This window comes from Arvicanthis niloticus, chromosome 24 (genome assembly GCF_011762505.2).
Source record: "Arvicanthis niloticus isolate mArvNil1 chromosome 24, mArvNil1.pat.X, whole genome shotgun sequence".
In the NCBI taxonomy this organism is placed as follows: Eukaryota; Metazoa; Chordata; class Mammalia; order Rodentia; family Muridae; genus Arvicanthis; species Arvicanthis niloticus.
Window position 1 is genome coordinate 37,557,284 of NC_133432.1, and position 72,089 is coordinate 37,629,372.

The window sequence follows — 72,089 nt, forward strand, 5'->3', positions numbered from 1 at the left end:
CTCCACAGGAACTCTCTTTCAGCAGGAAGAGAAACAACTCAAAATATCATCAAGAGTTCCTGAAAGTTACCAGATTTTCTAGGCTCTTTATTCCAAAGAATAAACAAGGCAAGCAGCTAGTGTGAATCACTCTCAAACAAGCCAAGCTGCGAAGACTCAAATCCCAACCCAGCTATGTGGAATAGGTGTAGATCAACTGAGTCCCTTGGGAAGGGTGTTCTGTCCAACATGTTGAGCTGCCTGAAAAAAGTGCAGTGTGTTTTGTGTTACCAAACTTTGTGAGCTCTTGCTAGTCCTGGGATTGGCTTTGATGATGCAACTGTTTTTCAATTATTTGTGATCCTGTGAGTATGTTCTAACCAATATTTCTGTAAGTAACTCCAATAAAGCTCACTGTTTTGTCAATTGTGCTTGTGTGGTGTACATACTCTGGACTGTTTGGGGTTCCCTATCTAGGGTGAGTAGACTGTGTTGCATCTTACCAGAAGTTCTGTCATACAACTATTTACTGAACTGACTTAAGAGTTTGTCAACCAAACATATTACATTAATATGCAAGGGAAATAATCATAACTTTAAAGTTCTTTGTAAAGTGCATATTTTACAGACTCAGAATTAATTTAGTGCAATAATTATAACCCCCGAAGGTCCCATAAACACCCATCTCCTCAAACATCTGAGGCTATAGCCAAGAGTGTTAGCTTCTCTTGTGGGTCTGGGTCCACTCAGAGATTCACCAATATAATTTGAGTTTTGATTTTAGAAGCATAGAGGCATTTTATTAAAACAAAACAAAAACTTGCCAAGAACAAACCAGAAAGAGTTCTATAGGTAAAGCCTATAATCCGCGGTGGACAGTTTGAGGATTAGAAAGACAAAAGCACAAAGGTATAGTTCTGGGAGTCAAATAAACTCATTTCCTGTCTAGGTACATGTAAAGATTGATTATGTAACAGACACCTAGTAGCAGGTGTTCCAACCATCCAAGCAAGCAATAATTTCATACAAAAGTAAAACTTGGCAGTTAGCCTGTTTAATCTTATGACCCATTACTTTGTAAGAATGGGTGGAGCAGTGGAATATTTAACAACAACCTACAGTTTTTAATGATAGCCTAATTGCAAAGTGAGGTTGTCTTGCTTAGGCAAGCTAGATGACAGTGTACATTCAAGCAAGAAGCAACATCCTTATGCCTTATACAAGCTAAAAACAACTTTGTTTTTACAAGCCTTTACAACCCAGTAAATCATCATCTAAACAAAATGTCCACCACCACACTGCCCATAACCTGATGGTGAATCCATGTTGTTGAAGACACCAATAGTATAGTCAATGAACATGAAGAAACAGAGCTAATAACTCAAGTAGTGAGCTAATACTCATAGAGAGTAGTGTCTGTGGTGCTGGAAGAAACTACATACACTACCAGAGGAGAAAGGTAATCCTCATTCACCCAGCTACAAACTCTGCAACCCATGCAGAAACCTGCCTGCTTGATATACTGGTACATTAGTGGCACAATTTTTGGTAGTAACTAACCTCTTTTAATTGGATTTTAAGGCTACTCCATAAGATGAAAATTAAACCTCAACTGTTGTTGAGAACTGCTCTACCCCACTCTTGGAGGCCAAAATGTCAGGGACCGCTCTATCAATGTTGGAACCCACACTGCCAAAATCCTTGGGGGCTAAATTGTTAGAGCCTGCACTGCCCTAAGCTGCTCCAGTCTGCAGGTCAGTGTTCAGCAAGAGAGAGAGTGAGGACAGACGTGAAGAATGGAGACCAGACAGAGTGTGATCCAATCCTGTTTATTCTTCAGTCTCTCTTCTTCTCTCCAAGTCCCTAGTTCCAAGTACCTAGTTCCTAGTACCAAGTCTCAGGTCCTAATCCTAGTTCCAGTTGTAATAAGTCTCAAGTCCTTCTTCTAGTTCTAGTCCTAATTCTCTGTTGCGAGTCTCTTTCCCAGTTCCAAGTTCTTCCAGCTCCAAGTCTCAAGTACCAAGTGTCTAGTCATTTCTTCTGTCTGCCCCTCACCTTTTATATGTCTCACTTCTAAGCCACACCTTTAAGTCATGTCTTTAAGTCTTATCTCTAAATGACACCTTTAAGTCACACCTTTAAGTCTTGGCTCTAAATCACACCTTTAAGTCTCACATGCCCAAAATCCTGGGTATTGGTCAGACCCAGCCCTTTGTGGTCCCTGGCCTACGGGTAAATTTATGGGGGAGAGATATACTTTCTCAGATGGGAGTCTATATGTGCAGCCCCAGTGAGGTGGTCACCAGGAAAATGCTGGGTATGCATTACCTTCCAGGCAAGGGACTTGTTGGGCAGAGCAAGGAAAAGTGACCCCACTACAGGCCAGCCCTAGAAGAGGCCGTCAGGGATTGGGATTTGAGGGGAGGAGCCATTTTTTCTAAGGACCACTGATCCACCTGCACTCCAGGCTGACAAAATCATTTGGAAATCGGACTCACCTGTCTGGATTGATCAGTGGTCCCTCCCTGAGAGTAAGGTCAAGGCTGGAGGCCATAAATTTGCTTGAAAATTTCCCTTAAGGGTCAGGGAAAGGGCCTGTGCATGGCGCTGGCCAGAGGTAACGGTAATCGGGCCCTTGGGGGCAGAGACCAGAAGCTTAATTTCCCCCTCGTAGTTACTATCTATGAGGAAGGGGTGCACATGAAGACCACTGAGTGTGGGGGAGGCATGACCCAAAATTAAAAAGTAAGTGCCCTTGGGCGGAGGGCCAAAGTCACCTGTAGGTAGAATGGTTACTCCTGCTTCAGGGGTTAATATTGTATTGGCGGAGGCACACAGGTCCAGTCCCTCGCTGCTGGGAGTGGCTCGGCAGAGTGAGGGCCCAGGGCAACAGGCTGGTTGTTCCCCTGGGCTTGACGGAATGGTAAGTGTCGTGGGACCCAAGAAGGGGCCCTCAGCCCATTTCCCTGGACCGCAGGGAAGGGTTTTCCATCAATATCTGTTTGTGAGCGACACTCGTTTGCCCAATGTCTGCCCTTCCTGCAACGTGGACATGGGGTGACAGGTCTAGGCCGAGCGGAAGGTCCCCCGTTCTGGGGACTGGGGCGCCCGCTCCGGCATTGCCTTGCGAGTGTCCAGGCTGACCACACTCAAAACACTGTTGACCAGCGGCACTCCCTGAACCCGAGCCTGAAATGCCTGAAGCCTGGATTGCGGATCCAATAGCCAGAGGAACTGCGTTCGACATTTGATGTGTAAAGAGGTCAGCATCATTACACGGGGGAATCATGCCGTGCAAATCAAGGCTTTTTGTGCACCCCTTCAAGACAGCGAGACACGCAGTATTCACGTTCTCATATGCAAGCTGTTTAACAATTTTACTTTCAGTGTCCTCTGGCCCCAAGATACGTTCAGCTGCTTCTTGAAGCCTTGCAACAAACTGTGAGAATGATTCCTGAGGGTTTTGAACAATTTTACTGAGGGGAGTGGTATCGGAGCCTCTGGTAGGGATAGCCCTCCAGGCTCTGAGCGCCGCCTCTGTGGTCTGAGACAAAATACCAGGGGATAAATTATGCTGCTTCAGTTCAGAAGCAAACTTGCCCTGGCCGCAGATTTTATCAGCAGTTCAATGCCCAGTTGAAGGGCAGGAACGGTTGTGGGCAGCGAGGTAGTCTCCTTGATCAAGGAATTCAGCCTTCCAGCTCAAAAATTCTCCTCTCTCCAGGACCGACTGAACTACCCTAGCCCATACCCCAGGCAGCAGATAACCGCCTGCAGCAAGTCCCTTTAAAATGGTCAGTGTGAAGGGCGCATTATGACCGTAGTTTTTCACTGCAGAATGCAGATCTTTTATTGCCTTGAATTTTAATCTTTTATACTGGGTCTGTGGCTCTGTCCCTTCCTCCTGTTTGGAATCCTCTCCTTCCGATACATTCTCATCCTCACTGCCCGACTCCTGGTCTCACTTTTCTTCCTCTCCGTCTTCCTCACTCTCCTCAGGCTTCTCCTGATTGGATGTCCAGCCCTTGGGTTCTTTCTCATCTCCAGACCCACCCTGAGATCAGGTTATGACGGGAAAAGTCAACACCCTAGGGGCCTTATGTGACTTTCAAGAAGCCTGACTTGTTTTCATTTTTGGGGGGTGGGAAAAGACCATCCTGAGTTCTGCCCGCAGGGAGGAAGCTTCCAAAGTTAAAACAGAGAGTTCCTTCTGTATTGTCAAAACTTCTCGGAGACCCTTAATTTGGGACTGCAGTTGAGATTTAGCTTTAAGTAGGGGGTCAATTAAAGGGAGTGGAAGGACCACCAGCATTTCTAAATTATAGGGCAGGGGCCGGGTGTCTGAGTGGCCAATCACAAAGGCTGCAAGAGGATTCCAATTATATCGGGTAGCCTCCTCCCCTAAGGTGGCCGTGTCTCCTGGGTCTAGGGGCTCACTTTCCAAAAGTCTAAGATCAGGGTAGAGAGGAGAATCTTGCTTTTCCTTCTGTTTCTTAGGATCCATGGTTTTCTTTTCTTTTAATTTGGTGCGAGTCCCAACCTCTGATGTTTTTAGTGGCGTGGCTTCTGGGAGCGGAGCCTTGGGATCCCCAGGATCGCCCATATCAATGATAACCGAGGAGCACTTACTCCCACCTCCTCCACGCAAGAAAAGGCCGGGAATGTGTGGTTGTGGTGGATAGCACTAGCCTCTTGTCATGGTAATTCCACTCCTGGGAGGGGCTGCGAAGGAGGAGTGAATCTTGTGAACCTTCTGTCCAATCAAATTTGTTAAATAAAGGCTAGAGCCAGTGATTGGGCAGTAAAAGAGGAGTGGGAGGAGCCAGAGGTAGGGGAGGAGCCAGAAGAATGGTTGGAGAAGTGGGCAGTTGGGGGAAGGACAGAAGAAGAAGATCATGACCTAGAAAACGGCAGGTTGTAAGAGATCTCATAGCTGGGGAATAGAGTAGTTCAATGGTAAATCTGCCCAATCTAGGCGTGCAGCATACATTTGTAATTAATTGAGTTGTGTCTTCCTTGACTGGACTTCAATGGGCTAGAGATTTACCACAACAGGTCGTGACCTGGACAGTCTCTCAACACAATCCTGGGCGACTGCTAAAAGGTGTGTCTGATATCTGCCCCCATATTCTGTATCAATAATATCTTTTATAAGACCATAGAAAAAGAACACTGTGTTTGGCAATGCCTCTGGGCTGTCTTTCAGGATGATATCATTAAGATCACTTCAGACCGTATTCCAGGCGGATGGTTGTATTTGTGGTCTCAAAATGAACCAAGGACATTTATCATCAATAAAACAAAAAATATTTCACCAAGTCTTTCTTTTTTACCCTGACTCCCTTCTCTCTGAGTGAGGCCTTAGTATCCTTAATAAACTTTTCCTCTTTTGACAATGAATGGCCCATGGTAATTGGAATGGCAATGACTTACCTCTCCATTCTAGCCCCACGGGTGATGGGGTCTGTGGAGTCTCGAAGCTGTCACTTGGCCAAGCTGTTCTCTATTAACACCTTCCGGCGAGGGTCCTCACCTTGACCACCATGTCTGAGCGCCACATGACCTGACCCGCTGGTATTAATTATTCGTGGGTATCAAGGGGGACCTAACTTGAAAAGGAACATGGGTGAGAGAAAGGAGACCAAGCAGGCGACTTGTCAAGGTCTGATTTAATGCAAAAGCAGGTCTCAACTTATACAGTTCCTAACAAAGAAATGGGGATGGAGTACAATACAAGGAAAAAGGAGCATATCGAAGTTAGCCATCTGGGGGAACATCCTGTGGTCTTTTCTCCTATCGATGTCATCCACCCGATGGGACGTCTTGTGTTTTTTCTCATTCCGGTACTCTGCTGTTCCATTATCAGGAGCAGACAAGCTGCACTTCCTTGTGGAAGCTGCACTCCCTCAAGCTTAGGCAAAAGGGAAGATTTCGACTAGTCTCCAGCAGGGTATCTTAAACAAGATGTTATCAGAGTGTGCTCAGCTGTTATATGGCTATTGTAAACAAGTCTCTTGTCAGGGTATATGGCTCAAGAGGTCTGCAAGGATGATAGCTGCCTTCTGTCGACTCCCCACACACTGCTACAATGGCCAAGAACCTGAGACTAGATAGGTCTTGGATCTTGTGAAAACATACTGTTCTAATTCTGTTAAAGGAACATAACAATAAGGTGACTCCTAATAGCATATTGTTCTACCCATAGATTGGTTCCTTGATCAATTCACCTCAAAGAAGCTCCTTGTAGATGATGTTAACTGAGAAAGGGATCCACAGCTAGTAATGTGCAGGGAGTGATTCAAACCTCAAGGCTCTGTATTCTATGGGAAAAATAAAGCAGAAATATTGTAAGAACAAGTGGCAGTTGATGATTCTAAGGAAACAATGTGTTCCATAAAAAATAGAAATGATGTACATATGAGTGACTGTGGAACTGTGCACATGACCCACACAGGCATCCAAACACTGAGAGGAGTATGATCATACTGGATAGAATTCAGGGATTCCTGGGGAATATATCACTATGTCTGAGTCTGGAATGATCATAGACATGGGGTCATACCCCCTAACTAAAGAACTATCTGCAGTTGCTATAAGCTGGCATAAAGAAAATCAGTTTCTCTAATAGAGTTTGACTTAGTGTATCATCTACATTTTAGGGCAGGCTCCCTGCATAGAATTAGATACCAAGAGAAAGTTGGGTTCTATTGTGGAAACAGTTTTCTTCATTTTGTTTTAACATTTTTTATATTATTTTTTTGTTTGTTTTGATTTTCATTTTGGCTGTGTCTCTCTCTCTGTGTGTGTTTTATTCTTAAAGATCGAGAACATAAATCTGGGTGGGTAGAGAGACAGAGAGAATATGGGGAGAGTTTAAGGAGGGGAAAACATGATCAAAATGACTTTAAAAAATATTTTGTGAAAAATGAGTGTTTTTCCAGGTTTATGTTTTCCTCCATTTAAAGTAATTCCTTTTTCATTATTGACTTATTAAATTCAGTGTTTATAGTCCCCATTGATTCCATCTCTTCAGGCCATTTGCTGACATGTATAAGGGCAGAGAAAAGAATGCTCTTCATGAATAAATGAGTAGAGCTGTCTTCTGTATCTGCCAATGAGCACAGTTGGCCTTAACACTTACATCTTGTTCAGTCAAGTCAGTGTCTTGCTGAAATAGAACCCCGACATTTGCAGGTAATGAATTGCTTTCCCCACAGTCTGGACAGGGTGGTGTAGGTCCTCAGGAATCTGGTTTCTAGCTGTGTGTTATGCTTTTAACTTTCCAGCACCTGGACTCTATCTAGTGTGACTCTACCCTGCTACACACAGATTTCTGGTTTGGAGAGGCTTCTGGGAATACTCAGTTAGATGAGACCTTTGGTGATGAGATTTCTCTCACATCCAGTCAACAGCATTAAACATTAAGCAGGTGATTTCATCGATAAGCAACTGCCATTTTCTGAGATGGTACATGGGAGCTTTAGCCTCTTTCAATATCTGATAAAGAATAAATGAGTAAACTGTTTAAAACCTTTGCTGTTATTTTGTTTCAGAAACAGTGTTTTTAAAAGACTTAGAAAGGAGCAGCAAAAATTCTCTAGTCAGACAGACTAACTTCTTTTAAGTCACATAAGGAAAATTCTATTTTTTATAATACTAAACTGTCAACCCACGAAAAATCTTGTCCATCATTATTTTTTGAAGACGTTTTTTGAGATTATACTTTGATTACATCACTCCTAACTTACATTTCCTTCTTCAACACTCCATATATCTGCTTTCATTCAAATTTATGACTTTTTCTAATTGTTATTGCTTGCATATTTTCATAAAATATTTTATACATAATACATACATAATATATAGGAATATTCCTTTAGAAGATATATATATGAAAAATGAATTTTTCCAGGTTTATATTTTATATATATGTGTGTATGTGAATATATATAAATATATATATGAATATATGTAGGAAGGAATATATATAGGAATGAATATATATAGGAAGGAATATATATAGGAAAAAAGATATATAGGAATGAATATCTATTCATTATATATACATATATAATACATATATATATATATATATATTCATTCCTAAATATAACCTTCTGATGGTGTTATTTGAATGGTTTTAGGGATGGCCTTTTTGGCATTATCTGTAGGGATCCGCGGCGAGCGGTGACAACATTCTCCATTACAAGATTGCGCTGGCATTCAGTGATCCCACAAGTAAACAACTAAACTGTGCAGGTGCAAGAGGCAAAAGCACGCCAAGCCACTGCCCATCTCGGGGTGTAATATGGGGTGATGAGTGAACAGCCAATCAGAAGTGAACACGCCACTCTAGGGTGCATATATGCAGTGCCTTTTCTGGGCTTGGGGTCTTCCGCTTCAGCTGATACAAGAATAAAGCCTCGTTGTAGTAACTACCCGAACACTGCCTCCCATGTCTCTCTTGTGGGCGAGGGGATTCGGAAGGGGCGCGGAACATCTGGTGCCAAAAACCCGGGAACTTCAAGTCACCGCAGAGACCCCCTGAGACTCGGGGCAGGTTAAAAGATTACAGGATGGAGGTACGTCTCTGAGAGGTATGTTTGGGGTGGAAGCCTTGGTTGCGAGTGGATTTTCACCCATTGCCGCTGCTGCACTAGTCGGCCTCTTGTTTGTGTTGCTTTCACTTTTAGCTTATTTGTATTGTGAAGATCCAGCTTGCAGCACAGCTATTAATGCAAGTCAAGAGGTTTTAGAAGAGGTCCACTCCAGTGTATCAGAAACAGAGTGTATTAGCCGGCATCAGGCCAAGGAGCCTGGGGAAAAAGATAAGGCCAAGGAGCCTGGGAAAGGGAAGCAGGCAAGAAGGCCTGGACAAAAGAAGCAGACCCAGGAGTCTGGTAAAAAGGGAGAGTACTCAAAAGAAACAGAGGCCACTGCAGGGCCTGTTAAGAATAAGGACCCTTCACCTGCTGGTGAAGAAAGAGTGGAGGTCAAAAGGACCCCCCTTTACCCCATTAAGGAGCTTACCACCATAGACCTTAGCAGCTCCGAAGAAGATCTAACGCAAGGAGAGGAAGAAAGCCTAGAGGAAGAGGTAGCCACCTATGAACAAAACAGATATGAACCAAAAAATAACCGTCCTGAGATAAGACTAAGAAAGACCTTGAGTCCCTTGGCCCCGCCCTTGCCTCCGGCCTACGCCCTGGGCAGCGTCTCTAATTCATTTCTCAGCCCAGGAGATTGGAGACAGCTACAGCTGGCATTTCCGGTCTTTGAAGGGGCAGAGGGAGTCCGTGTTCATGCCCCAGTAGAGTATAAGCAGGTCAAAGAATTAGCTGAGGCAGTACGTGCATATGGAATTGGGGCTAATTTTACCGTATCTCAAGTGGAGAGATTAAGTGCAGCTGCTATGACGCCAGGAGACTGGCAGGACACAGTGAAGGCAGTACTTACCAATATGGGCCAATATTTGGAATGGAAAGCGCTCTGGCATGAGCAGTTACAAGCACAAGCCAGAGATAATGCAAGCTTTGAGGGTCAACAATTATGGACTTTTGACATGCTGGCTGGAGTTGGCATACACGCAAACGACCAGACCACTCATCCCTGGCAGGTCTACATACAGATAGCATCAGCTGCAATAAAGGCATGGAAGTCTCTCCCTAGGAAGGAAGGCAGTAACCTTTATTTGTCCAAGATAATTCAGACATCTAATGAGTCTTTTTCTGATTTTGTGGCCCGAATGACCGAGGCAGTGGGTAGGATTTTTGGTGACCTGGAACAGGTGATGCCATTGATAGAACAGATGATCTTTGAAAATGCCACAGCTGAATGTCGTGCAGCCATTGTCCCTCGGAGAGCCAAGGGACTACAAGACTTGTTAAGAATCTGTCACAGCCTGGGGGGCCCCCCTCACTAATGCAGGACTTGCGGCAGCTAATTTAGAGATGGCTGTTGTCCTTCTACAAGGTCAGGAATGCGATAGACCCCCGCCACGGCCTGCATGTTGCTACTGAGAAAGTTCAAGTTTCAGAAATTGGCTCCATTTTAGGGACCGTTATCTATCCAGAAAAGATAATTCCTCAGAAATTGGAGATTCGTAGAGACCATTTACATACTTTGAATGATTTTCAGAAATTATTAGGTGATATAAATTGATTAAGACCATTTTTAAAAATTCCCTCAGCCGAGCTGAAACATTTATTTGATATTTGGAAGGGGATGCTCATATTTCCTCACCGAGGGCCTTAACACCAGCTGCGAGCCATGCTCTGCAAGTAGTAGAAAATGCTTTACAAGATGCCCAGTTGAAACGCATAGATGAAACCAAAACCTTTGATTTATGTGTTTTCAAAACTAGATGCTTACCCACCACTGTATTATGGCAAGAGGGGCCTTTGTTATGGATTCATCCCAATGCTTCTCCCGAAAAGATTATTGAATGGTATCCAGATTCAGTCGCTCAGCTTGCCCTTCGTGGACTAAAAGCAGCCATTACCCATTTTGGAAGGGAGCCTAAGGTTTTGATAGTGCCTTATACTGCCCATCAAGTCCAAATATTAATGGTGACCTCTGATGTTTGGGCAGTGCTGGTTACTTTCTTCAATGGTCAAATAGATAATCATTATCTTAAGCATCCCATCTTACAATTTGCCTTAACTCAAGCTATCATATTTCCACATATTGTGTCTCAGGAGCCACTCCCAGATGGAATGGTAGTATATACGGACAGGTCAAAAACAGGAGTGGGTGCCTATGTGGTTAATGATAAGGTTACATCCAAACAATACCATGAAAACTCACCTCAAATTGTGGAATGCCTAGTGGTGTCAGAGGTTCTGGAAATCTTTCCAGGTCCCTTAAATATTATTTCAGATTCCTTCTATGTGGTTAATGCAGTAAAAGCATTAGAAGTTGCTGGGTTAATTAAGACATCCAGTAGACTTGTAGAAGTTTTTCAAAAGATTCAGTTTATCTTGTTTTTATTATTTTTATTTTTATTACACATATTAGGGCTCACTCAGGCTTACTGGGACCTATGTCCCGTGGAAATGACCTGGCAGATCAAGCCACAAAGTTGATTGTAATTGCCCTTTCGCCAAAATTGGATTTGGCTAAAGCCTTTCATAAAAGGTTTCATGTGACAGCTGAGACGCTACAATGTCAATTTAACATCACTAGAAAGGAGGCTAGAGATATCGTGATTCAATGCCAAAACTGCTGTCAATTCCTACCTGTTCTCCATACCGGAATTAACCCTTGGAATTACAGATCTGGCAAATGGATGTTACCCACATCCCATCCTTTGGCAAATTACAATATTTGCATGTCTCCATTGATACCTGTTCTGGAGTTATGTTCGCCTCTCCATTGACTGGAGAAAAGGCGGCCCATGTTATTCAACATTGTCTCGAGGCTTGGAGTGCCTGGAGAAAGCCTAAAATCCTTAAAACTGACAATGGACCAACCTACACTTCTCAAAAGTTTGGACAATTTTGTCGCCAAATGGAGGTGACACACCTGACGGGTCTTCCTTACAACCCTCAGGGACAGGGCATCATTGAGCGTGCTCATCATACCCTTAAAACTTATTTGATAAAACAAAAAGTAGAAGTTGAGGAAGCTCTGCCCACGGTGCCATGGGTTATTGTCTCTCTGGCACTTTTTACTCTTAATTTTTTGAATTTGGACAGTCAGGGCAACACGGCAGCTGATCGCCATTGCCTGGAACCAACTAGGCCAAAAGAAATGATAAAATGGAAAGATGTTTTGACTGGTCAATGGAAAGGCCCGGATCCTATTTTAATAAGATCCAGGGGAGCGGTTTGTGTTTTTCCACAGGAAGAAGACAACCCGTTTTGGTTGCTGGAATGCCTGACGTGATGCCTCACAGTTGTGGATGATGATTCCTCAGCGGGTTCCCCTATGAATGCTTTTGATCGCTACATGGATTCTCCAAGCTTGGGTTCCTAGTATATATAGTGAATTTAGATGGGCTATCCTATCTGCTTTTCCAAAACTTATGCCCTTGCCTTCTTAAAAGGCGCTGCTTCTGCTAAACAGAATTTCTCCTATACCTTTAACTATACTGAGCGAATTAATGCCTCACTCCAGTTTGTGTGTATCCTCCATTTCTTTTCATCTTATCCAACCACTCCTTTAATACCAATGTAACTTGTACCAATGTAACTTGCTTTATGTCCCAGTGCTGGTGTGCTCTTGTCTATAAGCAGGCCCTAATAGCCAGAATACCACAATGGATCCCTATCCCCGTTCAGACGTCTGGGACCTTGACTTTATTTCGACAGAAGAGAGATTTTGATATAACAGCAGCCATTGTCACAGCTATTATGCTCGGAGCAGACGGTGCTACCGTTGGAGCTATTGCCATGTTTCACCAAGTACAAACCACTGAATTTGTCAATATTTGGCAGAAAGAGTTAGCCAGGCAATGGCTACCCACTCTTCCTCCACAGCAGAATTGAAAGGAGGTATTATGATACTCAATCAGAGATTAGATTTGGTTGAGGAAAGACTGGATATCTTATTTCAGTTGACATAAATTGTCTGTGAAAGGAAATTCGGAGCTTTGTGTATTACCAACATTCAATACGAAAACTTTACAAAAGCAGCCAATCTCTCACGTAAATTGTCCTTATATCTTTCAGGAAATTGGTCTGAAAATTTTGGTAATCTTCTTGAACAACTTTGCAGAGAAATTATTCCTGTCAACTCCACCCACCTGGATCCCTCCATCCTTAAAGGACTTTCTTCTTGAATTTCTTCTGCCTTTTATTTCTTTAAGGAAAGGGTGGGGATAAGCCTGTTTGGTGCAGCCCTATGTTGTGGATTAGTGTTCATGTTATGGTTGGTCTGCAAGCTCAGAGCCCAACAAAAACGTGACAAGGTCACTATCGCCCAAGCACTCGTAGCCTTGGAACAAGGATCTTACCCTGAAATTTGGCTATCTATGCTAAGAAAGTAACTGATGACTGAGACCCTCAGTCGATGCACCCCAAGGGTTTAGCCCATTGCACTGGGTTGATGAGAGGTCTAAATCTAGCCAGCCCTTGCCTGAATAACTGTGGTACCTGAATATTTAGAGGTGTTTTCGAGTGGGTACTCGACAGGAAATGTTCCACGAGTGTGGATAGATTTCCAGAAAGTATGCCTGATTGCACAAAGGTTTGATGCCAAGAAACCTCCTCCCCTGGTGGCGCCCCAGGGTGGAGGCTCCCTTTCCCCGACAAAAGGCATCAAGATGGGTATGGGAAGTATTACTCATTGCACGACGACAAGAGAAGAAACCCATTACAATATCTCATTTTGCACAGGGGATCAGGCCTCTGCTTTCCCTCACTGACTTGGTGCCGCGCTTGATAGGCAAAAGGCTGTTCCATCTTAATAAAATAGAAAGGGGGAGATGTAGGGAGCCGCGGCGAGTGGTGACAACATTTGCCATTACAAGATGGCGCTGGCATCCAGTGCTCCCACAAGTAAACAACTAAACTGTGCAGGTGCAAGAGGCGAAAGCACACCAAGCCACTGCCCATCCCGGGGTGTAATATGGGGTGATGAGTGAACAGCCAATCCGAAGTGAATACGCCACTCTAGGGTGCATATAAGCAGTGCCTTTTCCGGGCTTGGGGTCTTCCGCTTCAGCTGATACAAGAATAAAGCCTTGCTGTAGTAACTACCCGAACACTGCCTCCCGTGTCTCTCTTGCGGGTGAGGGGATTCGGAAGGGGCGCGGAACAATTATCCCCAGGGAAGGTCACCCCTCTTTCTTCCTTTGAACTCTCCTCAGTTGACAGTAGTTCTTTGTGTAAGCTGAAAGCCTTATCAGTTTGGCATGTTCATTAATTGATGTCATCCTTGTTAAGCTCACATTTAAGAAGAGATGTGGGAGAAATTTTATAGCCTTCTTGTTTATCCTACTCTTACTGTCTTCCTGCTCCTTCTTCTGTGATGTTCTCTGAGTCTTAGGTGCAGAAGTGTTTTGTAGATGTGTCCATATAGACTAGGTTTAAAAAATCTCAATTATGATTGATTGTGGATTTCTGTTGTGATCTCTGGTAGAAAAGAGAAGTTTCTTTGATGAGGACAAACATGTATAAGAACAAATAGTTTTTACAAAGTTTTCTAGTTTGGTAAATTAGGTTGTATATTTCTGACCATTAATAATGACTTCACTATCTTTGAGTAATTATTTTAAGTTTCCAGTATCAGGTATGGTTTACCTTTTGCTGAACTAGACTTTAGTCAAATTAGAGAGCTGTTGGTTACCACTGAGTTTTGTTTGCCACTACAGCACCCTTTAGGTTATTGTGCCACACTGGTCATTGACGTGGTTTCTAGACACTATTGTTGGGGGCCAACTTTTAGCAGAAAGTGGCTATCAGCTTTGCAGCCATCTTGAGCCATATATCCTGACATGAGACTTGGATTACAATAGCCTACAACAGCTGAGCACACTTGGATAATCTTGGTTTAGATACCTTGGGTGTGTGAGATTAAAGGTGTGTGAGATTAAAGGTGTGTAACTTAAGAGTGTGACTTAGAAGTGTAGAGATCAGATTTAGAGACAAGACCTAAGGGCATGATTAAAGGTGTGACCAAAAGGCATGGCTTAGAAATGAGACATATAAAGTCGAGAGGCAGACAGAAGTGATGAGAGAATCGGACACTTAGAGGAAATATACTCTTTAGGGAGGCTCTTTAGAAAGTACAGCTAGACTTGGGACTTGGACCAGGAAGAGAGACTGATGAAACAGGATTGAATTACACTCTGTGTGGTCTCCATTCTTCGAGTCCATCCTCACTCTCTCTCTTACTGAACCCCAATCCACGTACCAGAGCGGCAGCTTGGGCTGGGATACAGTGACTGCCAATCGCGGGGCAGCAGGGGCTCAACATTTTGCTTGGGCCGTGACATTTTTGGCCGCCCAACCGTGGGGCTAGTGCGGTTCTCAACACATTATAGCTTGATAAGACTGTTGATCTTCCCCCCTTGGCAATTTGCTTTTGGCCTTTTGGTACTATGAAATCTAGTTATTCAGGAGCTGCATTCAAGTCAGTTCCTGTTTCTAAAACCTATGGTGTCTTAAGCAATAGGAACTTACCTTCCACCTCTGAGGAGTAATCAAGTGCAACAGTGTTGTGGTAAATCTCCAACCCCAATAATCCTGTGTAAAGAACACATAACTTAGGTATAACATTTATAAGCTGCACATCTAGATAGGGCAGATACATTAGTATAGTACTCTGTTCCCCAGCTATGAGATCTCTTGCTACTTGTGGCTTCTCCAGGCCATACAGTTCTGTTCCATCTTTCTTCCATATTCTCTTCTTCCATCTTCCTCTGTCTCCTCCATCTCCTCCTCTCCTCCCCTTTTTCCTCTCTCTTCCTCTCTGAAACCTCCAGCCCCACCTTTCTTTTCCACTGCCCACTCATAAGCTCTAGCCTTTATTTGACCAGTTAAAATGGGGAGAAGGTTCACACATAAAATCACCTGAGTACGTGATCCACGACTTGTTGGGGCAGCACCTCTTGGTGATGCAGAATTAGTATCAAAATACAAGCAGCACCAGGGCAATCCACAACACAACAGAAATAGGTTTTATATTTTGGCAGTCTCCTGGACATCCAACCTTTCCAAATAGACCCAGCTGTTTATCATTTTTTTTAACATACTTTATATTGATAATGATCAAAAATAGATTTGTCTATGTTGTGATTTGGTCCATCATGATGTATTATAGTGTTAAATACTGGCCCTCATGGTCTGATTGCCCCTAGGGATAAGGAGATCTTCATGTTCATCAAATGATGCTATATAACCTTTCTCCTTAATTTAAAGCTATTGGTTGAATAAAGATGCCGACAGCCAGTAGTTTTTGGGTCTAAGGCAGAAACCACAAGAAAAAGAAAAAGGGAGGTTGAAAGAGCTAAAAAATTTTAAACCTTCCACAGATGGAGTCAAGAGTACAGATCAGCTTGTTCTGCACTCTGGGTCCTAAGAAACTAGCTATCTACAAGACAAGATAGATTGAATAGGGTTTGACCTGGGAGTTCAGGTCAGCATGCCCGTGCACCCTGGATACCAGGAACAGAACGGACCACAAGATAGGGTTTCATGCCCATGCACCCTGGATACCAGGAACAGAATGGACCACAAGATAGGGTTTCATGCCCATGCACCCTGGATACCAGGAACGGAACTGACCACAAGATAGGGTTTCATGCTTGTGCACCCTGGATACCAGAAACAGAACTTCGGTGTCTTGCAGTCATTGGGGTGGCTGTGAATTCTTGTGGGTTGAGAAGAAGTTTCTCCCTTCCTGGCGGGCCTTAGATCTTGGTTTCCTGACCAGGAATCTGCGACCACTCTAAGCTCTAAGAACCCATTTGGAGGTATGCTTTCTGTGTTTTTGGTCAATGTGTTTTCTCTGTTTCTGTGTTTTGCTGTGTTTTGGGCCCATTCTCTTGTCTGTACTGTCTCAGTAAGCTGGTTCTATGAAAGTATTTTATTTTTTTTGCATCTGTTTGCAGCTGGTTCTATCTCGAGAAGCGACGAACGAAGTGATTGGCAGACATGCTAGGAAAATCACTGGCTGCAGCTCTGGGGAGATGTCCCTGGGTGGACAAGGAGATTCTCAGAGATGTCTGGGGATCTCCCAGTGCTGGGGAGATGTGGATTTCCTCCTGGCTGGCACTCAGGAAGACATGGAATCCTTCCTGGCTGGTACTCGATTGAGACAGTTTCTGTTAGTTTCTCTGTGTCTGTTTTGTGTTACTTGTGACTATGGGACAGACTATAGCCACCCCTTTAAGTTTGACTTTGGACGGCTGGATGGAAGTGAGAACCAGGGCACATAATTTATCAGTTGAGATAAAGAAAAGACCACGACAGATTTTTTTTTTTGTGTCTCAGAGTGACTGACTTTTGATGTTGACTGGCACCAAAAGAGACTTTTGACTTGACTATTATTTTTAAAGTTAAAGCTATTATTTTTCAGGAAGGACCAGGGCCACTCTGTGGCAGGACCTGGTCCAAGATCCACCACCATGGGTGAGACTAAACTGGAAGATTAATCATCCTTCCTTTTTAGATAACCGTGCCAGTCTGACTGGACTGGAAGAGTCTTTAATGTTTTTCCACCAGCCTACCTGGGATGATTGCCAGCAGCTTTTACAGGTTCTCTTTACCACAGAAGAATGAGAAAAGATCCTGTTAGAAGCCCCCTTAACCGACCAGACTGAGACTTCTACATGGATATAGGTAGGGAGTGGCTGACAGTTTACCCTGCCAGGCTCTGGTGATGGGTAAGAAGTTACAGCGTATAGAGGGATTACAGGATTATGCCCTGCAGGATTTAGTTAAAGAGACAGAAAAAAATATTACAAAAGAGAGACTGAAGACTAGAATACTGGCCACAGTTATAAGAGATATATAGAGAGAAAGGACAGGGAACCTGGGCAACAGAAGAAAGTTTAAATTCAAAAACCACAAGAAGCCTCCCTGACATTAGTAAATGGTTAACAGAATTTCCAAAAACTTGGACTGAAACCAGCACCTCCTCTATTCGAGTGCGGCAGTACCCAATGAGTCGTGAAGGCAGAGAAAGAATTAGACCTCACATTCAATACTGTTAAAATAGGACATGCTAGTTCCTTGCCAGTCACCATGGAACACCCCCTGGTACTGTTAAAGCCAGACACTACATTTGATTACACTTAAAGGCCTACAAAGAACTAAGACAAATGATAGAGTTTCTAGACACTGCTGGCTTTTACAAAGATATTCATAAACTGACTCTGAGACAACAGACAACTGTTGTGAGACCCCACTCCCTTGAGAACATTATCTGGCAGTCCCCTGACCAATAGATGACTAATGCTCACATGAAAGGGCAATCTTTGCCTCCCCAGCCATCCTGAACCTGAAGTCAGTCGCTGCTTGAGACTGATGATTCCTCCCCTGTCCATCGCTGTATTGACATTCTGGCAGAAGACCAACCTTGGCCAGGGAATCTGAACTGGTATACTGATGGGGACAGCTTTGTGATTGAAGGTAAGCTGATGGTGGAAACAGCAGTGATAGATAAAAAACAAGTGATTTGGATGAGCAGCCTGCCGGAAGGGACATTGACAACAGATATGCTTTTGCCACTGCCAATATTCAGGGGACAATTTACAGACAGAGGGGACTGCTAAAAAGTCATTGTCCTGGACATCAGAAAACCCAGGATACTGTTGCTGAAAAAATCAGGTGACTGCTAAAAAGACTGCTCAAAGAGCTATGAACCTGACTGTTGAAAGTCCTAGAAAATATCTTGATGTCCATGTTAAAAATAGTCCTTCCACAGAGAGAAAGACAAAGATATGTGACAAATTTACATCATTTAGCTCATCTAAGAGCTAAACACCTGAAGAACTTGATAAAGTCCTCCCAATTTTATATGATAAACTTATCTGATGTAGCTGAAATAGTAATAAAAAACTGGGAGGCCTGTGCCCTGACTAACGCTGGGTATTCAAGATATCCCCCAGAAAGAAGACTTCAAAGAGATAGACCTGGGGCCTACTGAGAAGTGGACTTCACAAAAGTCAAACATGCTATAAATACTTTTTCAGGCTGGGTAAAAGCCTTTTTTTTTTTTTTTTCAAAGACTGAGACTGCCAACGTGGTGACTAAGAAGATCTTAGAAGAGAACTTCCCCAGGTATAAAATACCCAAGATAATTGGTTCTGACAATAGACCTGCCTTTGTTGCCCAGGTAAGTCAGGGACTGGCTGCCTAGCTAGAGATTAATTAAAAATTACATTGTGCTTACAGACCCCAGAGGTCAGGACAGGTAAAAAGATAAATAAAACTATTATTAGCCTTAGAGACCAGCTGGGGATGACTGGATAGCCCTCCTTCCTTTTGCCTTGTTCTGGGTTATGATTTAAGTTAACACCTTATAAGATTTTATGTGGGGGTCTCCATCACTAACTGAGATAGATAAAATATATGATTCTGATGTTGTTCTTTCTAAATCTCTGTTTGTCCACATGAAAACACTTGAGGTGGTCTGACATGAGGTCTGGGAGCAGTTAAAAGAAGCTTATGAGACTGGAGACCTGAATGTGCCTCATCAGTTGCAGATTAAAGATGCTGTTCTCATCTGCCACCACCGGGTCGAGAACCTTGAGCCTCACTAGAAAAGACCATACCTGGTGCTCCTGACCACCCCCACCATGATGAAAGCTGAAGACATCTCTAAGTAGATTAGTTACCTTTGTTAGAGAAAAAAAAAGTGCTGTTCAGATTTTGATGTTATGTCAATAATATCATACTTTACAGGGTCAGAAAAATCCAGATTATAAAGATACTAAAATGAGTTCTATGATTAGAACACTTACATCAGAAGAAATGGGGAAATGAAAGAGTTAAAAATTTTTAAACCTCCACAGATGGAGTCAAGAGTACAGATCAGCTTGTTCTGCACTCTGGGTCCTAAGAAACTAGCTATCTACAAGACAAGATAGATTGAATAGGGTTTGAGCTGGGAGTTCAGGTCAGCATGCCTGTGCACCCTGGTTACCAGGAACAGAATGGACCACAAGATAGGGTTTCATGCCCATGCACCCTGGATACCAGGAATGGAACTGACCACAAGATAGGATTTCATGCCCATGCACCCTGGATACCAGGAACAGAACTGACCACAAGACAGGGTTTCATGCTTGTGCACCCTGGATACCAGAAACAGAACTTTGGTGTCTTGCAGTTATTGGGGTGGCTGTGAATTCTTGTGGGTTGAGAGGAAGTTTCTCCTTTCCTGGCGGGCCTTACAAGGTGAAGTAGGAAGAAGATGCCATGGAGTAGGTGAATCCTGAGAACATGTCCCTGAGGGCCAGCCAATTAGAGTAAGAGTAGCTCAGGTGAAATGTGGCAATTTATATCATGCCTTGGGTTCGCCTATGTTCTGATTCATGCAGGAAGTATTTGGAGAGGACTCATTTTGGTCTGTCCTGCAGTAACTTCATTTTCAAAGGGGTACATGGAAAGCATTCACAAATCTAGCAAGTCTGTATGAAAGAGACATAATCCAGGCATTTTATTTACAAACTGTAAGGCTAGTTTGGGCAGATATAGAGCTATACTAACTTAGTCCCCAGCTATGAAGTCCCTTGTTACTTTCTGCTTTTCCTGGCCACTTGCTCATAGTCCATCTCTGAATTAGAAACTTAAGGGTTCTTTGAAGAGTTAGTTGTGTTGTATGGCATTTTGCTGGGGGCAAAAACATGAAGGAGTGTTTTCCTGAAGTGGACATGTGAAAGACTAAGGCAGGCTGTAAAGGGACATTTAGCTGAAGCAGACACAGGAGAGATGTTCTGCTAAAGCAAGTATGTAAAAGAACATGCAAGGCCCGCCAGCAAGGGAGAAACTCCCTCTCAGCCCATGGGAATTCATGGTCACCCCAGTAACTGCAAGACACCGAACTTGATGCAATTAACAAGAGGTATATTTGATTTCAACGAGTTGAGGCCACACTTCTTGCCTGTCTTACGCAGAGGCAAGCAATGAAGTACAACCCCCACTTAGAGAAGAGATAGAGCTTTTAAAGGAAGAACTGCAACCCAGGGAGACGAGGGGGAAAATCATGATTAAGTATCTATAGAAAGCACCTGTCCAGTGTTTAGCTTCCGTGACAGGTTCAAGAAATGGTCATGAGGAAATATCTCATAGAATCAAACCATATCTAATTTATCTTGTGGTCAGTTCTGTTCCTGATATCCAGGGTGCACAGGCACGCTAACTTGAACTCCCAGCTCAAACCCTATTCAATCTATCTTATGATCAGTTTTTAGTTCTTGGTACCCATGGTGCATGGTCACGCTGACCTGAACTCTCAGCTCTGAACTCCTATCTTATCTATTTTTTCTTGTGGATAGCTAGTTTTGTAGGACCCAGAGTGCAGAACAAGCTGATCTGCACTCTTGACTCCATCTGTAGAAGGTTTACAAATTTTTAACTCTTTCAAACACATGACGAGGGACTCTTTGCTAACAGCACACATGTATTGATCTGCCTCACTCTGCAAGGTTGAGCTGCATTTGTTGGGACTCCATAAAGAGAAACACACCAAAAAGTTCTGGTGGTGTGCTGCAGACTCTTGCCGCTTCTGCAGACTCAGGGTGATCGGATGCACACGATGAGGCAAGACACATTCTGAGACAAGACACTTGGACGACATCTCTACCCAGCTGTGTCGTTTTGCCAGGTTTAGAGAGACGGGGAGCAGCAGGCTGCCTCTACTTCTGCAAAACAAAAGGTTTTGTTTTGTTTTTTTTTGCACATCGGGATGTCTTGAGACTGTTTTACCATACACACAGTCTTCAGCTCAGATTACAGGCTGGTAGACACAAAGCTGATTGGTCCTCTTGAACAGGCAGGGTAGGTCAACAGCCTCTCTCTCTCTCTCTCTCTCTCTCTCTCTCTCTCTCTCTCTCTCTCTCTCTGTGTGTGTGTGTGTGTGTGTGTGTGTGTGTGTGTGTGTGTGTGTGTGTGTGTGTTTGAGAGAAACATTCATTTGAACCCTGGGTTTTCTTTGTAAACAATCCAGCTCATTCCTGTTGTTCAAACTTGTCCCAAACAAGGCTATTGTCCAACATTGTTCTAGGACAACATCATCAGGCATTATCTTTACTCTGAATTCAGACTATAGACCCTTGATCCTTGACAACAGCAATGCCTCTGATCCTAGTTCATTGCTCCACGATTGAAGCCTCATCTCACCACCATGTTAGCCACTGTAATTGAGGGCTAGATTTGAAAATGGCTGTCATCAAATCTTTCTAGTGGTTTGTTATTCTACAATTTTTTCATGGCCCAGTTATTAAGTATCTGTTTGATATATGGTAAATGTAAACCATAGGTATTATTCCTTCTTAAAATCTTTTAAAATCTTCTATTTCTTTACTTTGCCACTTGAATTTTTGACAATCCTGTGAAATTCTTTTATCAAAACTTTATCTTCCTCATCTTACTCATAATTTTTTCTAATATTTTTTTCTAAGTTTATCTCCACTTTTCATTCTTTTTTCTGTTTTTATCCCTATCATCTTAGAAACTTCTTCATTCTTATTTATAATCTTTTCTATTTTTTCTTCTCAGATTTGTTTCCATTTTCATTTTCTCCTCTTCTTGTCTTTCTAAAGCCCTTTTCCTTGAGAAGAAAGGGGCTTTAGAAGATGCCAACATGGCCATCAGGATTAAAGTAAGAATTTCCAGTGCAATAGTAATCACAATTGGTAACATATCAGTTACAAGTAGGTCATTTATCTCTTTATCTTTTGTTTCTATCTTTAAGCCATTTAAAATTGCGTTATATAGACTTCTAAGGGTCTGTGTGATTGTCCCTCTAAACTTTATGTTCCTTATTTCTTTAAATTTATTTTAATTCTTTCTCTAAGGACTTTTCTTTTTTCCCTTATTGTTTTTAATTTTAATACCTTACTATTTCAGAAATTTGGGGCTTTTCAGTCTGGGCCTGGCTTCCATTTCCTTCAGTCATTTTCTGCCATGTAGCACAAGCCTTAAAGGGCCAGACTCCCCTCCACACCCACCAGAACCAACTGGACAGGAAGAGGTGATCCCACCATGCTGAGTTGTTCACAGACTTCTCAGTGTTATCTGCCAGCTGCTGCTGCAGTAACTGGCCAAGGAAACTGAAGCTGCACCCACTATAAGTGTCTGGACTTGCCCAAGAGACTGATGCTCAACTCGGGCACTTGCCTTCTGAGTGAGTTCACAGGCTCCATTCAAGTACCTTACAGCTGGCTTTGTTGCAAAGCAGTAGTTTATCTTAAAGAAGCCGTGCCTGTGAAATGCATTCAGTTTCAGCAGCCTGTATCTACCTAGAAAACTGCTGTATTTCCAGGGAGTGCTTGTTTGTGCCTCCCACCTAGAACTTTCAGATGCTAAGACCTGGTTCTTTCTAAGTTTGGACTCTATGCCCCACATTAGGCACCATCTGTAACTGTGAACTTTCCATGCATATCCAAGTTCTCCAAAATAATGACTCTGGGACTGAATTATTATGAATAAATGTCTAGGCCAAAAGCTAAGGCTTGTTTCATGACTAACTTGTAACTCAGTTACCACATATATTTTATTCTAAGTCCTGAAACATGAGGGTTACTTTTTCTCCATTGTTCAGGGTGAACGCCTTCCTGTACTTTTCTTTCTCACTTGGATGTCTCACTACCCCACCCCTCCTTTTTCTTATTTTTCTTTTCTTTCTTTCTTTTCATTTATTTACTTACTTGACATCCTCATCAGAGCCCCCTTCTCCTCACAGTGCCTCCTCCCACAACCCCTCTCATTCCCCATTCCTCCTTTTCCAAGAAAAGGGAGCCCCCTCCCTTGGGACTAACCTAAACTGGCACATCAAGTCACTGCAGGGCTGGGCATATCCTCTTCTACTGAGGTCAGACAAGGCAGCCAAGTTAGGGGAACAGGGTCCACAGTTAGAGTTAGAAACAGCTTCTGCTCTATTTGTGGGGGCCCATATGAAGACTAAGCTTCACATCTGCTACATATGTGAGGAGGTTAGGTCCAACCCATGTATACTCTTTGGTTGGGGGTTCAGTATCTGAGAACCCTCAAGGATCCAAACTAGTTGACTCTGTCTTCTTGTGGAATTTCTATCCCCTCTGGGTCCCTCAGTCCTTCCCCCCAATTCTTCCACAAGAGTCTCTATGCTCTAATGCTTGGCTGTGTGTCTTTGAAATTGTTTCTATTGGCTGCTGGGTGGAGTGTCTCAGAGGACAGTTTCACTAGGCTCCTGTCTGCAGGCATAACAAAGTATCATTAACAATATCAGGGGTTGGTTCTCTCCCATGGGATGGATCTCAAGTTGGGCTACTCATTGGTTGGCCATTCCTTCAGTCTCTGCTCCATCTTTGTCCTTGCACTTCTTGTAAGCAGGGCAAATTTTGGGTCAAGGTTTGTAGGTGGGTGGGTGTCATTTTACCTCCAGTGTGAGTCATGCCTGGCTACAGGAGGTGACGACTTCAGCCTCAATATCTCCCAATGCTAGGAGTCTCAGCTAGACTCACCCTTATAGACTTCCTGAAATGTCACCTATCCCAGGTCTCTTAGACATCTTGTACCACCCCCATGCAAGCTCCAACTTTCATTCACTCTTTTGGCCCACTCTCCCCTCTCTTCTACCTCCTAATCCTGCCTAAACTCATTGGTCACAATTTTTTTTTTATTGATGTGAATGATTCCACACATTGCACAAAAGATTCTCTCTGCAGAAGTCACGGCATCAGAAGCTTGAAAAAGCTGGTTACAACATACTCACAGTCAAGAACACAGCCATAATTGGACACTGAGCTAAAGTTTCTACTTTTATATAGTTCAGGTGCTCAAAGGAAGAAATGGTGCCATTTAGAGTAGACTGGATATTTCCAACATCAATTTACTATCATGACAACCACCCACAGATATACCCATAGGCCAGCCTGATTTCGAGAGCCCTTCATTGAGACTCTCTTCCTAGTTGGTTCCAGGTTGTTATAAGTTGACAGTGAGAATTAATCATGCCAACACTTATATATATTTATAATGAGTAGTGACTGATCAGGTGAAAATCTTTTCTTGAACTTTCTGAGGAATCATAATTACAGAGATAGCAGCCAAAAATTCCAGATATGTTAGCTTCAACAGGAATAAACTGAAGTCCTGATTCCTTAATTATTACATTGATGAGTTAAACTGAAATAACATGACATAAAACAATTGGCCATTTATTTATTATTTTGCCTCCCTGCCTTTGTCTTACCAGAACAATTACTTGAAGAATTGATCTTTTTCCTGTCTTTTGAGTTCTTTCTTCAATCCTTCCCTTGGTCTACAGCCAAAGACTTTTGCTTTTGGGAGTTGGACAACCATTGTCCCATTCTATAATCAACTACAAAACCACTTGAAAGCAAAGTTATAATCTTGTCCTTTGATGGTGAAGAAACCTCAAATCAGAAAATAAATGATAGTGATTGGAGAGATGTCATAGCAATCACAGAATGTTGTTGATTTTGAAGAACCATGGAGAATGACTACTAGCACCATGTCAGGCAGCTCACAACCACCTGTAATTCCAGCTCCAGGAAACACAAATGCTTTCTTCTGGTCTCCATAGGCATATGCACACACATGTACATATGGGCACCTGGGCACACACCTATGTGCACAAATGAAAATAAAAAATAAAACCTTTAAAGGCAAAACAATAAGAAAACAAATGACAGGTAAGCCAAGTTGTTCCAAAATAAGTATGAAAAATTAGCAAAGATACAAGCAGACAGTGGAACTGAAAATGGAAAAACAATGGGGAAAAACAATGCAACAAGATCTTATTCCAGACCAACTCATGGTGGAATTAGATTTACATGCAAGTTGTTCATGGATGGATGTGTTTAAAGTTAACACAGGTAAGATGGAAGGAAGCTTGTGGGAAGGAATCCTCCACTTATGATATCACACATAGAGATGTAGCATCAAATTCACCCACCTAAATTTCCCAGTCTCACAGGAGGTCCCCACTTCAGATGACAGCTACAAAGGATTACTTAGAATATCTATGTTTCTGCTAGACTAACCACCAATTGAGTGTGTCCACAACCTCTTTCACATTTTATAATTTCTTAGATGGATGAAAGAAACAAAAACAAAACAAATCAGTCCCATTTTTTTTTGTTTTTTGTTTTTTTTTTTGTAAAAGATACAACTCAGAGGCAGTAAGCAGAACCACATCTCTGTAATTGCACATGTAATACACTAAGGCAGGACAATGAACAGAAGATCAGCTTGGAGACAGTGTGATATCCAGCCCAATGTGATCATGGTGATAGTAATGGTAAATAATGACAATAGTGAATATAGGGGCTGGACTGGTGACTTAGTTAATAATTTGACTGAAACTGATAATACATGTATATAGTACAAGCATGTGGACCTGTGTTCTGATCACCAGCAACACATACACACACACACACACACACACACACACACACACACACACACACAGATAGATACTCAGCACATGGCTGCTATTCCAGGGCTAGAGGTAGAGACTGGATACCTGGGAATTGCTAGCTATCCAGTTAGACTACATGAAGCCGTGAACTCTAAATTCAGAGAGAGATCCTGTCTCAAAAAGCAAGGTAGATTAGCAGGCAAATTGACAACATTATCATTTATCTAAATAACTTGAGTAGCTTCCTATCCAGAACCTATGATGTCTGGGGTCTTATATCAGGGCTGTTCTCAATGATGGCCAGAGTAGGATCTTTTGTGGGCAGTAGCAGATATAGCGATGTATAACTTGTCAAAGTGCTGAGAATAAGTGACTCTGAGTGCTCAGTTTTAACCTGGAAACCCATGTCAATCCCCTCCCTCAGGACTGAGGGGACATCATCTGATGTCATGGAAAACATATGAAAGCCAGGGGACAGGGAGGAGTGCTGTGAAATACTGTCTTCTGGACATGACTTGGCTGTTGCACTTATGAGCTCAGAGCCTCTCAGCAGCTGTGCTTACCTGGAGAAGATCAAGCCAGTGAACATTCAAATATGGATGGGCTCATGAGTCCCATGAACTATTGGCAGGTGATGATCTGGGAAAGGAACAGTTGTTTTGCTTAGTGTTGTGGCCCTGAAAGGTTACCCATGCTCCAGTGGGTGGTCCAGACTCACTGCATATTGGCTTCACTAATTGAACACAATGCTATTTAGAAAAAGAAAGAAGAGAACATGAAGTTAGAGGGGAATGGCTTAGGGTTCTAGGAGTAAATGGAGGTAGGTAGTGGGGGGGTGGATCTGATGATAATACATTGCAATCATGTACAAATACTCAAAGAATTTAAAAATTCTTTTTTTCATTTTTATTGGATATTTTATTTACACTTCAGATGCCATCCCCTTTCCCCATTCCCCCCTTAGAAAACCCCTATCCCATGCCCCCTTTTCCTTTTTGCACTTATACATTTTTTAAAAAATGTTAATCAAAGGCTTTATAAGTTTGGTAATGCTCAATCAGAGGTGTAACCCACTACCCAACCTAGATATATCAACTATCTTTGACTGGTGGAGATACATGAACATCTACCTCCCTGTCTTCCCCCTCTTTCTCTCTCTCATCACCTAGCTTCTCCTCTCCTTCTTCTTCTCTCCTTTCTCATTCTCTTCCTCTCAGTACTCCTCCCACCTTCGCTCCTCCTACATATCACCCTTCCTGTTAAAATAAAACTTTTCTCTCAAAATACGATTAGAGCATAATTATGCCAATTTGTACCAGTGAGGTACAGGATAGTCCTAATACCCAGTCCATCATTTTGTTGACTAACCAGAACCTCTGTCATCTATCCTAACTAAAACACTTAGTTCTGAACCTGGCTTTTTCCTTGGTTTTAGAATGAATGTCAGCTGAACACCATCCACTCAAATCTTTTCTCTCAAGGTAAATAGGCAGGATTGGCTATGAGGCTATAAGTTTTCAACCCCGTCAGAAATCCAGAATGACTGAGTTAACTATAATTATGGGAAGCACAAAGCATAGCTTCTAAAACTTAGCCAATTTATAGAGACCTCTGAACACCTGGACACTCCCTCTACAACAAAATGTTGGAGCATCTGTTCTTCCACCTTCTGGCCCAGGATCATCTGACAGACCTTAGTGCTGCAGAATTATTATGGGCTGATTACTCTGTCTAGGCAGATATAATCAGTCAACTATTCTGCACGTGTGTCCTTTTTCGGACAGTAATTTGTCTGTAGATGGAAAGAGGCAATTCTTGCCTAGTGGCTGTCTCCCAACAACTGGAGTAACTCCAAAGATGTTCAATTTCTTCTTAGAATTCAATACAGGAAGCTGTCAGGAGCAGACAGGTCTCTAATCAAAATGAACATTACTCCAGAAATGTTTGTAACGTCAATTCTGTGGACTTCTGACATTTTGAAAACCAACTATCCATGTAAGGTAATCTGGACTGTTGTCTGTTAACTCCACTCAGCTATTTCTAAATAAAACATAGAAAACACCCTAACGATAAACTCTAAGCCATGAGTTTGCTATAGGCCCTTAACTCACAGGCTAAGCATCTCAAATTTGTTAAAAAAGTTAAAGGACTGGGTCTAAGCCTTGTATTCTTAAGCAGGAGGAGGGGGGATAGGATAAGGGGTTCCTGGGTGGTGGGAGGAATGCAGTAAGGGGATAAAATTTGAAATGTAAATATTGTATCCAATAAAAGAGGGGAAAAAGAAATTCAGTTAGAACCAACATCCTTAATAAAATATTAGTCCTCTTAAAAATTATCTTGATATTAAAATTTGTTTTGAGAATTGTATATTGCAGAATGATCAGCCTTGGTGTATCTACTCATCAAGCAAACTGGGCAGACCTGCTCAAACCTCTGAGGTCCTGGAATTCCATCTGGATGCAGTGAAGACACAGCATCAGAGGCTTATCAATTTACTCTTCCCCCCACTCCTCTTCTAATATCTCAACACCCATAATCAGCTCAAAGAAGCTAATGAAGAGTCAGCGCCCCGATTCCCTGGGCTTGGGGACTAAGGTGGTAAATGTTGGGCTGTCTTTCTAGGGAAAAGTAGTGGTTTTGTGGGAATAGAGAGGATTAGCTAGGATTTATTGCATAGTCATAACCTATTAGTAGAAATCTGTGCAATTATTATCAAGATGAAGATATAAATTCTTAAATCGCACCAAATTACTTTGATTACAAATTTTAAGGTTTTCATTGGTACAAGCTTCTTATTGATATAAAAGTGAGATGAATATTGTTACTCTCATAGGCATTGTACCAGTATAACACACTTAAAAATCCTTAAGAAATAGGACAGCAATTTAAAAAGATGTCTGACATTGACCTCCAGTCTCTACATTAATGTAAACAAATGAGTAGCCCCTCAACATAGAGTTGGAGAAGGTGCATCCAGGAAAAGAAGAGTGAGGGCACACTGCAGAGCTTTCCTGCCCTCTGTACTTGTGACACTGTTCAGTATCTCCTTATGTGCAACAATTCTTGAACCTAGCAGATTTTTCAGTATTTAAAGAACTTGGTCTTTAATTAATTTTCTTTTCTGAAGACTGATTAATAGGCAGGAACTTTACCATGAAATTGACTATGTAGTCTTCCTGCTGATAAATCTTTTACAGTTTCCCAGTCCTCACGTTAAGCCATTCCATTTGCATAAACTTAAGTTTATTCAAAGGATCTACTTACCTTTATCAACTTGACTCAGCCTTGGTCACCCAAGCATGGGTGAGGGGGAGTCTCATTTGAGTTGGTCTACAAAGGGCTACCTTAATTGGTAATTCATTTAGGAGAGACCAGCCCATTGTGGGAGGCATCCTTTCTGTCTCTCATGTCTTTGTTTCATTTTGAGTCACAAAGTTTAACCAGGATTGTCTGTGTGACCTGGGTTTGGAACTATCCTTTGGAGGCTTGTAAAATCATCAGTGCATACCCAGATGAAGATAATGACCAGCCTTCTCAGATCCATAGTATCTGGTAGTCCAGTGGGCTCTGGAAGAGGGTGGCTATAAGGTATTTTGATCAGATTCACTCTTATTACTGCTGTTTGTACACTCTTCTGCTCCTGTTTATATCTTTCTTCATGAAAACTTGTTCTCTCTCTCTGTCTCTCTGACTCTCTCTCCCTTTCTGTCTTTCCCTCATCCCTCCATCCCTCCATTTCTCTCTCTCTCTCTCTCTCTCTCTCTCTCTCTCTCTCTCTCTCTCTCCCCCTCCTCTCTCCTCTGCCTCTCTCTCAGAACCAGTGAATTTGATTAATATTATTTTCAGGAACATGTGCACCTTGCCAGTGTCTATGCCACTGAAGAAAATTACTCCACCAGTTACAAGTAACTGCCTATAAATCCTCAAGAATGAATGTGGACTCAGGAGTCTTCCCAAGGGGCTTCCTAAGTGTGCTTATCTAATATTGGGTTTACATAGACATATGTGCTGTGGCAATAGCCAGATCCAGATCTTTATTTTTCTGTACCCCTGTGATCTAAGCCAGGAGAAGCATCACCTTGAAGCAGGCAATTTTCTGTGGCAATCTAGTAATAGAAGTACTGAGAGGTGGCTGATATCTTCAAATGAACTTTCAATAGTTGGGATGACATAGCCTTATTTTAACAAAGAAACCATAAGGTGTTTTAGTGGATAAATACACTCATTGTTAGGCCTGATGTGCTGTGTGTGGTCCCTAGAACTTATATGATAGAAGGAGAGACCAACTCCAGTAAGCTGTTCTCTGACTTCCATACAAGTGTTATGATACACATATCTATACACGTGTGCACACAGAAATACATTTAATAAAAGTTTTAAATTTTTATAGGTATACATCCCTTGTTGAGTGTATCCCACCTATCCTGTTTCATCCTTCCCTCCTCCCCATCTTTTTCCCTTTGCTCTCCTAGGCAACTTTATTTTTATTTTCATCTAACATATGCATACATGATTTTATGTGAATATGTAGGAACCACAAGTGGGATAACATACATGGTATTTGTCTTGCTGAAACTGCCTAGATTCACCCAATGTGATTATCTCTAGTTCCATCCATTATCCAGCAGATGATGCTGACTTTATACTTCTTTATGACTGAAAAAAAAAAACTATTCTGCTGTGCTGGCCAGTTTATGTCAACTTGACACGAGCTGGGTAATTTAGAAAAAAGAATCTTAATTGAGAACTTTTTCATAGGATTGGCCTGTAGACAAGTCTGTAGAGCACTTTTTTTGTTGGTTGATGTAGGAAGTTCAGTATCACTATGAGTGATGCCATATCTGGGCTGGCAATCTTGGAATGTATGAGAAAGCAAGCTGAGCAAACTATCGGGGGCAAGCTAGTTAAGAAAATCCCTCCATAACCTTTGTATCAGTTTGTGCATTGAATTGTTTCTCTGACTTCCTTTGATGGTATAATATGAGGTGTAATATGAAATAAACCCTGACCTCCCCAAGTTGCCTTTGGTCATGGTGTTTATCACAGCAATAGAAACTTTTCTTTATTCTTTCGTTATTGGCTACCAAGGTGGGTCCCCTAACTTAACTATTATGAATAGTGGGGCAATAAACTCATTTAAGTAACTCCATGATGGCAACATGTCTTTCCTTAAAGAGAGATGTGGGAGACTCATCTGCCACACCACCACCAATGGAAGAGAGAATCTATACCCAAAACATTCATTGATTGGTGGATTAATTCCATGATGCTCTCAGGCTGCAGACAAAACTGAAATAATTGAGAAAAATCATACCAAATTTGTACAGGGGAGATGGATGGAGGATGAATGGATGAAAGGAAAACATGTAGGTATGGGATTGTGTGGAGATCCTGATATTATCGAGCAAAATATGGCAATGTAGATGCTCTAATCTCAGCAAGGAAAACAGCATTTTTATTTTAAACACAGTTCCTGAGTATACATCATAGTTAGACATTGTATTAAATTGGAAAACAGAGGCCAGAACAGAAACTACTAAGCCAAGTGGGGTCTGGAGATATTTGAGGAAAGATAGCAATGAATCAGCACCTGAGAAGATGAGGGACATGACAGAAGACAACAGCAGAGCTGTTGTTAAGAGCTCCTTGCCTGCAAATAGGAAAAAGTGATCAGCACAAGTGAAGGTAAATTCTGGTCACTTGCCAGGGAGGTTGGAGTGGCAAGGGCTGAGGGAAGGACCTGAACATCAGTTGCTGGAGCAGGATACTGATGACTTCTTGCAGATCCAGGATTTCTTCAAAGAACAGTCGTTGTCATTCCAGCCAACATCTGTCAATTCTGCACAGTCATTCTCTGAATCATCTTTGATTTTCCATGAGCTCCAATATTGTCTTTTAAAGCTGCAAAGTCCATGTATACTGTTAACCCATGTCTCTCCCCTCATTTATGAATGGTTTCAAGCTTCTGAAAATTAGATGTCTTTATATCTTTTTCCTAGCCCCAATAACTTGCTTAATGAATCTTCTGCCTAGTGCTGAAGAGAGAAGTCCTCTTGCTGAAGGTATATTTATACATAGATTAGTTAGTTGAAATTTCACATCCCAACAGCATTGTTGGGCTTTTTTTTTTATTGTGGTTGCTATGCACCTACTTTATCCAAACAAGGCTGAAGGAGATAGCTAGGAATAGAATCCACTGAAATAATTCAAGTTGGCTAATCCAAACCTCATTAACTGTGTTAATATAGTCCTATATATACAAACAATGATGAAGGCTCTCATCCATATCTCCCCTCTCTCTAGCCATGTTGTGGTTGAACCTGGCACTTATGCATATGGTTACTCAATGTGTAGTGTACACCGCCTCCTTTGGTAAATTGAGAGTCTAATCTTTCTAGTAGCAAACATGTCCAGAAATATTGGCTTAATCATAGAGCAGATGCTTATTTTAGGATTTCTTTGAAGTGTGTGTGTGTGTGTGTGTGTGTGTGTGTGTGTGTGTTATTTGGATCCCCTGAAGTTGGAGTAACAGGTGACAGTGAACTGCCTAATATGAGAACTGGAACACTAATTCAGGTCTTTTGCAAAAACCATACATACATTTAAGTACTAAATGGACTACTTAGATTTTAGATTCTTTATACCATGCTATATTTGTTTCTCAGACTGCAAGCTCTTCCTGAGTCTCCACTACTAGGGTTTCAAAACATCTTCCATCTTACCTAAACGTGAGCACAAGACCCATTTCTGCTCAGTTAGTGACATTTTTATGTCTAAGAGATAAAAATTTGCAGGCAAGAATATTTCACATTAGAGTTTCAGACACCAGTCTCACAGCACCATTCTACCCTTGTTTTTTGACCTACCTTAGTGACAGAGGTGAACCATCCACCCACTGCCATGAGCCTTCCTGTTTTATGTCTGACAGCCCAATCCAGTGATTGCCTTTAATCAAAAACATCTTATGTAGAAAGGCCTAAAAGGGGAGAAGAGTAATTGAGATAGAGCTGAGTACTTGAATTTCCATCCAGTAGAGTTTCTGGAAACTCTAAAGGGGAAGTTCTGTTTGTAGTCAGACCTTCCAGGTCTGATTATGATTTACAACATGTGTTCAGGAGAGCTGAGTCCTCCCATGTCTGTGCCCTATAGGCAAATGACTTGCACAGAGAAGTGCACAGCTGGCATCTTGTCACATAGACTTGTTTTTACTGCATGTTTCTCTGGCTTGTGAGTATTAAGAATGTCTATTTGGATTTTCCCACAACTGACTAAATGTATGTGAGCCATATTTTAGCAACTGACTGATGGTACACAATAGAATTTTCCCTTTACAAAGCAATTTATTAAGTACTAGCCAATTTATCGTGGGCATTCTTAATATTTTCAAGTCTTCCTCCAAATCTTACACACATGGTCAAGACTTGTTTGGTGCACGTGTGTGTGTGTGTGTGTGTGTGTGTGTGTGTGTGTTATTTGTGATTCCCTAATCCACTGCCTTCTTCTCTTCTATCTTCCCTTGAAAATGTATGTCTATCCATCTTCATCTACTTGTCCTGTAGTAAAATGCATACCCCTTATCTGTATCACAATTCCTCCTCCAAGGCTTTGGAATCATTAAGAAAGAGAGACAGAAAGATTGTACAAGCCAGAGGTAGTGGACATCTGAGGTAAAATGGACACTGCAATGTAGCTGCTTGTATTACAAATGCTAATTGTTTTCCTCCAAACCTGTTTGTACAAGTGGGTCTGAACATAGCTTCTGGAAACCTGCCCCCAGTTTGTTCTGAGGAGCAAATTAAAATGCCAGCAGCCAATAGCTGAGGAAGACAGACATAGGTGGAATTTTAGGATTCCAGGGCTTGGGACTGGGACAAAAAGAGGGAGGAGATCTGTGATGCTTTAGGAGAATGTGGTGAATGGAGAGACACAGTGGCTTTGATAGGGTAGAGAAACAAAGAGAGTTTCCAGAGCTCTTGGTTAAGAAATTGAAGCCCAGAGAGGACCACAACTGGACCAGCCAAGATGGAACACATCAGTTAGTAAGCAGTAACTCAGAATTATCAGTGTGAGGCAGATTCTAGTAGCATAGAGGCTACGCAGTCTCCCAGCTATTGTCCTGATTAAGGCATATTAAAATACAAGACTGTGTGTGTGTCTTTCATTTGGGACCATAAACCACTGAGGTGGGTAGCAAACTCTATGGTGAGATTTATTATTTAATTTATACAACATGGCAATTGCACACATGAACTCACAGTGCCTGCACAAAGTCAAGCCAGCCGAACCCAGCTTAGACAGTAGAGAGGCTCATGGAGTCCCACCCTCATCTAAAGAACTATTGACAAGTGATAGATTGTAAGGAGAAAAAGTAAGTATTTTTAGACATGTAACTCCTGAAGACTACCCATGCTTCAGTAGATATTCTTATGCTTGTGGACATGTAGGCAGCACTAAGGAGACTCTATGACTTTAGAAAGAGAAAGTACATGACATTGAAAGGGAAAAGTGTTGGGACAATAAGAAGGGAATTGGAAGGGAGATAATAGGTTTAATCAAGAAACATGATATAATGCATGAAATTCTTAATAATAAAAAGAAGCATGTCTCACTCAAGAATCAGGCATACCTGCTCCTCATGACTTTCAATGATGACTAGTTGGGCCCCTACTTCCTTGCAGGCAGTGAGAGAATCATTCCAGTTAAGTTTACTTATGGAGAAAAAGTAACAATTTCCATGGAAAAGCATCCAGTCCCAGGAGCAGGGACGGCACAGGGGGTCTGTCAGGGAAAGATAGTTTGAATGAACACATACTTGGTTGTCTATATTACTGTGTCTGCTCAGCCTTCAAACCCTCCAGAGTCAGGGACCTCCAAGTACCACACATGGGAGACATTACCCTCTCCACTTACTAAGTATATTCCTCATACTACAGGAACCCGAGTGTCCTGTCCCAATCTCATCCACACTAGAAAAGTAGGAGCTACATTCTCTGGAAACTGGAATAATTGGAGTGAATTTGTATATATATTCTTAGGAACACCAAAGTCACTTTTGGTGTTATCCTGTATTTCCATTTCACAAGTAAGAAAATTAAGGCTAAAAAGGTCAAAACTCAAGCAAAGTGTTCCTACATGGATTGCCTATTAAGACCCTCAGACAACCAGCCTCTCATCACGCACCTATTCTAGTCTTCAGTTGCATGAGTTTCTTGTAGATCCCCTCCTGATCCTTGGTGCAGGGAACCTTTGGAACTGTGCCAAGAAAAAAGAAACAGTGTCTCATGGTCTACACTGCCAATGTAGGAACATTGTGTCTGAGAACCAACTATTTGTTATAGAACACTTGAAGTAGAGAAATACTGGTCTGGAAAGATGACTTAGTTGGTAAAGTACCTGCATGCAGGCATGAGGACCTGAGTTCAATTTTTCAGAACCCACATTTTTAAAACCAGCCATGCTAGTGTACACTCATAATCACAGTTTTGGAGGTCCAAGGACAAATGAGTCCCTTGGCCAACCAGACTAGCTTGCTTGATGACCTCAGGACAATAAGAAATATTTTCTCTAAAAAGTAGACAGAATCTGAGGAATGACCACTGAGACTGTCTCCTGGCAATTACATAATGCATACACATGTGTATGCTTATCTTCACATATCCATGTTCATACAAATACACATGTGTGTATGCACATACATGCACACAGACATACGAGAGAGAGAGAGAGAGAGAGAGAGAGAGAGAGAGAGAGAGAGAGAGAGAGAATCTTGCGACCCCAAAAAGATAGTAAGTGGAGTGAAGACCCTCTCCTGTTGCTTTTCTATTTCCCCTTCTTTATAGGTTGGAGGAGTCCTGATATATGCTTAGAAGCTACAGAAGAGTCAGGTTCTATCTTCAGTCTTGTCATCCTCCCAACCCCTCAAAACAGCATTAAGATCCCAGGTACTTAAGTCTGTCTGACCTTGGAGAAGAAATGCCACAAGAACCCCAGAGAGGAGAATGAAGAAAAGCAGCTGCAGCACCAAGGGAACCAGGTCATATCTCACATACCCTGTGGAAGAGAAGAATGGGATTTCAGCAAACATGTGCCCTTGTATTATCTGGGCCTAGGGACACACAAGCCACTAACATACTTCTGCCGAGACACAGGACTTTAGGACTTAGGCTTCTAGGCTCCCATAGCCAAAAGTCTAAGTCTTAGCCATTCAGGATCCATGACTGCAGAATTCCACCTTGCATTTCATAGGAACAATTATGAGGAAAGTATTAACTCCTCCTTAGCCTCTCTCTGTGCAGTGAATATGAAACTCTTTGATCCAGAAGCTATCTGGAATTTAAAGCATCACACTTGTCATCAGTTTCTCATCTATTCAACTCAGAGGATGAAAAAATAAGAGCTTGGCCAGATTGCTCTTAGTTACTCACTAGAAACTGATGGTAAAACCCATTGCTGAAGAGACCACACAGTTTGATCACAGGACATGGAATAATCTAACTGGCACTGATCAGGAAACTTCCTCCCCACTAACTAGTTTCCATAGTCCAGGAAAATTCTGTGCAGGCTTCTGGGGTAGAAAAGTCATCAACAGTTTCATCTAACTATGAACCATGAGAGCTACAGTGAGTAATGTGGCAAGATATGACCACTGATGTAACAGTGGCAGGAATATTATACACTTTCTGAATAAATTAAAAGCCTGTTTCACAAAATAGAACTCATGCCTAGTAATCTCGCCAAAAATATGTACCTGAGTAGTTTCTGAGCTCTTAAAGGTGATCTACTAATCATTCTGACAAATGGGCATGGCATCATATTGTCTTCTAATTATTTGATACTCATAGATTAGTCCATCTCTCAGCTATCATCAGATAAATTTGTTAGGTAGTGAACGATGGTTAATACATAACTGGTTAAAGTGCAGAAAATGAATGTCTGTAGAGTGCTCAGCTACACATGGGACATCTATGTCACAACTGTCCCCACAAGGCATAGGAAATACAGAGAAAGAGAGACTAGGATAGAACTGGGGTAAAATAACAACTTCTGGATATGACAGGACCATTTCCCTCATGAAGAGCAGCTGTGGTTTCTAGCCTAAGACCTGAACAAGACTGAACCTCAAGTCAACATTGCAGCATGAATGTGAGCTCATAAGCTCACACCACTACTTGAGGAGCTATTGACAACTATGGCCGCTAGGAGATGGAGAGCCAATTTTCTTCAGGGTTTGTTTTCTGGTAGGTTGGCCAGACCCCAGTGCATAGCCTCATGAGCATGAGCAGCACTAATTGGTCCCTGTGAATTCTTTTAAAGTTACACGAAAAATGGCAGGAGATGTTGGAGGTCCAGGAAGAGTTGAAGGGAGAAATAGGGGTGAAAATGATTGTATAGGCATGAGTCACATATATCATTTTAATTGTATGCATGCTCACTCATACATATGAATAAGGTGGAAAGTCAAATTTTGTGGAAATTATCAAAGAATTAATTTAAATTTTAAAAAAGAGCCTGGGTAAACTAAAGCTGAGCTATTTTTCCCTTGTGCTTTAAAAATTCCAGCTCAGCCTCACCTAGGGGCTCAGCTGCAGCCTCACTTCCTTGGAGCTCTTCACAGTGACTCCATGATCCTAATCACTGGAAACTGTTATAGCACAATGATTATTTCCTCACTCTTTGAACTCTCTGAACTCACTCTACTAAGGAAAAAATAAGGGAAGAGTTGGTATATAACTATGGAGGGCAAGTACAGAAATAGTTTACACACACACACACACACACACACACACACACACACACACACTTTTTTTAGGCAAAGAAGCACCCTTGTGGTTAGTTTGTGGTCAAATAAATCCTAGAATATATATTGGAAATAGAAAGAAATGAGATATTTCAGCCTGAGCCTATTCCAGCTGCATGCACAGCAAGGAAATCTCTGTTTTCTGAGCAAACTTTTAGAAAAAAATATTCTATTTTCCACCATATTCATATGCATCAGTGAGCATGCATATAATTAAAACAATGATATATATGACCCATACCTCTGCAAAAGACACATTTCTATCAGTCTATTTGGAGGTTAACAGATTGGAAACAGATCCAAACCCTGTCCCATATTGTAGAACATAGTGGATTGAGCAAAGGAGCCACTATGCCAATTCTAGCACTCAGGGGTAGAGCCAGGTAGATCACTATGAGCTCAAGGACAACCTGGTCTTCATAGTGAATTCCACAATCATCAGGGCTACATTTAGAGACTGTTTAAAAAACAAACAACACAAATGGACATACATACACGTACAAAATTTCCATCAGTTGTGGCTACTTATAAGATTCTATCAAAATGGGACTTGTTGTCCATTCATAATCTCTTATGGGAGATGAGAAAAGTTACTGGACCCTCACATAAAATTCCAGCAGCTCTTCCCAGCCAGAGATTTGTATAAAATTCTAACCTAGCCGGGCAGTGGTGGCGCATGCCTTTAATCCCAGCACTTGGGAGGCAGAGGCAGGCAGATTTCTGAGTTTGAGGCCAGCCTGGACTACAGAGTGAGTTCCAGGACAGCCAGGGCTACACAGAGAAACCCTGTCTCAAAAAACCAAAAAAAATTTCTAACCTAATTACACATAGCCTTGGGGGTTTCAGGGCTGTGCGATTTTAATTAAGGAAGGCTCCATCTATGCTGCCATGGAAAAGCTGCCAACCAGATTGTATGAAGACCTTCAGTATATAAGATTGGAGTCACCCATATTTCTGTGACTAGCCACTCACTTATGCTCTGTAATAAACTCATTGGTTCTCAAGGGTAAATTTTAGTGGAATTGTTCTAGGAGTTGGGACCTTATGATGAGGGAGTTTATGTTTCCCCATAGAAAGAGTTCTTACAACATCCAAGGAACTATCTCCTTCTCCTCCAGGACCCATACATGTAAACCCAGAACTTTTGAGTAATCTCTCTGAAGGTCATTGATCCTTTGCACTATATCTTCCTTGAACTTCCCTTTCTGAATATTTTTTTACTACTTTTTTCGTGCAATTCTTCAGTACTTTGAACTTATGTTAGAACCAGGTAATAGGTAAAACAAATACTGGACAAAATTAGAAAAGAGACCAAGATACGATTTAGAAAGTCATACACTAGATGTACTAGGACTGTCTAGTGAGATATTTTGAGATATTTAAATATAAATTTTGATTTAGCTGGGTGATCGCTGTGCAAACCTTTATTTGCAGCACTTGGGAGGTATAGGCAGGTGGATTTCTGAGTTCAAAGCCAGTCTTTACTACAAAGTGAATTCCAGTATGGCTAAGGCTGCACAGAGAAACTCTGTCTCAAAACCAAAATTTTGTGTGTGTGTATGTGTGTGTATGTATATGCATATGTATATGTATGCATGCATATATGCATATATGCACACTATGAGATTTTATTCAGCCATGCAAAAGAGTGAATGTCACTTTCAGGGAAATAGGTAGAAGAGAAAATTATTATAGTAAGCAAAATAAGCCAGGCTGAGATATCTATCTACATTTACCTCTCTCTCTCTCTCTCTCTCTCTCTCTCTCTCTCTCTGTTTTTCTTCCTTCCTATTGATCTATTTGACAATCTGTCAATATAACTTATCATCTGCCTGTCTATACATCATCTATCTATCTGAAAATAGATGGAGAAATTATGTATAAAATAGAGAAGGGCAGTGAGAAGAAGGTATTGTGGGAACAAAAAATCTCAAGAAAAGAAAATATCACATGCTACATTCTACTTCATGGAATATATACATGCATATGACATAAAAACAAATGAAACTCTTGGGGATACACATCCTCATAGGTGTAGGGAAACAAGAGTGGCAATAGGGCAAATATGAGAAAAATTATGAGAAAAGTCCCTGTAGAAAATGTCATAAAATAACTCATTATATTATACACCTTCTCAAACAATTTATAAAATATAAAAAGGACTCCAGATGTAAGACTGTCCCTTGACAGGGAACCCATAGAAAGATGCACACTCTATGCCCAGGAGAACATAAAAATTCTTACCCCATCTCTTTCGAAATGAGGGAAGAAGAACTTTGTAACTCTTTAAAAATCCAGAATATTGTCTCTGTGCATGGATATCTGTGCACAGCATGTGCCTCCTCAATGTTTCCCTGTGTCTCTATTTCACAGTTGAAACATATAAGGCACATTAAAAGTATTACTTCCAGAGACACAAGCAACCACACCACAGAGATTCCTGCACTGGAGGACAGAGATAAAAGCAACCCTACCACAGAGATATCTGCAGGCATTTGGGGAGCTGGTTTTCGGTCACTCACCAGCTTCAGCTTTCACCTCTGTCATTTCATTATAGATGGACTCCTCATCCTGGGAACTGGAGACACTGACAACTGTGTCAAAAAATGAAGATGTTAATGCTTATCTCTGGTGAGCCAGTAATGAAAATGTGATACATACACAGTACAATTTTATTCAGTTGTAAATGAAGATCAAGTTTGTAAGAAATGATTGAATCTGGAAAATATAATATGAAATGTCAAAGGCAGCAGAGAACAAGATGCTATCTCAAGGTAGAAGGTGAGCACTGACTTCCACAATTACACTGTATTGTAGTTGTATATACACTTGCTCAGACAAACCATTACACTCATGCATGCACACACTCACACAATTTTAAGTGCATAAAATTCAAAGGTCAACCCCCCATCCATCATTTTCCACCCAATGTCATAGCTTAGTCAAATGGTATAAGCATTCACTATCCAGGACCTAGAAGCCCTGAGTCCTAAACTCTGCCTCCCCAGACCCAGGAATTTACAGGAACAATCTCTATTTTAAAACTTTCTACAGAAAACAGGTAGGTGAGACAAACTGCCCAGTCCTTGGCTTCTTATTTCTGCTGTACCTGGAAAGTTATAAAGTTCAAAAGTTGGCTGGAGCCCAGAGCCTTTAGAGGAAGATCTGATGTCACTGGTCTTCAGTTCCTGCTCAGATTGAGAAGATCATCAGTAAAGAGCCAGGAAGAGATCTGAACTGCCCCCAGGGGAGATCCCACTACACCATTCCACCTTTATCCAGTGGAGTTATGCTCACCCTGACTTTCTTGGAGTTGCTCATGGTCAACGCTGTCCCTCAGTGTGCAGGACTTCTGGACAATAGCTTTCAATTGTCACACCCTGTTACTTAGTCCCCAAATGTGCCCTCAGGAAGAAAAATAAGGAAGTGGGTTTTACACACAAAGAGATAGAGTGGAAGTTGAGTTTCTTGAATGGCATGGTACTTACCAAAAATTCTAGAAAGTTGGTCTGAGAAAATTAGACACATCTACCAGAAAGAACTAGTTTATTCAGGGTATGACCAAGCTTTGGGTTGCCTTTAATAATTTCAATATGATTATTCTGAAATAATAATCTTTGTTGTCCCTCCACTATTTATAATGGAGGGGGCCAAGCAATTCTCTGAGCCTCTCATAAATGCCATCTGTTCCAACTAGTGCTTGAATTCCTTGGTTTGCCATTGTCCCTATTCATGGTGATTTCTGCTCACTGAATCATTGTTGCTGATAGTTCCTTCATGCCTGCTGTCTTCAGCCATGTTTATAGCTGCTTTCCTCTGCTCATTCATTTAATTTCCCCACACTGATAGTTAATCCACTGTCTACCTAGCAGGTAAGGAGAACCAAAGCACTGTAATTCAGGATTCAGTCTCTTAGCTATATGGCTCCTTTATGGGAAATTCAGAATTTACTTGTTTTCTCATTTTTAAAACAGAAAACGTTTATTCATTCTTTGACAATTCCATACCTCTATACAATGCATTTTATTATGTCTGCTCCTAACTTCTTCTTTCACTTACCCGGGTTGTACCCCACTACACCTCCCTCCTATTTTCCTGTCCACTTTTCTTTCTTCCTTTTTTTGTAACCCACTGAGTACAATTAGTTTTGTTGCCTGATAACATGACTGATCCAGGTGGCTTGATTTTGTCCAAGACTTATGCAAGGATCCATAGCTGCTATGAATTCATGAGTCCAGTGGTTATGTTGTATACAGAAGACCGAATTTCACAGCACCTTCCCAGCCTCTGGATCTTACATTTATTTCCTCCCTCTATTTCTCATATAATCATTGAGATATTTGATATAGATATTGCATTTATGATTGAACTCTCTGCAGTTACTTGTTCTAGGCACTTTGTTCAGCTATGAGCCTTGGACATTGTTTTCCACTGCAGAAAGAGGCTGAAAGCAGCACTAACCCATGTATATAAACATGAATATTTAAAAGATGTTTCAGCAAAGCAATAGTAGTAGGTTCCCCTGCTTGAGAACATGACATCCTGGGACATGGGCTTTTGACCACATTTACAATGCCATGAATGAATTGCCTACCATAGAGAAGACCTCAAATTCAACCAGAAAGCAGTGTATTATTCCTGTAACCTTCTGGCCACTATTGCACTAGTGAAAAAAAATTTCAAGAATATTATGGTATACGTAGATAATGTAGCTTGTTTTGTGTGTCAACTTGACACAACCTGGAGTTATCACAGAGAAAGAAGCCTTCCCTGAAGACATTTTTCCATGATATTCAGCTGTAGGACATTTTCTCAATTAGTGATCAAGGGTGGGAGGGCTCATTGTGGGAGGTGCCATCTCTGGGCTGGTGGTCTTGGGTTCTATAAGAAAGCAAGCTGAGCAAGCCAGGGGAAGCAAGCTAGTAAGCAGCACCCCTCCATGGCCTGTGCATCAGCTCCTGCCTCCAGGTCCTTGCCCTGTGGGGGTTCCTGTCCTGACTTCCTTTGGTGATGAACAGCAATGTGGAAGTGTAAGCTGAATAAACCCTTTCCTCCCCAACTTGCTTCTTGGCCATGATGTTTTGTGCAGGAATAGAAACGCTTACTAAGACAATGTGACTAATGTCAAGAGACATGAACAGTGGGCATACCATTTTCCTTAAAAGACCTGCCTTTAATTCTGCCAAAGTGCCAATCAAACTTCAATGTGAATTTCAGGTGAGCACACAACCTTTATCCAAACCAAAGTACTTTTTCAATCTACTCCCTCCAAGGAGTGTTCTTCCATAAGTGCAATCATTCAGTCCTTATGGTCTACTGTGGAAAGCTCTTGGTGCTGCTTCTAGAAATTTGGCAGGAATTTGACTTTGGGCCAGGACACAGAAGTAGGCTCTAGATGTTGATCATCTTGATAATTCCCTGAATACTCTGGGACTTTGTTTACTGCCTTGTTTGTTCCTTGACTATTTGTTTTTATTGCTTTGTTTGTTCCTTGACCTAGAACTGACCTTATTTTATGAATGCACCTAGAGTGGCATGAAAGCAGACTGGAGAAAAATCTACTTCAGCCTTAGCACTGGATGGAGTCATGCTGTAATGTTGTCTAATTGGCTTTTTTTTTTAATCCTTGCTTCCTCTCTTGAGACCCTGTTGACTGACTGAGCTGGCTTGGTCAGTCTACAAAGACTTTTGTTCCAGATCCAACTCAAAAGCCCCAAAGTCCAAGTGTTAGTCTATAAAGAAAAAACGAAAAATTTAAATTATAACGGCAATGCTAAGGTATGAAAGTATCCTGTATACTGTATCCTGCTTGCTGCCCCTTGACCACAAAACCCAATACTTGTAAGACGAGAATTGGTTAAACAAACAAAACAACACAACACAAAACAGCAAAACCCAAATCAGATTTACTCAAGGGACAATCATTTTAGAAGAGACTGTTAGCTTTCTGATACAGTGACAGAATGTCTGAGAAAATCAATTTGCAGTGGAGACATTTGGTTTTGTCTTGTTGTTTCAGAGGTTTCAGTCTGTAGTCTTGTGATGCTTCTGTCTTGTGGTGAGGGAGAACATATTGACTAGGAACATAGATGCTCAACTTATGATGCCTGCAAGGAAAACAATTGTAGTGGTGGTGCTGGTGGTTGTGGTTATGGTGGTGGTGGTGATGAGAATAATGACTACAATGGTGACAACAATGAAAATGGTAAGGAGGAAGAAAAGGAGGAAGAAGAGCTGCAGACACAAGGTGAAGACTGCATTTAACCTCAGGATAGGTGCAAGGCACTCAGAAATTTTGACATCTCTCAATAGCTTTGAAGGAACCACCTCAGAGTGAGGACCAGATTTGATATTAGGCTCACAAGAGCACAAGCAGTGATTCATCTTTCAGAAGTTTCAGCAGAAGCTGTTTACCCAGGATGGAAATAGATTGGACTTTGCATTTGTTCCACAGGTGGGTAGGAAGTTCTATATCCTATAGCACCTTCAATGTAAGCTAGGGATGTGAAGTGGAAACAGGATTTGATTCTGAGTAAGACCCACCTGTGTGTGCAGGGGTGGCGGTGTGTTCCACATCTCATAGAAAAGCTGTGACCCAAAAATGAGGCACAAGATAATATAGGACAATATTTCATAGGAACACTGAAGACAGAGCTTAAATGAAATAAAGAAACCCTATAATTTAATAAAATGGACTTAACAGATGTCTGCAGAACATTCCACCCAGGTGTTAAAGAACTGTCTTAATTGTCAGAAGCCAAGACCCTCACTTCTTACTTTCACCCCCTATTTCTCCCCACCTGCACAATGTCCCCTGCAGCTTCATCCCCCTGGCAACCACAAGGTCCGGCTTGACAGTTACAGATAGACTTATAGACTCAAAGCAGTGTACCATATCTTTTGAGAATAGCAGTTAGACCACCATTGTTTCAGGGCACAGGCCAAGAAGATTCTATACTTTCCCATCACCTGGATCCCTCTTACCCCTCCCTTTGCAAACTGTATTATAAATAAGCGCTTTGCGCCCAAATATATGACTCTTGACAAGCATTTGCTTCCTTGAGTCCATTTTCCTGTCTCACCCATTCTTCTTTCAGGTTGCGGTCCTTCTCATGTCCACGAATTACTAGGCCTGCGGGTCACTTAATTATGTTTACTATTGCTGTGATGGAACACCGCGATCAAAAGAAACTTAAGGAACAAAGGGTTTATTTTGCTTATAGTTTCATATTTCAGTCACAGTACATCATGAGAGGCAGAGAGGGAAAGAACATACATACGACAGCAACTTGGAAGCAGGAGATGATGCAGAGGTCATAAAGGAATGAATGCTAATTACTGAGTTGTTCACCATGGCTTATTTAGTCTTCTTATAGAACCCAGGAGCATCAGCCCAGGGATGGCAGCATTCACAATGGGGTGGGCCCTCACATTAATCATCAATTAAGAAAATGCCCAACAGCCATATTTTATGGATGCATTTTCTCAGTTGTGAAAAACCAACAAATAAAACAACCCCTCCTTTTAGACAAATTTAGGAGAATTGAAATGACATCCTACAATCCATGTGATCACAATGGAACAAAGTTAGATATCAACAGAAATAGAAACTACAGAATGTACAGGGAAACTAAAGAATACACTGCTGAATAATTGAGTAGAGGAAGAAATCAAGTAGAAAACATTTAAATTCCTATAATAGAATGAAAATGAATACAAACAAACAAACAAACAAACAAACAAACCTAAAACCTATGTGATCCAATGAAAGGTCCTAAGCAGTGAGTTCATAGCACTAAATACCTACATCAAAGAACTGAGGGATCTCTGTTTAATTTTTTAATGATGTACTGTTAAGATTTGTGAAAATAAGAACAAACAACAGCACAAGTTAGCATACAAGAAGAAATAACCAAATTTGGTGTGAAATTGAAATAAAATTAAAACATTTAAACAGTCAATGAAATGAAGAGTAAGTTCATTGGAAAGATTAACAAAACTGACAAACCTTTAGTTAAAGTAACCAAAAGAAAGAAGAAAGGATTCAAATTAATAAAATTAGATACAATTATTAGAATAATATAAAATATTAGAGCAGACACTGAGGAAATGACAGAAATTTTTAGCACATACTTTAAAAATTATACTCCAGATCTCCATCTTTAGGTCTACATAGCTACCTTCAATCTTTATTCAAAATGCCACTCCCTAGATCACAGCTCTGTCTGCCTCCAGGGAGGCCTGCTGACATCCATAAAGACAAGTCTCAGAGGCCTGCTATTCCCAGGGACTATCAGGCCAGCCAACCCTTGAGACAATGAGATGGCTAAAGGCAAGTGGAAGAACATAAACAACAAAGCCAGTACAATACGGCACCATCAGAAACCAGCATGCCTACTACAGCAAGACCTAGATATACTCAGGCACCTGAAGAGAAAGATGGTGACCTTAAATCTCATCCTGTGATGATGATAGAGACCTTTAAAGAGGAAATGAATAAATCCCTTAAAGAAATACAGAAAAAATACAAACAGATGAAGGAAATGAATAAATCTTCAAGACCAGAAAATGGAAATGCAAGCAAGAAAGAAAACACTAACTGAGACAAACTGGAGATGAAAACTTAGGAAAAGAAAAGGAACTACAAGTATCACCAACAGAATACAAGAGATGGAAGAGAGAATCTCAGGCAAAGAAGATACACTATAATGGTTTGATACATCAGTAAAAGAAAATGCCAAATGTAAAAAGTTCCTAACAAAGACCATCCAGGAAATTTGGGATATTATGACAACACCAAACCTAAGAAGACTAAGAATAGGAGAAGAAGAAGGTTCTCAGTTCAACAGCCCAGAATGTATTTTCAACAAAATCAAAAAAAAAAAAAAAAAACCTAAAAAACCAACCAACTAACCAAACAACAGAAAATATACAAATATCTGTAACTTAAAGAAAGAAATGGCTACAAACAGATGAGAAGGTGACAGAATACTAAATAGATTGGACCATAAAAGAAAATCATCACTTGACATAATGAAACACTGAAAGTACAGAACAAAGAAAGAATATTAAAATTTGCAGGGGAAAAACATGCAACATATAAAGGCACACCTATCAGAATTACACCTGACTTCTCAACAGAGGCACCAAAAGCCAGATGGGCCTGGAAGAAAATCTCATGGGCAGGGGGAGAGTTCAGTGGCGGGGTCCCAGGCAGACTTCCCACACAGCAGGCCAAGGGTCCCACATTCACACAGCCGCTGTGAGCTGGCGGCAGCAGCTGCCATTCAAGGTTCAAAGGCTGGGAACCTGGTGGCAGCAGATCAGGTGACACATGGAGTTTCCCAAAGCTTTTATTGTTCATGTCATGATGAGTGTGTGTAGATGATGAGCGCTCCCCAGAAAGCCATGCTCACCTTGCCTTTTATAGGGAGGGTGAAGAGGGGAGGGAATAACTTAATTAGCTATGCCCCTGGCCTTTAGACAACTCATTAATATTTAAATATCTGGAGTTGGAGACTCTAAGTGCCTGAAGGGCGCAGGTTAAATGGACTTACCTTGTCCAAGGCCCAACAACAGATGTCTTGTCGACCCTAAGAGATGACAGATGTTAGCCCAGACTACTATACCCAGTAAAACTTGCAATCACCATAGATAAAGAAACCAAGATATTTTATTAGAAAAGCAAATTGAAACAATATCTTTTCAGTAATCCAGACCTACAGAGGATAGGAGAAAGAAAACTCTAACACAAGTAGAATAATTACACAGTGCAAAACACAAGATAGTATCCAAGTTAACAAAATACAAAATTGAAGGGGAGACATAACTACAGAAACTGAGGAAATTCAAAAAATCATCAGATCTTACTACAAATGCATATATTAATCAAAACTGGCAAGTATAGATTTAGTGGATGATTTTTCTAGACAGATACCACATACCAAAGTTAAACTGAAATGATGTATACTATCTAAACAGTTCTACAACCCCTAAAGAAATAGAAGCAGTCATTAAAGACCAAAAAAGAAGCCCAGGGTCAAATAGTTTTTGTGCAGAAATCTACCAGACCTTCAAACAAGAGAAATACCAATACTCCTAAACAATTCCACCAAATAGAAACAGAAGGAACACTACTAAATTAATTCTACAAAGCCATAGATACTCTGGTACTTAAACCACACAAAGATCCAACAAAGAAAGAGAACTTTAGACCAATTTCACTTATGAATATTAATACAAAATATTCAATGAAATTCTTGCATACTGAATCCAAGAACACATCAAAAACATCATTCACCACAATCAAGTAGGCTTCACCTGAGTAATGCAGGGGATGGTTCACTGTACAACAATCCATCAATGTAATCCATTATATAAACAAATTTAAAGAAGAAAATCACATGGCCATCTCATTAGATGTTGAAAAAGAATTTGACAAAATATAGCACCCCTTCATGATAAAAGTCTTGGAAAGATCAAGAATTCAAGTAACATAAGTAAACATAATAAAAGCAATATACAGCAAACCAACAGCTAACATAAAATTAAATGGATAGAAACTTGAAGCAATCTCACTAAAATCATGGACAAGATAAGGCTTCCCACTCTATCCTCATCTATTCAATATAGTATTTGAAGTTCTAGATAGAGTGATTAGACAACAGAAGGAGATCAAGGGGGATACAAATTGGAAAGAAAGAAGTCAAAATATTTCTATTTGCAGATGATAAAATAGCAACCCCCAAAATTCTACCAGAGAATTTCTACAGTTGATAAACAACTTAAGCAAAGTGGCTGGATATAAAATTAACTCAAACAAATCATTAGCTTTCCTTTATACACAAGATAAATGGATTGAGAAAGAAATTAGGGAAACAACACACTTCACATTCACTATGAGTAATATAAAATATCTTTGGTGTAACTCTAAGCAAGCAAATGAAAGACCTCTATGACAAGAACTTCAAGCACCCGAAGAAATCAAAGAAGATCTCAGAAGATGGAAAGATCTCCCATATTCATGGTACATAGTACAAATGCCCATTTTACCCAAAGTAATCTGCAGATTCCATGCAATCCTTCTCAAGATTCAAAAACAATTCTTCACAGATATAGAAAGAGCAATTCTCAACTCCATGTGGAAAAAAATGAGGATAACCAAAACAATTACCAACTATAAAAGAACTTCTAGGGAGAATCACCATCCCTTACCTCAAGCTGTACTACAGAGCAATGGTGATAAAAGGCACATGGCAATGGTACAGATATAGACTGGTCGATTGATGAAATAAAATTGAAGACTCAGAAATAAACCCACACACCTATGGACACTTGGTCTTTGACAAGTAAGCCAAAAGCATAAAGTTCATTACATGGTGATGGTCTAACTGGAGGTCTGCATGTAGAAGAGTGAAAATTGATCCATATTTATCACTTTGTACAAAGTTCAAGTCTGGGAAATGTAGATCCCAGAATTTGACTTCAAGGAATTATGGACCAAGAGAAACGTTTGGACCATAGATGGGACAAACAGGGGGACTCACATTGAGACAAAAACAACCAAGAAACATCAGAGAAAGGTAGAAGATGAACAACATATATTTGGAGATACTTGAGCTGAGTCCCCAGCTATCCCATCTTTGGGATTCTTTAAAGAGCTTGTCAGGGAAACATATATTTTGTAATAACCATGAAGAAATATCTATAATGACTGAGAAGATCTGCCAAAAGAATAAAACCTCCAACTGAAGTTGTTTGTTTCCCTGCCACCAAAATGGAGCAAAATATCATTCAGAGATTTTATTTGTAGTTTATTATATAAGTAGTTGTATGTAGAGTAGAGCATTATGGTTGCACGGGGTCAGACAGCATTGGCAAGTGTCAGGGGCATCTCTGTTTATGCACTGAAGGCCTAGAATCAGCCATAGGCCTGAAGACAGTGGTAGGCCTAACATGCATGCCTGCTAGCACAAAGTCTTAGGTCTCTGTGGAAAAACACTAGAACAGATGGCTAGAAGCTATTGTAAACAAACAGATAGTTGCCAGGCTCTAGTCATAGACCTTGTAGATAGGTGAACTTGGGTAGATAGTACCAACTTAGATTAGGACAAGTGAATCATAAGCGGAGTCATAGTGGCCTGTCCCCTGAACCTTCACCCAGCTGACACACTGTTCTGGAAGATATCTGTACTCCCCCGAACACCTACGCTCCTGCGTCATCCCCTTCCTCACATCCTGCCTTTTGTGTATATAACCCAGATGTGAAAAAGTAAAAAATTGCGATCTGATCAGCCTGTAGACAGGTCGCCGTTCTTTGCGTGTTTGCCTGCTATCCCCGCTCTCTTTCAGGTGATCTACCCGGACCCCTGTTTAATGTCCTGCTGGAAAGGACAGGCAAGTTTGCAGAAGATTTGTTTCTTTTCCCTACCAGGGCCCTGTTCCTGTACTTTGTAATATCAGTTTTTATATGAATAAGAACTTTATTTGCTTTTCCAGAAGAAAAAAATGGAAAGAACATGAACTTGGGTGGGAGTTAGGAGAGAGCCTGGAAGGACTTGAAGGAAGAGAAAGAATACAATCAAAGTATGTTGTGTATTTTCTAAATAAAAATAGTGAAACATAATAAAAATTTAAAAATTTAAACAAAATAAAGAGCAGCGTAATGGGAAAATAACCAATAACCTTTAGTGGTAGTTGGCTATACTGCTTTGACTCCTGGCAGGACACATGAGTGCACCTGCTTAGGAACTATCTGGATTCAGAAATGGAAGACACACACACACACACACACACACACACACACACACACACACACACACCAGTTAACCTTGGCTAGCTCAAAGGCTGGGTAGTTCTAATCTTTCCCTCAGCTAGCACACATTTCTCTCCTGTACTCCTGGTTTAACACCTAGTTCTATATTTTATCTTTGTTGCCCTGGCTCCTGGGTGGCTCCCTAGTCTTTGCTGCCTAAGATGCTTCTGGGCAGCCCTTCCAGGGACCACATTCCTTCTCACCTATATTTTGGATGATTTTTCTTCTGCAGCTCTAAATCTGATCCATCTCCCTCTGAATCATGGTGATTCTCCTCCTCCTTCCAGTTTCTAGCCTCCCCAAATCCAAAGGTCCAGCCTCAGTTTACCTGCCTAGCCATTGGCCGTTGGATCTTTATTGATCAATCAAAAACAAATTGGGGACAAGGACCTTCAGCATTTGGACATGAAGATTCATGATTTTGGGGCCAGATTAATTCAGAGCATTAGAACCCCAACATTAACCATAATCCACCACAAAGATATACTTAAGAGCAGAAACCACATAATCACCTAATTGGATATAGAAAAGAATCTTTGACATAATTCAACATTCTTCTATTATAAAAACTCTAAAGTCTAGGAATGGAGGCAACACATCACATCATCATAAAGGCAATATATAACAAACATACAGTAAACTTAATCCTAAATAATAAAAACTTGAAACATTTTGACTAAAATCAGGAACAAGACAATGATATCACTCTCCCTATTCCAGTTCAAGATGTCATGGTTGGAAACAAATCAAAGACTCAGAAATAACTCCACACACCTATGGACACTCAATCTTTGATGAAGCCAAAACCATACAATAGAAAATAGAGTGCATCTTCAAGAAATGGTGCTGGTCTAATTAGATGTCCACAAGTAGAAGAATGCAAAAAGATCCATATTTATCATCATGCACAAAACTCAAGTCCAACTAGATCAAGGACCTTAACATAAAGCCAGGTATACTAAATCTCATAGAAGAGAAAGTAGGAAACATCCTTGAACACATTGGTAAGAGGGATAATTTTCTGATCAGAACATCAGTGTCTCAGGCTCTAAGAATAACAATTAATAAATGGGACCTCATGAAACCGAAAAGCTTCTCTAAGGCAAAGGACACTGTCAATAGGACAAAACATCAGCCTGCATATCGGGAAATGATCTTCACTAACCCCACACCCAACAGAAGGTTAATATTCAAAATATATAAAAAACTCAAGAAGCTAAACCTCAATAAACCAAATAACCAAATTAAAAATGGGTATAGAGATAACCAGAGAATTTTCCACAGAGGAATCTCAAATTGTTGAGAAGCACTTAAAGAAATGTTCAATATCCTTAATCAGGGAAATGTAAATGAAAAGAACCCTGAGATTTCACCTTATATCAATCAGAATGGCTAAGATAAAAACTGAAGCATCAGCACATGCTGAAAAGGATGTGGAGAAAGTGAAACATGCCTTTACTGCTGGTGGTAGTGCATCTTGTACAGTCACTCTGGAAATCAATACGGTGGTGTCTCAGAAAATTGAAAATAGTTCCACCTGAAAACTCAGCCATACCACTCCTAGGCATGTACTCCTACATTCATAGGATTATTATTTTGAGAATGTCATATCCCCAAAAGAAATCTACAATTTTAATGAAATTCCCATAAACATTCTAATGGAATTCTTAGAATGGAAATATACTACTGTAGAAACTTTCTAAATATATATATATATATATATATATATATATATATATATATATATATATATACACATACAAGAAAGATATAAATAGAGTTACCCTATAAAGTGGCAACAAAGCACTATCACACACCAAATGCCAACAAATTAAAAAGCCAAGTGCCAGGAATGTGTAACTTTTCTTGAGCTGTTTTACAGTGAACCTGCATAGAGCCCCAAAATATTACAGGCTACTTCCTGATCCTTTTTTCAAGAATTATTTATTTTATACATGTGAGTGCACTGTAGCTGTTTTCAAACACACCAAAAGAAGGAATTAGATCACATTACAGATGGTTGTGAGCTACCATGTGATTGCTGGCAATTGATCTCAGGACCTCTGAAAGAGTAGTTAGTGCTCTTAACCACTGAGCCAACTCTCCAGCCTCTACTACCTCTTCTTGATTATCTCCAAAACTCCATGCTACAACCCTATTATTTAGTCAGAGTTCTGTATTAGTCAGAATTCTCTAGAGTCACAGAACTTAAGGAAAATATCTATATATTAAGAAGATTTACTGTAATGACATACAGTCTGCAGTCCAACTAATCCAACAATGGGAAGCTATGAATGGAAAGTCCAAGAATGTAGTATTTTCTTAGTCCCATGAGGCTGGTTGTTTCATCTGGTCTTCTGTATAAGCTGGAATTCTGAAGAAGTAGATACCAACACAGGTGCTGGTAAGTAATGCAATCAGGCTAAGAAGAGTGAGCTTTCTTTCTTCCAAAGTCCTTATGTAGGCCTCAAGCAGAAGGTGTGGCCAAGATTAAAGGTGTATACCACTACACCTGAATTTGTAACTTGCTCTGTCTCAGGCTGACAGATATCTTCTTGCCTCAGTCTCTTAGGATTAAAGGTGTGTAATACCTTACCTGGGCCTAAGATTTTCATAGCTACTATGCCTCAAGATCTGGATCAAAAACATGTGTCATCCATGTGAAGACCCAGGTCAGAAGCCTGTGTCTTCCAGCTCTGAGATCTGGATCACAAGTGTGCCCTCCATCTCTGGATTGTAGTTCATTCCAGATGTAGTCAAGTTGACAACTAGAAATAGCCATAACAACACCACTACTTGAGACATAGTATTTGGAGAAATCATGCTGATACTCACTTGAAAGGTTACCCCTATGGGCTAGCAATCACGGTGTTGGAAGGTGCTATCAGTGCTCATAGGGGTGAAAAGTAGCCGTCAATCTCACTCAGCTGTGAATTCTGAGAGCTTCAGTTAAGGCTGGCATGGAAAGATATGTGCACCACTATAATACTGACATGAGTTTCAGAGGAGTAATCAACAATTTTCTTATTGAATTTTAGGTCCTCTTCACAAGTGGGCACTATTATCTGGACCAAACCTGGTGCCATTATTAGGGCCAATAACCTGTGGTTAGCCAGGGCATAGTCCTACAAGAGAATCTAACACTATTATTCTGCTAAGTGGACACAGTAGTAATCTGTCCCCCAAATCCTTACCTTCATTTATTAGTTTAGTACATCTCTTGACATTCATGAAGAAAGCTTCTTTCATAGGTAGGTGGTGTTAATGACACATACAATTACAGGTAAACATGCAGTGAATAACAATCTGGTGTTCTTAGCTCTAAATGAGACATCTGTATCATTCCCCCACCCAAGGCTTAGGGATCACCATCTAGGAAAAGCCAGAAAGACTGTAATAGTCATAGGTACTGAATGTCTTCAACAAAACATCCTTTTCTCAACATGGGAAAGCTGTTGTAACACATGAACACAAGCAACTGTTACTACATGCACAAGATCAAGTCAGACTAAATCCCATCTTGGACAAGAAAGGGTATCATGAATCCCCACTACTAGCTGAGAATCTATAGGCAATCAATGGTCCCCAGAGGAGAGAGAGTGTGTTTTATTCAGAGATTTGGTCCCTAAAAAGCAACCCATGCTATGGCCCATGGTCTTTAACCCATTCACATAGACACAAGCACTAAGTGGTGTTAGTGTTTTGTGTTGTGTGTAGCTTTTTGCTACCCAACCTTAGTTCCAGGAATGAGGTGCACTACCAGCCTCCACTAGCTTTTTTTGAATCCACAGATAAACACACACACACACACACACACACACACACACACACACACACACACACACAGTTGTTCATTTTCAACTTGCCTTCTGACACAATTGCTGGGTGCTGCTATATCCTGCCTGAAAAACCTTGCCCTTATCAATCTCTTATGTCTGCACCTCCTACATGCCCTAAATTTAATTGCCAAGATACATCTAGTAAGTGCTAAACATCTATGGCCACCCACTTGTAGGAGCTGCCACAGGCCACATCTCTTCCAGAGACTTCACATGGCTGCTGGGGTCCTCTCTTTTCAATATATAGTGAACCTGTCCTCCCTTGCATCCCTGCTTTTCTCCAGGGACCCAAAAGTCCCACCTATTCTTTCCACCCAGCAGCTGCCCCATGGCTTTCTTTACTGACAGATCAAGAACCAAATGGGGAACAGAACCTTAGCATCAGACCCTCCCCTATCATGATTTTTCCCTCCCCCTTAAAGCTGGAGAGAAAAATGATAGGAGGAATAGAGGGGCATTGAGGGGAAGAAATGGGGCAGACTTGATCAGAAAACAGTATATGCAAGTGTGAAACCCCAGAATAATAAAAGATTTAATTAAAAGATGAAGAGAATAGAGAGGATAAAATGAGGAAGATGAAAAGAAGATAGAAGGAGAAAAATTAAAAGAAAGGAAATGGGGCTGGAGAGATGGCTCAGCAGTTAAGAGCATTGACTGCTCATCCAGAGTTCCTGAGTGCAATTCCCAGCAACAACATGGTGGCTCACAACCATCTATAATGGGATTTGATGCCCTCTTCTGGTGTGTCTGAAGTCAAAACAACACTGTACTCACATTCATAAAATAAAATAAGTAAACAAAACTTAAAAAAATACAAAACAGAAAGGGAATGAAAAGATATACCTTCTGTATATGTCTCCATTGATCTACTTCCTCCACCTATATGCCACCTCAAAACAGCTCACTCAGCTATAAATTAAAAACATATTCATAGATTTATCAACTTAAAGTCTTTTTTATTAGATATTTTATTTACACTTCAGATGCCATCCCCTTTCCACATCCCCCCTTAGAAAGCCCCTATCACATGCCTCCTTTTCCTTTTTGCATTTATACATTTTTTAAAAATGTTAATCATAGGCTTTATAAGTTTGGTATTGTTCAATCAGAGGTGTAACCCACTACCCAACCTAGATATATCAACTATCTTTGACTGGTGGAGATACATGAACATCTGCCTCCCTATATCCCCCCTCTTTCTCTCTTTCATCACCTAGCTTCTCCTCTCCTTCTCCTCTTCTTACTCCTTCTCTTCCTCTCAGTATTCCTCCCACCTTAGCTCCTCCTACATATCACCTTTCCTGTTGAAATAAAACTTTTCTCTCAAAATACAATTAGAGCATAATTATGCCGATTTGTACCAGTGAGGTACAAGATAGTCCTAATACCCAGTCCATCATTTTGTTGACTAACCAGAACCTCTGTCATCTATCCTAACTAAAACACTTAGTTCTGAACCTGGCTTTAGGCTGAATGTCAGCTGAAGACCATCCACTCAAATCTTTTCTCTCAAGGCAAATAGCCAGGATTGGCTATGAGGCTATAAGTTTTCAACCTTGTCAGAAATCCAGAATGACTGAGTTAACTATAACTGTGGGAAGCACAAAGCATAGCTTCTAAAACTTAGCCAATTTATAGAGACCTCTGAACACCTGGACACTCCCTCTACAACAAAACATTGGAGCATCTGTTCTTCCACCTTCTGGCCCAGGATCATCTGACAGACCTTAGTGCTGCAGAATTATTAAGGGCTGATTACTCTGTCTAGGCAGATATAATCAGTCGACTATTCTGCATGTGTGTCCTTTTTTGGACAGTAATTTGTCTGTAGATGGAAAGAGGCAATTCTTGTCTAGTGGCTGTCTCACCACAACTGGAGTAACTCCAAAGATGCTCAATTTCTTCTTAGAATTCAATATAGGAAGCTGTCAGGAGCAGACAGGTCTCTAATCAAAATGAACATTACTCCAGAAATGTTTGTAACGTCAATTCTGTGGATTTTGATGTTTTGAAAACCAACTATCCATGTAAGGTAATCTGGACTGTTGTCTGTTAACTCCACTCAGCTATTTCTAAATAAAACATAGGAAACACCCTAACAATAAACTCCAAGCCATGAATTTGCTATAGTCCCTTAACTCACAGGCTGTCCATCTCAAATCAGTTAAAAATGTTAAAGAAGGACTGGGTCTAAGCCTTGTATTCCTAAATGTGTTATACTGGTACAATGCCTATGAGAGTGACAATATTCACCTCCCTTTTAAATCAATAAGAAGCTCGTACCAATGAAAACCTTAAAATTTGTAATCAAAGCAAGTTGGTGCCATTTAAGAATTTATATCTTCATCTTGATAATAATTGTACAGATTTCTACTAATAGGTTATGGCTATGCAATAAATCCTAGCTAATCCTCTCTATTCCCGCAAAACCACTACTTTTCCCTAGAGAGACAGACCAACATTTACCACCTTAGTCCCCAAGCCCAGGGAATAGGGGCGCTGACTCTTCATTAGCTTCCCATCCCCCTCCTCCTGCTTCTATGAGGGTGTTTACCCACCTACCCCCCAATCCCCCTCCCAACCCTCAGATTCCCCCCTCCCCCCACTCAGTGCTCAGCCTTCAAGGTACCAATGACCTTGTCTCCCACCTATGCCCAACAAGGCCATCCTCCCCTACATATACAGCTGGAGTCATGTGTCTCTCCATATGTGCTCCTAGGCTGGTGGCTTAGACCCTGGGGAGCTTTGGCTGGTTGGTATTGTTGCTCTTCTCATGGGGCCACCAACCCTTTAGGCTCCTTCAGTTTACTCTCTAACTTCTCCATTGGGAACCTTTGATCAGATTAATGGTTAGCTGCGAGTATCTGCCTCTGGGTATGTCAGACTCTGGGGGACCTCTAAGGAGACAGCCTTATCAGGCTGCTGTCAGCTTTCCCTTCCTGACATCCATATCAGAGTCAATTTTTGGTGACTGCACATGGAATGAATACCCAGGTGGAATGGTTTCCAGACAAACTCTCCTTCAGATTCTGTCCCACACTTTGTCTCCATATTTGCTCCCTTGGGTATTTAGTTACTCATTTTAAGAAAGACCTAGGCATCCTCACTTGTTTTTTCTTCTTCATGAGCTTCATGTGGTCTGTTAGTTGAATCTTTGTTGTTTCAAACTTTTGGGCTAATATCCACTTATCAGTGAGTAAATACCATGTGTGTTCTTTTGTGATTGGGTTACCTCACTCAGGATATTTTCTAGTTCCATCCATTTACCTAAGAATTTCTCGAATTCATTATTTTTAATAGCTGAGTAATATTCAATTGTGTAAATGTACCACATTTTTTGTATCCATTCCTCTGTTGAAGGGCATCTGGGTTCTTTCCAGCTTTGGCTAGTATAAATAAGGCTGCTATAAACATAGTGGAGCATATGTTTTTGTTATATGTTGGGGCATTTTCTGGGTATACGCCCAGGAATGGTATAGCTGGGTCCTCAGGTAGTGCTATGTACCATTTTGTGAGGAACCACCAGACTGACATCCAGAGTGGTTGTACCAGATTGCAACCCCACCAACAATGAAGGAGTGTTCCTCATTCTTCACATCCTCACCAGCATCTACTATCACCTGAATTTTTGATCTTATTCATTCTGACTGGTGTCAGGTGGTATCTCAGTGTTGTTTTGATTTGCATTTCCCTGATGACTAAGGATGTTGAGCATTTCTTAAGGTGCTTCTGGGCCATTTGTGTTTCCTCAGTTGAGAATTCTTTGTTTAGCTATGTACCCCATTTTTAAATGGGGTTATTTTGTTGTTTGGCATCTAATTTCTTGAGTTCTTTGTATATATTCGAAATTAGCCCTCTATTGGATGTAGGATTGGTAATGATCTTTTCCCAATCTGTTGGTTGCCCTTTTGTCTTGTTGACAGTGTCCTTTGCCTTACAGAAGGTTTGCAATTTGATGAGGTCCCAGTTGTACATTCTTGATCTTAGAGCATAAGCCATTGGTGTTCTGTTCAGGAAATTTTCACCTGTGCCTAGGTATTCAAGGGTCTTCTCCAACTTCTCTTGTATTAGTTTCAGTGTGTCTGGCTTTATGTGAAGGTCCTTTATCCACTTGGACTTGAGCTTTGTACAAGGGAATAAGAATGGATTAGTTTGCATTCTTCTATATGTTGACCTCCAGTTGAGCCAGCACCACTTGTTGAAAATGCTGTCCTTTTTCCACTGGATGGATTTAGCTCCCTTGTCAAAGATCAAGTGACCATAGGTGTGCGGGTTCATTTCTGGGGCTTCAATTCTATTCCATTGATCATCCTGTCTGTCTCTGTACCAATACCATGCAGTTTTTATCACTACTGCTCTGTAGTACAGTTTGAGGTCCGGAATGGTGATTCCCCCAGAGGTTCTTTTATTGTTGAGAATAGGTTTTTTGTTATTCCAAATGAATTTGTAAATTGCTCTTTCTATCTCTATGAAGAATTGATTTGGAATTTTGATGGGTATTGCATTGAATCTGTAGATTGCTTTTGGCAGGATAGCCATTTTTACTGTTAATCCTGCCAATCCAGGAGCATGGGAGATCTTTCCATCTTCTGAGATCTTCTCCAATTTCTTTCTTCAGAATCTTGAAGTTCTTGTCATACAGATCTTTCACTTGCTTGGTTAGATTCACTCCAAGATATTTTATTTTATTTGTGGCTATTTCGAAGGGTGTCATTTCCCTAATTTCTTTCTCAGCCTGTTTATCCTTTGAATAGAGGAAGGCTACTGATTTGTTTGAGTTGATTTTATATTTAGCCACTTTGCTAAAGTTGTTTATCAGGTTTAGGAGTTCTGTGGTGGAAGTTTCAGGGTCACTTAAGTATACTATCATATCATCTGCAAATAGTGAAATTTTGACTTCTTCCTTTTTTATTTGTATCCCTTTGACTTCTTTTTGCTGTCTAATTGCTCTGCTTAGGACTTCCAGTAGTATATTGAGTAGGCAGGGTGAGAGGGGGCAGCCTTGTCTAGTCCCTGATTTAGTGGGATTGCTTCAAGTTTCTCTCCATTTAGTTTGATGTTGGCTACTGGCTTGCTGTATATTGCTTTTACTATGTTTAGGTATGGGCCTTGAATTCCTGATCTTTCCAAGACTTTTACCATAAAGGGATGTTGAATTTTGTCAAATGCTTTCTCAGCGTCTAGTGAGATGACCATGTGGTTTTTTTCTTTGAGTTTATTTATGTAGTGGTTTACATTGATGGATTTCAGAATATTGAACCATCCCTGCATTCCTGGGGTAAAGCCTACTTGATCTCGATGGATAATTGTTTTGATGTGTTGTTGGATTCGGTTTGTGAGAATTTTATTGAGTATTTTTGCATCAATATTCATAAGAGAGATTGGTCTGTAGTTCTCTTTCTTTGTTGGGTCTTTCTGTGGTTTAGATATGAGTGTAATGGTAGCTTCATAGAACGAATTGGGTAGTGTTCCTTCTGTTTCTATTCGATGGAATAGCTTGAAGAGGATTGGTATTAGGTCTTTCTGGAAGGTCTGATAGAATTCTGCACTGAAACCATCTGGCCCAGGACATTTTTTTGGTGGGGAGATTTTTAATGACTGCTTCTATTTCTTTAGGAGTTATGGGACTGTTTAGATGGTTAATCTGCTCCTCGTTTAACTTTGGTACCTGGTATCTGTCTAGAAAATTGTCCATTTCATCCAGATTTTCTAATTTTGTTGAGTATAGGCCTTTGTAGTAGATCTGATGATTTTTTAAAATTTCCTCTGTTTCTGTTGTTATGTCTCCCTTTTCAGTTCTGATTTTATTAATTTGAGTACTGTCTCTGCGCCCTTCGGTTAGTCTGGATAAAGGTTTGTCTATCTTGTTGATTTTCTCAAAGAACCAGCTCCTGGTTTTGTTGGTATTTTGTATAGTTCTTTTTGTTTCAACTTGGTTGATTTCAGTCCTGAGTTTATTATTTCCTGCCGTCTACTCCTCTTGGGTGTATTTGCTTGTTTTTGTTCTAAGGCTTTCAGGTGTGCTGTCAAGTTGTAAATGTATGTTCTTTCCATTTTCTTTTTGTGGGCACTTAGAGCTATGATTTTTCCTCCTAGCACTGCTTTCAGGGAGTCCCACAAGTTTTGATATGATGTGTCCTCATTTTCATTAAATTCTAAAAAGTCTTTAATTTCTTTCTTTATTTCTTTTTTGACCAAGTTATCATTGAGTAGAACATTGTTCAGTTTCCAATTGTATGTGGGCTTTCAGTTGTTTCTGTCAATGTCAAAGACGAATCTTAGTCCATAGTGGTCTGATAGAATACAAGGGATTATTTCAATCTTTTTGTATCTTTTGAGGCCTGTTTTGTGACCAATTATATGGTCTATTTTGGACAAGGTACCATGAGGTGCTGAGAAGGAGGTATATTCTTTTGTTTTAGGATGAAATGTTCTATAGATGTCAGTTAAGTCCAATTGGTTCATAACTTCTGTTAGTTTCATTGTGTCTCTCTTTAGTTTCTGTTTCCATGATCTATCCATAGCTAGGAGTGGGATGTTGAAATCTCCCACTATTATTGTATGTGGTGCAATGTATGCTTTAAACTTCAGTAAAGTTTCTTTTATGTATGTGGGTGCCCTTGCATTTGGGGCATAGATGTTGAAAATTGTGAATTCCTCTTGGTACATTTTCCTTTGATGAATATGAAGTGTCCTTCTTTATCTTTTTGATTACTTTTGGTTGAAAAACTATTTTATTTGATACTTGAATTGCTACTCCCGCTTGTTTCTTGGGACTATTTGCTTGGAAGATTGTTTTCCAACCTTTTACTCTGAGGTAGTGTCTGTCTTTTTCACAAAGGTGCATTTCCTGAATGCAGCAAAATGTTGGGTCCTGTTTATGTATCCAGTCTGATAGTCTATGTTTTTTTTATTGGAGAATCAAGTCCATTGATATTAAGAGATATTAAGAAAAAATGAATGTTGTTTCCCGTTCTTTTTGTTATTGGCAGTGGATATATGTTTGTATAGCTACCTTCTTTTAGGGTTGTTGGAAGATTACTTTCTTGCTTTTTCTAGGTTGTAGTTTCCCTCCTTGTGTTGGAGTTTTCCACCAATTATCCTTTGAAGTGCTGGATTTGTGTTGAGATACTGTGTAAATTTGGATTTGTCATGAAATATTTTGGTTTCTCCATCAATAATGATTGACAGTTTTGCTGGGTATAGTAGTCTGGGCTGACATTTATGTTCTTTTAGGGTCTGTATGATATCGGTCCAGGATCTTCTGGCTTTTATGGTCTCTGGTGAGAAGTCTGGTGTAATTCTTATAGGTCTGCCTTTATATGTTACTTTGCCTTTTTCCCTTACTGCTTTTAGTATTTTTTCTTTGTTTTGTACATTTGATGTTTTGACTACTATGTGGCGGGAAGTATTTCTTTTCTGGTCTAAACTATTTGGAGTTCTGTAAGCTTCTTGTATATTTATGGACATCTCTTTCTTTAGGTTAGGGAAGTTTTCCTCTATAATTTTGTTGAGGATATTTACTGGTCCTTTAAGTTGGGAGTCTTCTCCCTCATCTATACCTATTAACCTTAGGTTTGGCCTTCTCATTGTGTCTTGGATTTCTTGTATATTTTGGGTTAGTAGCTTTTTGTATTTTGCGTTTTCTTTGACAGTTGTGTCAATGTTTTCCATGGTATCTTCTGCACATGAGATTCTCTCTTCCATCTCTTGTATTTTGTTGGTGATACTTGTGTCTATGACTCCTGATCATTTTTTTTAGGTTTTCTATCTCCAGGTTGGTCTTCCTTTGTGATTTCTTTTTTTGTTTCTATGTGGGGAATCTCGCGGGCGGACAGGGGGAAGGGAGTCTGGCGACAGAGTCTCAGGGCGGTCTGGCATCAGGGCTTCCCGCGCCACCAGCGGAGGATGCCACATTCACGCAGCTGTCAGTGGGCCGGCCGGAGGCTGCATCGGCAAGGTTCCAGGGTTCCAAAAGCTGGGAATCAGGTGGAGAGACCATGGACACGTGGAGTCCGGTTTTCCAAAGCTTTTATTGTTCATGGCATGGTGAATGGGCGCAACTGGTACGGGCTTCCCCCCCCCCAAAAGCCAGGGGAGACCAGTCTTATAGGGAAGGGAGAAAGGGGAGGGAATAACTTAATTAGCTACGCCCCTGGCCTTTTGATAATTCATTAATATTTAAATCTCTGGAGGTGGAGACTTGTTAGTCACACCCTCTACCTGTCCTACGTGACTGAAGGTAACAGGTTAAATGGAGTTACCTTGTCCAAGGCCCAACATTTCTCCTTCCATTTTTAGGTCCTGCATGGTTTTGTTTAATTCCTTCTCCTGTTTGGTTGCATTTTCTTGCAATTCCTTAAGGGATTTTTGTGTTTCCTCTTTAAGGGTTTCTATCTGTCTACCAGTGTTCTCCTTAAGTTCTTTGAGAATGTTATTTATGTCTTTCTTAAAGTCCTCTATCATCATCATGAGAAGTGATTTTAATTCTGAATCCTGCTTTTCTGGTGTGATGGGGTGTTCAGGGGGGACTGTGTTCTGATGATGCCATGTAACTTTGGTTTCTGTTGATTACATTCTTGCTCTTGCCTTTTGCCATCTGGTTAACTCTAGTGCTGCCTGTACTTGCTGTCTCTGACTGAAGCCTGCCTTTCCAGTTATCTCACTTGTGTCTGATCTCCTAGGGGTCCAGATGTCTCTGTGATCTTTTCCAGCTGCACTGATTACAACGGTACCTCTAGGATGCCTCAGGATATGGTGCCTCCAAGGTAGTAGTCCAGCTAGGTGTCTGCTGTTCTGGGTGCAGTGTCTCTAGGATATCTCTGGATATGTTGTCTGACGCTCTGAGTTCAGTTGTTCCTCTGTGGCTCTGGGTTGAGTGCACCTTCTGGTATGTCTCAGGCAGAATCTGGGGTCCACACAACAGCAGACCAGGCAGAGGTCTGGTCCAGGCCTCAGATCCGGGAGAGAGACGGAAGGGGAGTGCTAGTCTGCAGGGGCAGGGAGGGGGGTATCTGCTGGAATCTGAGCGCTCACAGCACCCAGCTATAGGCTCAGGGCAGTATGTGGGTCTTCCTACCTAAAGCTGGCTGTGGGATCCATGGAGTTTCCAGAATGTCTTGGGCGGGATCCGGGGTCCACAAGACATCAGACCAGGCAGAGGTCTCCAACTTAATGTCTTTACCATTTAATCTCCTCTTAACAAAGGACCTCTGAAAACTGCTTCTGTATTGAGTACCAGCCTTCAATATATACTGATTTTGAGGAAACTTTGTATCTGAAAACAAAACAAAACAAAACAAAACAAAACAAAGGCTGTATAGGGTAAACAGATGAGTCTTTTAGGAAGTAATAGAGCCTCAAGAGACAGAGATCAGGATGGCTACATGCTGCTCAATGTCTGTATCATCATTTTCTTATATTACTTTTCCTTTCTACTTGAATATTCTTAGTAAAACAGCCCAATTTCGCTTCCTGTTACTATGACAAAATACCCTGCAAAGCAACGTCATGGAAAAAAGGGGTTCTTTGCATCAATGTTCCATGTTGCAGTCCATCAAAGCAGAGAAGATATAGTGTCATGAGTTTTCAGAGACTAGCCATCCCATCCATAACCAGGAACAGAATAATTAACATGTGAATGGTAGGAGTGAACTTTCGTTTCCACTCTTGCACAGTTCAGAGTCCTCTGCTTTGAGAAAAGTGTCATTGACAGTGGGTGTGTCTTACCACATCAATTAAGGCAATCAAGACACAGACATAGACACAAGTGTGTATGCAATATAGTGCAGTATATGCACACATGTGCCAGTGCATGCTCAGGGTGACAAATGAGGATGTCATTTGTCCTGTTCTGTCACATTCTACTTTACTGTCTTTAGAATGAGTCTCTAACTGACCTAAATCTGGGTTGGAAGCAAACAAGCTCCAACAATTATGTCAACACACATGCATACATGCATGCACACATGCATGCACGCACAGTCACTAGATTACAGATGTGGTCCTAGCCTGCCTTCTTTATGGAAACTTAGACACTCATGCTTATGTAACAAGCACATTTATTGCCAAGCCATCTTCTCAACTCCTATTACACCACTCTGAAAGATCAAGATTAGTAGGTTCCTGGAATGTTCTCTGATTAGATATGAAGACCATTACAGGTTCTGAGCTCTGAAATTCTACTGACCAAACAATCTTGTGACCAGGGTTTATCTATTTCCTTTTCCTGTAATACTCCACACCAGTAGTTAGAATGTACATTAGTCAGAAAAAAATTTCTTTAAAATCTGCATTCTTGGAGAAAGGGAGAGACAAAAATATTTACAAAGCCAATTTTTCAAGTAGATAGGGTCTAAAGTAGGGTAGTAATACTTGATGGCACTGCTATTGTATAGATGAAAGACATAAATTAGTTGTCTAACTACGATGTGTTACCTTGTATTTCTTGTTATATTTTAATTTATCTATTTTACATTAAAATCCTTTGTATTTTCTTAAGAAACATATGGGAGGGGAGGTAGGGAGAAATTTGGAAAAGTACAGGGAGGGAAAACCTGTAATAAGTATACAAACAAAAAACAAGGCTGGAGTACTATGAGACACAACTTTAATCCTAGCACCTAGAAGTGAGAGGCTGACCAATCTGTCATTTAGTGGCTGGCTTGGACTACACATAAAGTTCTAGAATATCCAGGGTTACATAGTGAGACCTTGTCTCAAAAACAAGAAAGAAAAGAGGACAGAATTGCAAGGTAATGAGGTACTGTATCTTCTTTTGTCCTGTTTGGTTGTTATCTCTTGCAGGTCTGCTCTGCTTTAAAGAAGAAATGGAAGCAGACTTGATCTGGGGGAGAGGGGAAGTGTGGGAATGTAGGAGGAGTGGAGAAAGGGTAAACTATTGCTGGGGTGTGTAGTGTGAGAGAATAATCTATTTTCAATAAAATTTAAAAAAGAAACATATAGCACTTCCCTAAAAACCACAACAATGAGCAGCATGACATAATAACACAGAGAAAGCAGCAGTGGCATAAATACCTTCCTAACAACGAACAGTTCTCTAAGTGACCTGAGAACCCTGAACAAGAGAGAAACCATACATGGTATTAGAAACCCATCCAACTTCCTGGGGATAGTGAATTTATGGTTCCTGGAGGAAAGACTAGAACTAAAACTTTAGTAAACCATTATAATCACTAACTACATTCTAAATATTTTTTCTTATATCTACAGATAAGTGTATTTCTCACTCCATATAAAGAAAAGTCTCAGTGTAATAAACAGAGACCATTACAGAATACAAACCAGTCAATATGCAGAGTTATGGAACCCAGTCCCAGAAACACTTTTAAAAATTTATTTCTTATTGGATATTTTGTTTACATTTCAGATGCCATCCCCTTTCCCCATTTCCCCTCCCTAGAAAACCCCTATCACATGCCCACTTTTCCTTTTTGCTTTTATACAATTTTTAAAAAAACGTTAATCAAAGGCCTTATAAGTTTGATAATGCTCAATCAGAAGTGTAACCCAATACCCAACCTAGGTATATCAACTGTCTTTGACTGGTGAAGACACATGAACATCTGCCTCCATGTCCCCCCTCTCTCTCCCTTCTCTCTCTCTCTCTCTCTCTCTCTCTCTCTCTCTCTCTCTCTCTCTCTCTCATCACCTAGCCTCTCTCCTGCTTCTCCTCCTCTCCTTACTCCTTCTCTTCCTTTCTGTACTTCTCCCACCTTAGCTCTTCCTACATATCACCCTTCCTGTTAAAATAAAACTTTTCTCTCAAAATACAATTAGAACATAATTATACCAATTTGTACTAGTGTGGTACATGAAAGTTCTAATACCCAGTCCACCATTTTGTTGACTAACCAGCACCTCTGTCATCTATCCTAACTAAAACACTAAGTTCTGAAACTGGCTTTTTTCTTGGCTTTAGAATGAATGTCAGCTGAAAACCATCCACTCAAATCTTTTCTCTCAAAGTAAATAGTCAGGATTGGCTATGAGACTATAAGTTTTCAACCCTGTCAGAAATACAGAATGACTGAGTTAACTGAAATTATGGGAAGCACAAAGCATAGCTTCTAAAACTTAGCCAATTTATAGATACTGCTGAAAACCTGGACAGTCCCTATACTACCAAACATTGGAGCATCTGATCTTCAGCCTTCTGGCCCAGGATCATCTGACAGACCTTAGTAATGCAGAATTATTAAGCGATGATTACTCTGTCTAGGCAGATATAATCAGTTGACTATTCTGCAAGTGTGTCCTTTTCTGGAAAGTAATTTGTCTGTAGATGGAAAGAGACAATTCTTGCCTAGTGGCTGTCTCACCACAACTGGAGTAACTCCAAAGATGCTCAATTTCTTCTTAGAATCCACGACAGAACGCTGTCAGGAGCAGACAGGTCTCTAATCAAAATGAACATTACTCCAGAAACGTTTGTAATGTCAATTCTGTGGACTTCTGACATTTTGAAAACCAACTATCCATGTAAGGTAATCTGGACTGTTGTCTGTTAACTCCTCTCAGCTATTTCTAAATAAAACATAGAAAATACCCTAACAATAAACTCCAAGCCATGAGTTTGCTATAGGCCCTTAACTCACAGGCTAACCATCTCAAATCAGTTAAAAAATTTAAAGAAGGACTGGGTCTAAGCCTTGTATTTCTAAATATGTTATACAAGCACAATGCCTATGAGAGTAACAATATTCATCTCACTTTTATATCAATAAGATACCAATGAAAACCTTAAATTTGAACTCAAAGAAAATTTTGTACCATTTAAGAAATTATAACTTCATCTTGATCACAATTATACAGATTTCTACCAATAGGTTATGGCTATGAAATAAATCCTAACTAATCCTCTATGTTCCAATAAAACCACTACTTTCCCCTAGAAATACAGCCCAATATTAACCACCTCAGTCCCCAAGCCCAGGGAACAGAGGTGCTGAGTATTAACTTCTGCAAACTGATTACTGGCGTTGAGATATTAGAAGAGGGGCGGGAGCAAGAGTAAATTGATAAGCCTCTGACCTTGTATCTTCACTGCATCCAGATGGAATTCCAGGACATCAGAGGTTTAAGCAGGTTTTCTCAGCTTGCCTGATGAGTAGATACACCAAGGCTGTGTATTCTGTAATATACAATTCTCAAAACAAATTTTAGTATCAAGATAATTTTTTTAGAGGGCTGGCATTTAATTAAAGATGTTGGTTCTAACAACTTTTGTTTTTTCTTTTTTTTAATTGGATATTATATTTAAATTTCATATTTTATTAACTTTCCCCATTTCCATCACCACCCAGGAACCCCTTATCCTATCCCCCCTCCTCCTGCTTCTATGAGGGTGTGCTACCACTTACCCCCAATCCCACCTCCCCACCCTCAGATTTTCCCCAACTTAGTGATCAGTCTTCATGGGACCAAAGATCTCCTCTCCCACCTATGCCCAAGAAGGCTATCCTCCCCTACATATACCGCTGGAGTCATGGGTGCCTACCTATGTGCTCCTAGGCTGGTGGTTTAGACCCTGGGGATCTCTGGTTGCTTGGTATTCTTGCTCTCCTCATGGGGCCACCAACCTTTCAGCTCCTTCAGTCTTCTCTCTAACTTCTCCACTGGGAACCCTTGATCAGCTCAATGGTTAGCTGTGAGTATCTGCCTCTGGGTATGTCAGACTCTGGAGGACCTCTAAGGAGACAGTTATATCAGGCTCCTGTCAGTATGCACTTCCTGTCATCCATATCAGGGTCTATTTTTGGTGACTGTACATGGGATAAATACCCAGGTGGAATGGTCTCCAGACAACCTCTCCTTCAGTTTCTGTCCCACACTTTTTCTCCGTATTTTCTCCCTTGGGTATTTTGTTACTCCTTCTAAGTAAGACCTAGGTATCCACAGTTGTCCTTCCTTCTTCATGAGTTTCATGTGGTCTGTTAGTTGAATCTTTGTTGTTTCAAACTTTTGGGCTAATATCTACTTATCAGTGAGTAAATACCATGTGTGTTCTTTTATGATTGGGTTACCTCACTCAGGATGATATTTTCTAGTTCCATCCATTTACCTAAGAATTTCTCAAATTCATTATTTTTAATAGCTGAGTAATATTCCATTGTGTAAATGTACCACATTTTTTTGTATCCATTCCTCTGTTGAAGGACATCTGGGTTCTTTCCAGCTTTTGGCTATTATAAATAAGGCTGCTATAAACATAGTGGAGCATATGTCCTTGTTATGTGTTGGAGCATTTTCTGGGTATATGCCTAGGAATGGTATAGCTGGGTCCTCAGGTAGTGCTATGTACCATTTTGTGAGGAACCACCAGACTGATTTCCAGAGTGGTTGTACCAGCTTGCAACCTCACCAACAATGAAGGTGTGTTCCTCTTTCTTCACATCCTTACCAGCATCTACTATCACCTGAGTTTTTGATCTTAGCCATTCTGACTGGTGTGAGGTGGTATCTCAGTGTTGTTTTGATTTGCATTTCCCTGATGACTAAGGATGTTGAACATTTCTTAAGGTGCTTCTTGGCCATTCGAGTTTTCTGTGTTGAGAATTCTTTGTTTAGCTATGTACCCCATTTTTTAATGGGGTTATTTTGTTGTCTGGCATCCAATTTCTTTAGTTTTTTAAATATATTCAATATTAGCCCTGTATTGGATCATTGGTAATGATCTTTTCCCAATCTGTTGTTTGCAGTTTTGTCTTAATGACAGTGTCCGTTGCCTTACAGAAACTGCAATTTTATGAGGTCCCATTTTCAATTCTTGATTATAGAGCATAAGCCATTGGTGTTCTCTTCAGGAAAATTTCCCCTGTGCCTAGGTATTCGAGTGTCTTCCCCACCTTCTCTTCTATTAGTTTCAGTGTATTTGGTTTTATGTGAAGGTCCTTTATCCACTTGGACTTGAGCTTTGTACAAGGGAATAAGAATGTATTCATTTACATCCTTCTACATGCTGACCTCCAGTTGAGCCAGCAGCATTTGTTGAAAATGCTGACCTTTTCCCACCAGATGGTTTTCGCTCCTTTGTCAAAGATCAAGTGACCATAGGAGTGTGGGTTCATTTCTGGATCTTCAATTCTATTCCATTGATCTTCCTGCCGGTCTCTGTACCAATACCATGCAGTTTTTATCACTATTGCTTTGTAGTACAGCTTGAGGTCCGGGATGGTGATTCCCCTGGAAGTTCTTTTATTGTTGAGAATAGTTCTGGCTATCCTGGGTTTTTTGTTATTCCAAATGAATTTGTAAATTGCTCTTTCTATCTCTATGAAGAATTGATTTGGAATTTTGATGGGTATTGCATTGAACCTGTAGATTGCTTTTGGCAAGATGGCCATTTTTACTAAGTTAATCCTGCCAATCCAGGAGCATGGGAGATCTTATCATCTTCTGAGATCTTCAATTTCTTTCTTCAGAGACTTGAAGTTCTTGTCATACAGATCTTTCACTTGCTTGGTTAGATTCACTCCAAGATATTTTATTTAATTTGTAACTATTGTGAAGGTGTCATTTCCCTAATTTCTTTCTCAGCCTGTTTATCCTTTGAGTAGAGGAAGGCTACTGATTTGTTTGAGTTGATTTTATATTTAGCCACTTTGCTAAAGTTGTTTATCAGGTTTAGTAGTTCTCTGGTGGAAGTTTCAGGGTCACTTAAGTATACTATCATATCATCTGCAAACAGTGAAATTTTGACTTCTTCCTTTCCTATTTGTATCCCCTTGACTTCTTTTTGCTGTCTAATTGCTCTGGCTAGGACTTTCAGTAGTATATTGAATAGGTAGGGTGAGAGGGGGCAGCCTTGTGTAGTCCCTGATCTTAGTGGGATTGCTTTAAGTTTCTCTCCATTTAGTTTGATGTTGGCTACTGGCTTGCTGTATATTGCTTTTACTATGTTTAGGTATGGGCCTTGAATTCCTGATCTTTCCAAGACTTTTTAACATGAAGGGATGTTGAATTTTGTCAAATGCTTTCTCAGCATCTAGTGAGATGACCATGTGGTTTTTTTCTTTGAATTTATTTATGTAGTGGATTACACTGATGGATTTCTGAATATGGAGCCATCCCTGCATTCCTGGCATAAAGCCTGCTTAATTATGATAGATAATTTTGTGATGAGTTGTTGGATTCGGTTTTCTAGAATTTTATTGCATATTTTCACATCATTATTCATAAGAGATATTGTTTTGTAGTTCTCTTTCTTTGTCGGGTCTTTCTGTGGTTTAGGAATGAGCATAATTGTAGCTTCATAGAATGAATTGGGAAGTGTTCCTTCTGTTTCTACTTTGTGGAATAGTTTGAAGAGAATTGGTATTAGGTCTTCCTTAAATGTCTGATAGAATTCTGCACTAAAACTATCTGGTCATGGACTTTTTTTGGTGGGGAGACTTTTAATGACTTCTTCTATTTTTCTGGGGTTTATAGGACTGTTTAGATGGTTTATCTGCTCCTGTTTTAATTTTGATACTTGGGAGGCCGGCGGCAGAGCGCACCCTTTCCGCTGCTGGCCCCCCGCTCTCTCCGCTCTCCATGCTGGTGGGTGTGTGGGCGCTCGTATGCATCCCCCTCCCCCCGCACCTCCTGCTGCCTGGGAGGGGGCCTCCACAGCCTGCGGGGTGTGCGCTTGTAGAGTGAAAAATTATAAAGACCATTTTATAAGATATATGTAGACTTTTTCTTTGCCCTTAGACCTGGGCAGAAAAATGCAGGTCCCAGAACGTGGAACTGGAAATAAGATTTCAGGCCTTTACTACCCCAGGACACTTGCTGGATGGATTACATTCCTCAAGCCTCGGACAGTAGGCTCACCTATGGGTGGGAGAGGCCCAAGGCAGGAAGACACATTCCTGACCACAGATAAAGATGCAAGCCACCTAGGTGGGGCTATAGCTGGAAGAAGTGAAGATAGTTAATCTGAAATAGTTGGTAAATGACAGGGTGGGACACAATGACATGTACTGAGTAATTTCCATGGCTATTAACCTTTCAGGGTGGGTTTCTCTGGAATGTTTTGATATTCTTATGTTATGTATCCTTGGCAACCCCTCACCCCCTCCTCACTCCCCTGGTTTGTGGTTTTTCTCTTTAAAAGACCCCTTAGCCCGCCACTCGAGGTCAAACTCTGCTCTTGAGAGAGCTCGTGGTTTGACCTTGGCCGGCCAACTTCCCTAATAAAGCCTCTGCTGATTGGATCCAGGTATGGTTTCTTGTGATCTTTGGGTGGTCATGATTTCCTGAGACTTGAGGAACGGCCTCCTGAGTATGAGAGTCTTCACGCTAGAGCCTCGGCTGCAGAGGCCCAGAGCCTGCAGGCGCCAGGGGGTCCCCAAGGCGGTGTGGCAGGCACTGCAGGCGCCAGATGTAGCAGCATGCCAGCCAGGCTGGAGCTGAGGGAGGGCGAGAGCTTTGTATTTTGCAGTGCTGTTTGAGGGGGCGGGGGTGGAGGAAGCAGAAAGCCGCCGAGTCACCGGGGACCTCCAGGGTGAACCATGTTGAGTCCTGCCAATGAAGAGCAGATCCACCTGGTGAACTATGTGGAGGATTACCTGGACTCAATCGAGTCACTGCCTTTCAACCTGCAGAGGAATATCTCACTGAT

At 40.9% G+C, this 72,089-nt stretch overlaps 1 protein-coding gene and 1 pseudogene across 3 annotated transcripts; one reads left to right on the plus strand and one right to left on the minus strand.

The window, feature by feature from the left end:
* Positions 1–31,473: 31,473 nt before the first annotated feature.
* On the minus strand, positions 31,474–41,184 carry LOC143437489 (CD209 antigen-like protein C). Of its 3 annotated transcripts, XM_076922269.1 has the most exons (9): positions 41,111–41,184; positions 40,923–41,001; positions 40,336–40,407; positions 35,977–36,066; positions 35,197–35,268; positions 34,643–34,794; positions 32,883–32,992; positions 31,757–31,917; positions 31,474–31,666 (listed from the first exon to the last, which is right to left on the minus strand). In XM_076922269.1, the coding sequence occupies exons 1-8, from the start codon at positions 41,132–41,134 to the stop codon at positions 31,764–31,766; spliced, it is 753 nt and encodes a 250-aa protein (XP_076778384.1). In that variant the 5' UTR covers positions 41,135–41,184; the 3' UTR covers positions 31,474–31,666; positions 31,757–31,763. The 3 variants fall into 3 exon arrangements, with proteins under 3 accessions (XP_076778384.1, XP_076778383.1, XP_076778385.1); XM_076922268.1 differs by having other exon boundaries at positions 31,474–31,917; XM_076922270.1 differs by lacking the exon at positions 35,977–36,066 and having other exon boundaries at positions 31,474–31,917.
* Positions 41,185–71,979: 30,795 nt separating this feature from the next.
* Positions 71,980–72,089, plus strand: part of LOC143438266 (inhibitor of growth protein 1 pseudogene) — an 834-nt pseudogene continuing 724 nt past the window's right edge.

Coding starts and splice junctions, on each gene's coding strand:
- LOC143437489 (XM_076922269.1), bottom strand. CDS start 41,134: ATGAGCAACTCCAAGAAAGTCAGG. Junction 40,408..40,922: donor TGAACTTTATAACTTTCCAG/GTACAGCAGAAA, acceptor TTTTTGACACAG/TTGTCAGTGTCTCCAGTTCC. Junction 34,795..35,196: donor GCAACTGAAGACTAGAATAG/GTGCGTGATGAG, acceptor TTTCCCTGACAG/ACCCCCTGTGCCGTCCCTGC.